Source organism: Arvicola amphibius, chromosome 2 (genome assembly GCF_903992535.2).
Source record: "Arvicola amphibius chromosome 2, mArvAmp1.2, whole genome shotgun sequence".
In the NCBI taxonomy this organism is placed as follows: domain Eukaryota; kingdom Metazoa; phylum Chordata; class Mammalia; order Rodentia; family Cricetidae; genus Arvicola; species Arvicola amphibius.
This window is the reverse complement of record NC_052048.2, coordinates 26,002,814-26,074,902: the sequence shown is the minus strand read 5'-3', so window position 1 is coordinate 26,074,902 and position 72,089 is coordinate 26,002,814. Positions and strand designations below refer to the sequence as shown.

The following is a 72,089-nucleotide window of genomic DNA, read 5'->3' as shown; positions in this document are numbered from 1 at the left end:
AAGCACCTAGATATTGTGAATATAAAATAATCATTTGGAAACAAGTTATAGATTTTAGGAGAGATGAAGATGGACGCTAAAAAGAAATCCCACACTAGCTCAGAACTGAGAATAATAAAGGGTTATTTATTTCCGAGTAGACTCACAGATCATAGTCCTCTGCACAAAAAGGGAGCAGAAACTGAATCCAGCAACCTGAAGAGAAAGAGAATGCATGTGGTTTACCTCTGCATTTATAGTATAAGAAACCACACCCAAATGGGCTGGTATCTTAAAGGCTATTGGCTGAAGGAGCTCCCACAGCACCTTCTCCTTTTGTTTAAATAAGAGAGTTCCAAACCCAATACAAAACTATATACACTAGGAACAGATATCAAGCATAAAATTAAATTAAAACCAGCATAAGCAATTTTAAGCAAGGAACATATGCTAAATGTTTTAATATACATTCTATCCTAAGGGGTTTAAGTCTTATATTAGAAATATTTGGGCTAGATCATAAGAGGAAGGTAACTATATATAGGTGACTATATAACCTTCAACCCCATTAGAGTCCTGAGAAGGAAGATAATATTGCTAGAGTAGGCAGGAAGTGCAATCAAACAGCTTCCAAAATGTGCAATAGATGACAGAGACAACTGGCTACCTGGGCAATCACCCAAAGTCTCATTTGCAATGTTGAAGCAACCAACTTTGGCTAAGGAGGCCTAGAGTAACTGGCAGACCATTTTCAGAGGCAAGAAAATTTTCAGAACCATCTTACCCTGTCTTGGCAAGGTTTGGCAGTCTTTCTTCTTGTGTCCTGCTTGTCCAGTCTGGACACTGTCCACTTTGTCAGTGGTTGAGGAATGGGAAGTTCCTTGCCCAAAGGCCAGTTGTACCAAGAAGAAAAAAGCTCCCAGTGGAATATCTTCAGTGCTCAACATTCTTTTGGGAATAGATCAGAGATGCCAGGAGCAATTGTGTCTCACATCAACAGAGCCCTAAGTTATTTAAATGCCATGTTCTACAGATCTTTGAAGCAGTTGAAGATTTCCTATCTATGCAGACTACAATCTCTATGTATTTAAAGAACCTAATTACTCTGACTATAAGTATGACAAACATGGATAACTATTGACCTATAATACTTAATACCTTTATAACTTAAAGATTAATACTTCATCTTAGAATATTAAACAATCTTTAAACAACTATGAAACAAATGAGGACAATGACCTCAAAATGTTAACAATGTATAAGTATCTTAATCAGAGGTAGAAATAATATAAATATATACTAAAATTTATCAATATTCAAAATGTCTTAAATAGAGGTAGAAATATGCATGCATATAGTTTGACAAAATAACTTTGCATAGGTATACAAATATTATAAACAGAAATAGGAGCATATTCAATATAACTTATAATTTGAATTTTATCAATATATAAGAATCTATAACAATGTAAATTGTCTATAAATAGTAGCTCACAAGTATCTGCTTTGTTATTCACTATTATTATTAGTGTGAGTAAGTTCACACTAATCTACCTATTATCCCATTCAATTTTCCCTGTTTTTTATTTAAAGAAGATTTCTGGGCATACATAATTTCCACCCCAACCCTAATTGACCCCTAATGGGAACTATGGTCTTTCTATGGGATCCTGTAAAAGTAAAATAATGGTTAAGCTTCACAATAACTGTCATGTATAATTTCAAATGGTCTCTGAGTAGTAGATAGGGGTTTTCTGAAGTTCTTATTTGGAGCTCTGGCCAGAACGTTGTAAAAAGATGCATCATTTCTGCAGCTGGTACCCAAAAACTGGTCTCACAGTAGTGCTATCAGCATCATGACATCATATTGACCAGGTGGAGTTATTGTTGTGGGGCCCCAACTTCTTCCTGGAAACTTCAAAGATTACTGCAGGAAAATATTTTGTTCAATGTATAAAACTTAAACATTATTCATATATACATATATTCAACAAAAGATACAATATAGGGCTGGAGAGATGGCTCAGTGGTTAAGAGCGTTGCCTGCTCTTCCAAAGGTCCTGAGTTCAATTCCCAGCAACCACATGGTGGCTCACAACCATCTGTAATGAGGTCTGGTGCCCTCTTCTGGCCTGCAGGCATCTACATAAACAGAATATTGTATACATAATAAATAAATATTTTTTAAAAAAAAGATACAATATAGACAAAATAGGTATGAAGAAAAGTAAAATTTTTCCTAAGATCTTTCTTCTTTCTGTACCATATTAGGTGGCTCTTGACATGAGATAGAAACTCTGAATTTCTCTTTTAACAACATGCTTGAATTTAGAGAAGGAGAGCCACTATACAACTCCAAAGCCAGCTTTGATTTTTAAGTGAATTTATATTTCTACTGGGTAATATATATATAATATATATAATATATATTGTATATATTATATATATTATATATATATATTATATATGTGTGTGTGTGTGTGTGTGTACAGTGAGTATACACATGAAATTTTGTAACATGAGGGCCTACTTGTTGGAGTTTCTGTCCTGCCCAGTTCCCATAGCCAGCAAGTCCCAAAGAAAATCACACAGAAGTCTCCATAAGTTATAAACTGATTGGCCCATTAGCTCAGGCTTCTTATTAACTCTTATAACTTATATTAGCCCATTATTCTTATCTATGTTAGCCACATGGCTCAGTACCTTTTTTAGCAGGGCAGGTCATATCTTCCTTCTTCATTATCTGGGCAGGACTGGGGAGAAATGGGCTTCCTCCTTCCCAGAATTCTCCTGTTCTCATTGACCTGCCTCTAATTCCTGTCTGGTTGTCCCACCTATACTTCCTTCCTGGCTACTGGCCAATCAGCATTTATTTAAAACATGATGGGCTGGAGAGATGGCTCAGCGGTTAAGAGCATTGCTTGCTCTTCCAGAGGTCCTGAGTTCAAATCCCAGCAACCACATGGTGGCTCACAACCATCTGTAATGAGGTCTGGTGCCCTCTTCTGGCCTGCAGGCATATATTGCATACATAATAAATAAATAAATTTAAAAAAAAACATAGCCGGGCGGTGGTGGCGCACGCCTTTAATCCCAGCACTCGGGAAGCAGAGGCAGGCAGATCTCTGTGAGTTCGAGACCAGCCTGGTCTACGAGAGCTAGTTCCAGGACAGGCTCCAAAGCCACAGAGAAACCCTGTCTCGAAAAACCAAAAAAAAAACATAATTGACAGAATACAGAATTGTCCCACACCAAAATTTTACCCTGCAGATAACCTGCCCTCATAAGTTATAATCCTTTTTGTTTGGTGATCCTTTCTGGATAGTTATTTTTTCCTCTTTAGGCATTCAAGCATACAGAATCTCTTGACTTTTTAAAGACTGTATTTTCCTGCAAAGACAAAAACAGAATCCTGCACTAACCCTTATGAGGCTTCTTTACCATCTGTATTAGTGTCACCTCTGTGGATGAGCTATCGTTTCTCTGTCTCAAGAGGTTTCTCCTTTTCAAATTGAATCTTTATTAATTTTGATGGTATCCATAGCTTTTCTTCTCCTGTGGAAACAAAAGCAAAATCCCTTCCCTTATGTAGCACATCTCCTGGTTTCCATTCTGAGGTCAAAATATCCTTGAAATACATCAGTTGATTTAATTCAGAAATCTTTTCTATTATCCAGTGTCTCTTTGCTGCCATTGTTCCTTTCTCATTAGTGTTAAGAGAATTCAAGGTTAATAAAGCATCATGCAATCTATTTCTGGAGGCATTTTCCATCACTTTCTATTTGTTTAACATGTTTGATGGAGGAGGGTCATCTGTCTATGTGTTACTTTCATTGGTTAATAAAGAAACTGCCTTGGCCCTTTAATAGGACAGAAAATTAGGTAGGCGAAGTAGACAGAACAGAATTGTGGGAGAAAGAAAGAGAGTCAGGCAGATGCCTCATGCAGTCGCCATGACTCTCCTCTCCGAGACAGACACAGGTTAAGATCTTTCCCGGTAAGCCACCACCTCGTGGTGCTATACAGGTTATCAGAAATGGGTTAATCAAAATGTGAGAATTAGCCAATAAGAGGCTGAAACTAATGGGCCAGGTGGTGTTTAAATGAATACAGTTTCCATGTAATTATTTCAGGTGTAAAGCTAGCCGGGTGGCAGGACGCAGCCCACCATTCATACTACAGTCCTTTATAGTTTGATTTGATCTTTCTATAACTGCCTGACATGTAGGATTGTTTGGTATACCTGTAATATGCTTTATATTATAATAAGAAAACAGCTGTTTCATTTTTTTAGAGACATATGGTGGAACATTGTCTGTCTTTATTTGTGTAGGTATACCCATGGTGGCCATAACTTCTAATAAATGTGTGAGTACTGAATCGGCCTTTTCTGAGCTCAAGACAGTTGCCCATTGAAAACATTGATATATGTCAATGGTGTAGTGTACATATTATAATTTTCCAAATCCTGTAAAGTGAAACACATCCATCTGCCAGATCTCATTCCTTTGAGTACCCTTTGGGTTACTCCCTGTAGATAATGGTATTTGGTTATAGAAAGAGCAAGCAGGGCATCTCTTTATAATCTCCTTAGCTTGTTGCTATGTAATAGGAAACTCTTTCTTTAAATGTTTGCTATTGACATGATGTTTTTTATTAGATTCTGAGGCCTTCAGCACACCTCTAATCAACAATCAATCCAGTTCTGCATTACTTTATGCTAGAGGACCTGGCAGACCCATATGGGATCAGATGCGTGTTATGTATATAGGACAAAGACTATTTCTGATTATGTTTTAAACCTGAATGAATAATATAGTAAATTCTGTATCATCTGGTATAAAGAACCTTTTCTGCATATTGTGAATCAGTAACTATATTGAGACATTCTTTAAAATCCCTTAGTACCATGAGACTAGCTTATAACTCTGCCTTTTAGACAGAATTATAAGGGCTTTGTTCCACCTTACTTAATTCTTCTGATTTGTAACCTACCTTTCCTGATTTATTTGCATCAGTGTAAAATGTATGGGCTCCAGTTATTGGTGCATCATGTACAATTCAGGGAAGAAGCCAAGTAGTTCTCTTTATAAGGTTAATTCTATCACTTTTGGGATAATTGCTATTAATTTCTCCCACAAAATTAGCACACACTCTTTGTCATGGTTCATCGTCTTCCCATAACTTTTAAATTTCATTAGTAGTAAAAGGCACTATAATCTCTGCTGGGTCTAGACATGCTAGTTGATAAAGTTTCAATTTTTCCTTTATAATTAATTCAGAGACTTTTTCCACATATGTTTTTTTTTTTTTTTTTTTTTTTTTTTTTTTTTTTTGGTTTTTCGAGACAGGGTTTCTCTGTGGCTTTGGAGCCTGTCCTGGAACTAGCTCTTGTAGACCAGGCTGGTCTCGAACTCACAGAGATCCGCCTGCCTCTGCCTCCCGAGTGCTGGGATTAAAGGCGTGCGCCACCACCGCCCGGCTTCCACATATGTTTTTAATTTCTTACTTAGTTTATGTGGTAAAAATATCCATTCTAATATCTTCCCTCTGCATTAAAATTTCAGTAGGAGAGATTTGGGAACACAATATGACTAGAATACAATTAAGATTTGGATTCACCCTATCCACATATGGCTCTTGTAATTTCCCTTCAACAATTGTCAATTCTTTTCTGCTTCAGCTGTACTATTTAAGTCTTTGTCACCATCTCACGTTTCATTTAAATGAATTATTAGATCAGGTGTTATCCCAACAGCTAATTGTAGACTGGAAATGTCTCCTAACAAATTTTAAAAGTCATTAGGAGTCCATAATTGATCTCTCCTAATTTGTGCCTTTTGTGTTTTAATTTTCTGTAAACCTCCCTACATAATCAGTAGAATCTCCTCTTTGTATTTTTTCAGGAGCAATTTGTAATCCCTATTTTGGCAAAACTTTCTTTACTTCTTCAAACATTCTTTCTAAAGTATCTGCATTTCAATCAGATAGCAAAATGTCATCCATATAATGGTAAATTATAGATTTATGAAATTGTTTACATATTATTTCCAATGGCTGGCTTGCAAAGTATTGGCACAGGTTGGGGTTATTGAGAATTCCCTATGGGAAGATAGTCCACTGGTATCTCCTAGTAGGCTGAGAATTATTATAAGTAGGCACTGTGAAGGCAAAAATTTTTCTCTGTCTTTTTCTTGTAAAGGAATAGTGAAGAAACAATCTTTTAAATCAATAACTGTAAGAGGCCATCCTTTTGGTTATAGAGAAGGCAGGGGAATTCCAGATTATAGAGGGCCCATGGGTTGAATTGCCTTGTTGATGGCTCTTAGATCTGTCAGCATTCTCCATTTTCCAGATTTCTTTTTGACAACAAATACAGGAGAAGTCCAAGGGATGGTTGATTCTTCAATATGGTGAGCATCTAGTTGCTCCTGTACCAGCTGTTCTAAAGCTTGCAGTTTGTTTTCTGTTAAAGGCCATTGTTTAACCCATACTGAGTTCTCAGTTAGACATTTTAAAGGCAGGGTTCTTAGTATTTTTGAAGGTTTGCTGGTTGCTTTGTGTTCTTGTACAGCCTGAATGGCTGGTGACCTTTGTTTATAATATATTATAATATCCTTCTCAGAAATATGAGTTTTTGGGGCTGCAGGAATGTTAATCTGGGTATTATTGCTGCAATAGATCACAAGTCCAAAAATTCACTGCAATATTAGCTACATATGGCCTCAGCTTTCCTTTCTGTCCTTCTGTCCCTATGCATTCAACCCATCTCGTGCTTTGTTTCACTTGAGATAGGGTTCCAATTCCTAGGAATTGAACATCTGCCTTTTGAAGAGGCCAATTTGGAGGCCAAGATTCTGGAGTAATGATACCCACGTCCACACCCATGTCTATCAAACCCACAACTACAATGCCATTTATATACACTCTTAGCTTTGGTCTTTGATCGTTTATAGAAGTCTGTCATAATATAGGTTTCTTATTTCCTATTAAAGCTGATTTTCTCAGACATTTGTGCCATGCCAACATAAATCTTACAAACTAAGACTTGAGATTGTTTATTCTGATTTTTTTTTAATTTTATTTTTTTTATTTATTTAGTATACAATATTCTGTGTGTGTGTATGCCCGCAGGTCAGAAGAGGGCACCAGACCCCATTACAGATGTTTGTGAGCCACCATGTGGTTGCTGGGAATTGAACTCAGGACCTTTGGAAGAACAAGCAATGCTCTTAACCACTGATCCATCTCTCCAGCCTGTTTATTCTGATTTTTGTTTGTTTGTTTTATTAGTTTTTTGAGACAGGATCTCTCTACTGAATCTAGGTTGACCTTCAATCCTGTATAGCTCAGGATGGCCTATAACTAGAAATCCTCTAGTCTCAACTTCAGGAATTCTGAGATTACCTGCATGACCACTAAAACCTATTTATTTTAATTATTTAAACCAACTGAATTTGTTAGGACTAGAAAAAAGATACTTATGTTGGCTTAGTTTGTTTTTGTTTGTTTATCAAACTGAAATGAGCTAGAATCATCTGAGAAAAAAGAACCTTAAAAATTTTGACTCTATAAGCTCTAGCTTGGGCAAGCCTATGGAGAATTCTTGATTAAAGATTGATGTGGGAGGGCCCAGACCATTTTAGGTGGTGTTACCCTTAGGCAACACATAGGTAGTCCCAGGGGGTATATGAAAACAAACTGAGCAAGCCAGGAGGAGCAAACCAGGAAGCATTACTCCTCCAAGGATTCTGCTTCAGGGTGTGCCTTAAAATTCTGCCCTGATGTTTTTCAGTGATGGACTATGATGTGGAACTGTAAGCTGTAACAAACATTTTCCTCCCTACGTCCTTTTTTGTTTTAAATCACAGCAATAGAAACTCTAAACAAGGACAATGCTGCTCACATCTAGGCCAATGAATTGTTCTTTAAAATGGCTCAGTGTACACTTTTATCAAAGTTTGTGGGCCTCCAGTTCCAGCAACAAAAGCAAGAAGTAAGTGTTAACTAAGGACCGGTTAGTAAGTGTGGTGATATTTTGATATGGGATTCCCTTCTGTATGCTGTGAATGTGTTTTATTACCATTGGTTAATAAAGAAGCTACTTTGGCCTATAGCAGGACAGAATAGAGCTAGGTGGGAAAATAAAACTGAAACATAGAGAAAGAAGGCAAAGTCAGGGAGACACCATGTCGCTGTGAAAGGAGAAAGACGCTGGAACCCTACTGATAGGCCACAGCCTCATGGTGATACACAGATAAACAGAAATTGGTTCATTTAAGATGTAAGAGTTAGTTAATAAGAAGCCTGAGCAAACAGGCCAAACAGTGTTGTAATTAATATAGTTTTGTGTGATTATTCAGGTTTGGCAGCCAGGAAAGAGCAGTCTCTGTTTACAATATTTTGTTTGTACTATAACAAATGAAGCTTGTCTGAGGATCAGAGTATTGAGTGAACCACTAGTTAACCAGAGAGGCCAGGCAGTGGTGCTGCACACCTTTAATCCCAGCACTCAGGAGGCAGAGGCAGAGGCAGAGGCAGAGGCAGAGGCAGAGGCAGAGGCAGAGGCAGAGGCAGAGGCAGAGGCAGAGGCAGAGGCAGAGGCAGAGGCAGAGGCAGAGGCAGAGGCAGACAGATCTCTGTGAGTTCAAGGACAGCCTGGGCTATACAAGATCGATGCAGTCTAAAAGAGAAACAGAGCCAGGCAGTGGTGGCTCATACCTTTAATTCCAGTATTTTGGAGTTACATACCTTTAATCCCAGCACTAGGGAGGTGGAGACAGGAAGGGATATAGAAAGGAATTTAAGGCAGGAGGAGACAGGAGTTCAAGGCATGCAGTCTGAGCATTCATAGAGATGGAAGCAGTCTGAGGATTCGTAGAGACAGGATCACCCCTTCTATCTGATCATTGGTTGAGGTAAGAACTCTAGTGGCTGGCTGCTCTGCTTTTCTGATCTTCAAGCAAGTTTTATTTCATAGCACAAACAAAATATCACCACAAATAAGCAATGAGGAAATTTGTTGGAGACTAAAAGTCTGGGAAAGAATTGTACTGTTTGTCTCATAACTTATAAGTCGGGTATTGTATTTTATGATGTTACAACTCTAGAGAAGGGCAAGAAATAGGACTCGCATGACCAGAGTTAATAAGGACTGCAAGAAGAAATGACCTTAGCAAAGACTAGCTCAGTTTGTTTTATTTTGGTCTGGTTTAGTTTGGATTTGATTTATCTCCCTAGTGCTAGAATTATAATTGTACACCACCATGCCTGTCTACCAAGCAAGCTTTAGTTGGAGACCAGTAGGCAACTTTGTAAAGAAGGACTTGAGGAATAAAGTCTAATTACACCGGCGCTTTGTGGTAAGATCATATCAAAGTGCAATCATCACATTGCTTGTTGTAACCTCAGAGTGGATTAATATATTGCTCAACAGATCCTTTCACTTAGATACTTAGATAAAATGGCTTAAGGTATAGTTCTTCCACAAAGCTTAATAAGCCTGGCATGCCCAGAATTAAATTGAGAAATAGCTAAGTGGTGAAAGGAAGAAAATTGGATCCAACTATTGACACACAGTCCTGAGAATTAAACAGACAAGTCTGACTACACTTTGAAACCATGGGCCTAGATTAAGAAATCTAAGGCTAAAATAATGACTGTTGCATTCTTAACCTTCTATAGTATTAAAAAAAAACTGTTCAGTAGCCCAATTCCCAATAACGAATCAGTATGACACCCTAAAATATGCCACTCTGGCATAAAGGTTATTTTAAGATGAAGGCAGTTGAGGAGAAGCAGACAGAGGACAAGCTCTCCTCCCTTCTCCACTCCAGGAAAACAGAGCTTCAACTTTCCCTTTTCTATAGCCGGGAGGGAAAATTACCCTGTTCATCAGAGAGGAGCACAGCAGAATATGACAAGACTCCCAAATAACCAAAACTACAGAGATGGTGTTACAAGAAAGAGCTACACATAGAAAATCAGTGAAACACTGGGTATCCTCCAAATTAACTGATTAAAAGGAAAATCTAATAATGCCAAGTCTTAGCATAAAGTGGAGTGTGACTCACTTTCTTTGATGGTGTTAATGTAAAATGTTTCAAAAATATTTTTTTAAGAGATTGGCGTTATGGAGCAAAATCAGATTCAAGAGTCTGGTCCAGTCAATGAAATAAAGCCACATAACAGTGAAAATAAGGTATAGTGACATGCCACAATATGAAGGAACATTAAAGCAAAACACAAGAAATGAAAACCAGTACAAAAGAATACAGTGCTTAAGAATGCAGTGATTATCACTCTCGTACACACTCAAGAGCAATGTGTTCTTTATTGAATCAATGGTGTAAGAGGTCTTTCAGTATTTGTGTTGCTTTCATTAGTTAATCAATAAAGAAACTGCTTGGCCTGATAGGGCAGAGCTTAGATAGGCAGAGAAGACAGTACGGTATTCTGGGAAGAAGAAAGCAGCAGATAGAGCCGTGGAGTCTCCAGAATCAGACATGCTGAATCTTTCCCAGTAAGCCACGACCTCATGGTGACAAACAGATTATTAGAAGTGGGTTGAATCAAGATGTGAGAGTTAGCCAATAAGAGGCTAGAAATAATGGGCCAGGCAGTATTTTAGTTAATACAATTTCTGTGTGGTTATTTCAGGAGTTAAGCTAGCCGGGCAGCGGGACGTGGCCTGCTCTCTTTACAACAAATCAAAGAATCCATATCATCTGGAAGACTTGATTATTCACACCAAGTTCAAAACCATGTCAATCTTTTGTATTTAGAAACATATATGTAAATACTATAAATATAAACAAACAGAGAATTTGATTCTGGGCTGGAGAGGGGTTTTTATGGATGAGAGACACACAGAGATCTGAGTCACCTGCCATCTCCATAGATATAAGGAGTGGTTTTGCAAATATTCTCTTTACATTACCAAATCAGTGCTCAGACACTCTTCCTGTGATAAAAGTAAATTCTGGGCACCAGCGTTAGAACCATGGTTGTATTATCACAAATGTTATTTTTACCAAAGGTTAGTCTGTGGGCATTCTCAAGATCACAACAGGAGCCAAGCATGGTGGTGCATGCTTTTGATCCCAGCAATCAGGAGTAAGAGACATGGGGATCTGCTGTAAGACATAATGCTCTTGTACACTGTAAAGATTTGTCACTGTGTATTGGTTTAACACAACTCTGATTGGCCAGTAGCCAGGTAGGAAGTATAGGCAGGGTGATCAGATCTAGAGAATTCTGGGAAGAGGAAGGAAAGATATGCACTCATCAGCCAGACACAGAGGAAGCAAGATGAAAATGGCATGTGGCTAAACATAGATAAGAATTATGGATTAATTTAAGTTGTAATAGTAATAAGTCTGAGCAATAGGCCAAATAGTTTATAATTAATCTAAGCCTCTGTATGTTTATTTGGGACTGAATGGCTGCGAAACCAGGCAGGACAGAAACTTCCATCCTCATGGATATTTATGAGCCTGGGCTATGAGTTCAAGGACAGCAGGGTTGCTACACAGAGAAACTCTGTCTTGAAAAGCAAAACAAAACAAAACAAAAATTACACTAGGATGGGAAAGAGGAAACCTAATACAGCATCTTTCTATTTTAAGGTGAAGGTTTTTGGTTTGTAACACACTTACGTTAAGGAAAATAATGTTAACATAAGAACTCAGAGAACACATATGAAAATGACCTTGGGATATGTAGGGAAGCAAAGTGAGACAGGCTCTCATATGTAACCCAAGGTGGCCTCAAACTCATGATTTTTTTTTTCTTTTTTGCCACAGTCTTCCAAGGAATGAACTAGGAATGAACTCAGGGCCACATCTATGTAAACAGTCTTTAACACGGAGCTGTATCCCAGTCCTTAATGGAAATGTTTTTAACTAGTAAAATTTTATGTCATTTTCTTCTTGTCCTGATATTTATATTTCACATACTCCCATTGGATGCAGTTAAGTGAAATCACTTTGTTCTCATGCAGCACTTGTGTGGGGTCCATATCTGAACAGAGAACTGAGCCTCTCAGGATCTTGTTGAGTAGTAGGTTTTGTAGCATCAGTTGTCCTTCCTGGGGTTGGCTCTTCGGGGTAAGGCTCAAGGGTCGTCAGGAGTCAGGCTCTATATGTTTAAATGAGACCTCACAAGTGACTGAAGTAAGGCTCCAGGAGGTCAGGTCAGACTGTTAAAGTGTGAGAATTTTGGCTTTTACTTTTTGGCTCTTTGGACTCTACTCCCCAATGCCACCTTCTCTGACACATCAGCAAGGACAAATTACCAATAAGGAGCAAACAGCATCTTGTGGAGTTTCATAAGAGCTGAGAAGGACATAAAGGTGGGTACTGGTGTTGCCAATTTGTCATAGTGTTACAGGATAGTAAGGCATAAAAAGTTCCAGTGGTGTTTTGGAGAGTGGAGAGAATGGTTATTATAAGAGGTTCAAGGCCAGACTGTGCTATCACTTGGAGGTCAAGAAGTCTGTCTTAGTTACTGTTCTACTGCTGTGAGAATACATCAGAACCGAGGCAATTTATAAGAGATTTATAAGAAGCCGGGCGGTGGTGGCGCACGCCTTTAATCCCAGCACTCGGGAGGCAGAGGCAGGCGGATCTCTGTGAGTTCGAGACCAGCCTGGTCTACAAGAGCTAGTTCCAGGACAGGCTCCAAAGCCACAGAGAAAACTGTCTCGAAAAACTAAAAAAAAAAAAAAAAAAAAAAAAAAAAAAAAAAAGAGATTTATAAGAGAAAGTGTTTAATTGGGGGCTTGCTTATAGTTTCGGAGGGTTAGTCCATGGTTGTCATGGCAGAAAGGAAGCCATAGCACTGGAGCAGTAGCTGAGAGCTCACATCTGAACTGCAAGTTTCAGAGAGAGAGAGAGAGAGAGAGAGAGAGAGAGAGAGAGAGAGACTGGGCTTTTCTGGGTTTTTGAAATCTTAAAGTCCACCCCTAGTGACACCCTTCTTCCAACAAATCATACTTCCTAATCCTAAACACTGGGAACCAAACATTTAATATTACAAGGAGCCTACGAGAGATTGCCACTCAGATAATTTATAGTCGATTGAAAGACTTTATTCCTGCCAACTGGGACCCAGGTATAGTGCCTAGTGTTTAAAGTAAGAGATTTTTTTAAGTCAAAAAAATTCACATTCTGGTATTTCATTGACCAGCTGCAGGAGGAGGTTTTGTGCAAGCAAGCAGTTTAACAGCAGCTAAGATAAGTTATCGGGGGCAGCTTGACCTCAGCTTCCTAGGGTAGAGTTATGTAATTTTCTACAGGATTCTCCATCAAGGAAATCAAATTCTAGTTAAATCTAAAGTGACCTCAGCAAGAGTATCACATGAAGGAGCTGCTGTTGTACCTTGCCCTGTCACAACCCAATGGGAGTCATTCTCATTCAAACCACCAAAAGGTCCTTAATGACACGAGGCAGGTGCCAGGGTCAATGGTAATAGTTGATATCACCGGAGCTTAGTGGCCTACAGTCTGGAAGATGCCAGTTACATAAAAGAGTAAATTAGGAAGGGCTAAAAGGGAGATTTAAATCGATAGACAGACCAAGAGAAAATTAGTAACCAGAAAAGCAAGCTCCTGTATGCCCTTCCTTTGGAGCCATCCGTCACAGATACTTTGTCTTAAGTCAGATGTCTCTTCTGATGGCCTTTTAGCATCACATGCTACCACAGCTGACAGGCACAGATGCAGCCTTCTCCCTGGGTCAATCAGGCATCTTCCTGGGCCTCTGTCAGCATGTCAAGATCATGGCTTGGGAGTACTGCTGAGGCTACAGAAATAATCTTCAAGGGCCTCAAGGGCCACTGCGATGAGGTCTAGTCTCATAGCTAAATTGACCTATAAATCACGATAAGCGTAAGAAGCTGCTGTGTGACACTATTCTCAGGGGGAGACATGAGCAAAGGTCTTACTACCCCAGATAGAGAACCAGCAACCTACCAAAGTAGGGATACCACCAAAATACAACTTGGTGAACCAGTGAGCTTTATAGGGGTTACTCATAGGAAGATGGATGAGGCATTACTTATAAGAGCAGAAATAACGTATAAATAGCTGCACCACCAAAACCCACCCCAGAATCTGGAACACACTGCACAGCTTGCACGCACCTCAACAAGTTGGAGAATGTTTCTTTCAGAAAACTCATGTAATCAGAGCCTCTTCCAGGCAGCTCCATTTGTCAGAGGCTGTTTTCCCACAGTATTTACACTTTATTTTCTCTTAGGGGAGAGGCCTAGCAGATTTGGTCAGTTTCAGGGACTTCCTGAAACTATCCAGTTGTTTGCTTCCTGAGTGTAACCAGCTTCCCTATAGTACTGCATCCCTTCCCTTTAGAGCACCCTGTGTCTCAAGGAGCTTCCTTCTGGGGTGAAAGATTTTGCCTCAGAGAAAACTACTACCCAACAGGAGCCCATCTGTGCTGGTTCATTCCAGTTCCTATGTCTGCTACAGCGCTAGTCACATTAGGTGGTTTATGAACAGGCAGGCCCCTTAGGTCAAGAGATCTTGAAAGGGGTAAGGGAGGGGCTGGTTGTTAAGGGCAACTTGGAGATCAAGAGCAATGAGGGCAATAGTACAGGCACTGGTTCATTAGCCTGTAGACAATGTCCCTAGCTGGAGATCCCAGGTGAGGGCAATTAGCCTGTAGACAATATCCCTAGCTGGAGAGCCCAGGTGAGGGCAATTAAGTCGGCTTTTGGAGTTGACATGCTGGAATCTCCCAGAAGAGACACAGACTCTATGATCTCTGTGAGGCTCATGATTAAATACCTTAAGCTACCAACATCTGTGGACCAGGTCGCTGCAGGCTGGGGAAGCAGAGGGACTCGGATCTAGCACTGCAAGTAAGGTCAATGGTTCTAGGCAGGAAAGCCATAGCTGGGCCCTGGTTAGGCTCTGGCAACAAAACAGCAGGATTTAAAGTTTGGCACCTTGGGAGATGGCTCTGCCAGGAAAGGTTCTTGCCACACAAGCCTGGCGACTTTACATTTGATCCATGGAAACCATGTGAACCGATGTCTCTAGCCACTGCACCGCTGTGGCAAGCTTTTACAGCTTCGAAGTTGTAAGCATGGTATCTGATCGTTCTGCTGAGCCGCAGTAGAAGGCCCTGAGCTAAGCGTTTTGTGGTTTGTTTCTGAATTGAAAGCTTTAAGAACTTGATAAGGTACATAAACCATCAAACCTGCCCCAAAGTTAATTTAGAGATCCCCTCAGCCAAGAGAACCATAACTGCCAAATGCCTTGAGGCAAGGGGACCGGTCCTGCGCTACCAGATCTAGGGCCTTGGGAAGATAAGCCCTTGGCACAGGGAGTACCCCGAGTTTGAGTTCAAAATCCCAGGACTGTTCCTCATTACTCATGTGAAAAGGTATAGTAAGAACCAGAAAGAGCAAAGCTAGGGTGGAGGCAAGCCCCACCTAGGATGCCCAGAGCCGGTGCCATCACAGAAGTCCAAGCTGTCCCTTCTTTCTCTGATCCTTCTCAGGTCTCATGGAGGGATTAGCATCAGGCCAAACTGAGAAATTCAGACTCTGCAAAATCCTGTCACACCCAAGAAGGTCTTCCTTTGTTTCGTGAGTGAGGCCCCATAGTTAAAATAAAATCCTCGGGTAACTGGAAAGACCCTTTATGCCTGTATTTATTTGGTTTAAGTCCGAAGAACCAGACCCCTCCCCTTTTTTTCTAAGGAAGAATTGAGCCTCTGAAAGAGAAAACATATCTGCATGTAGCTAGCTTTTGAAGTCAGGACAGTGTTTGCTCTGGAGGGGATTTGTCTGAACTACAAATTAACAAATCATCAAGAAGTGAGGCAGGTTACTCCCACGGAGAAATTCAAGAGAGAAGAGGTCTTTAGATGGGCCTGTCCCAAATGATGGCGCTGTCCCAAAGGTTCTAAGGTGAGATGGTCCAGCTAAGCTGCTAAGTAATCTGGGAGCAGGGGTCCTGTCGTTTGAAGGCAAATAGAAACTGAGAGTCAGGATGGGCAGGGATACAAAAGAAAGCATCTTAAAAAACCTAGCAATATAAATGAAAAAGGTATTTTTTTGGAGGGTATGTGCCCTCTCTGGAGACTGTGGAGTGGATCCAGGTCTACAGTCTCATATATATCCCTCGGGTCCTGGGGCATTCCACGGGATTCATCTGACATTTTTGTTGTACTCAAGGAAAGGACAAGACGCAGTCAAGTGTGGTTGGCTTCTCAAAGGGATCCATGTTTAAGCGTCTTATGGAGCCAAATGTGGGATTTGGGTGGCTCTCAGGTTACATCTCAAAGGGCTGTGTGGGCTATACCACTCAAATGAGGGTTATTTGGAGAGTGCTGTGGACACAGTAGCCCTGTAGCCAGAAACTCATCAGTGAGAATCAATAAGTGTTTCTGCACTTCAGACTTTAAAGGATAGTGAGGCCTTGGAAGGAAGTTCTTGAGATTCTTAAGGGCAATTATAATAGGAGTGGCTGTTGTTATCCCAAAAGGGAAGCACCCCAGATTCCAGGGGAATCTTGTTATGTAATATAGAGGCCTGGAGTAGAGACTACAGGAAGGGAGATTAAGGTCTTAGACATCTCTGGGCCATTATAGGACAAGGGACTCCATGCTAGTGAGGGAGGACAGAAAAACAGGGGAAATTGTGTGGGCATGGAAAAGGAAAAGACCCTGATCTGAGAGTCTGGTAAATCTCTCCCCAAGTGAGTAAAGAGTTACAGCAAAGGACTTTCTCCTCGAGAGGGCCACAGCCTTGCTTTCAGCTGCTTCCTAAGTGACTTCTTCACCCTGGGCTTAAAATCTATACTAAACATTTTAAAAACAAAACAAATATAAACTCTTCTAAAGACAAACAAACAAAAGCCAGAATTATAGCACAACTAACTTTTGCTGTGAAGGTTGTGTACACAGAGAAAAAGAATCATTTACTTTAGAGATATTTCAGTAAGAATGTTAAAAAAAAGTAACAAACCATGTTTAGGGCCAAAGCATATGGGAACTTTCTCCTTTCCCAGTATAAACCTGTAGTTTTCTAGCGCCCCCAATCAGCAGGATGTATCCTGGAAAATTATGCCCACATTCCCAAAAAATGGATTATGGGTGTCTTTCTTTGTTTAGAGTGTAGGTTACAAGTTGTTAGGGGATCATGGTCAGGAAGAAAGCTAAACAAAAGAGATTAGATTCAGAGTTTTTGTTTTGAAAAAGAGTGAGGGGTGGTGTGGGACAATGATCTTGTACCCTGTAAAGATTTTTCAGTTATATTAGTTTAATAAAATACTGATTGGCCAATAGCCAGGCAGGAAGTATAGGTGGAACAACCAGAATAGGAGAATTCTGAGAAGAAGAAAGGTTCAGTCTACAGTCATCACCCAGATGCAGAGGAAGAAAGATGAGAATGCCTCACTAATAAAAAAGTACCAAGCCACGTGGCTAACACAGACAAGAATTATGGGTTAATGTAAGATGTAAGAGTTAGTTAATAAGAAAGCCTGAGCTAATAGGCCAACCAGTTTATAATTAAGGTAGGCCTCTGTGTGTTTTTTTGGTACTGAACAACTGTAGGACTGGGCAGGACAGAAACCTCTGTCAACACAGTACAAAGATTCAATAAAAAGAAAACAAAATATTGATTCTTAGAAAAGACAGACAAATTATCAATCTTATGGGGACCTAAAGAAAATTTAGGATTATGGTCAAGTCCTGACTGGAATATTCTGTGAGACTTGATCATCTCAGCCAGCAGTCTTGAAGCTGTTCTGGATGTAGAGCTCAGAGGAAACTCCAACAAAGGTCCCTTGAAATGTTGGATCATCTGGGCTATCTGCTCCTATTTCTCAGGGGGTCTTCCTTGATCAAACCTGATTTTTTTTTAACTCAGAGTAAATCCACAGCCTCTCATTTCCTGTGGAAACAAAAACAAAATCTCCTCTCCAAAGTAGCGTATCTTTTGACTTAAATTTTTAAGTCAAGACATTTTCAAAACATATATGTTGGATTAATTCAGCAGCATTTATGATCAAATGTCTTTTAGCAGCTGTTGTTCCTTCTGCAGCCTCAAATAATTCAAAGACAACACAGTAACATACAGTGTCCAGACTCTCTGTGTAGTTTCCATCTTTACATGGCTTTATTTTAAACTTTATTTCTTTTTAACTTTTGGTTTTTTGAGACAGGGTCTCTCTATGTATCTTTGGCTGTCCTGGAACTTACTCTGTAGATTAGGTTGTCTTTGAACATAGAGATCCACCTGCCTCTGCCTCTCAAGTGCTGGGATTAAAGGTATGTGCCACCACACCTAACTATTCTCTCTCTCTCTCTCTCTCTCTCTCTCTCTCTTTCTCTCTCTCTCTTTCTCTCTTTATGACTTCATCCTTCTTTTCTCTCCCAAGCCTACACATATTTTTAAACATGCCGTAAACCATTAAGACATTTTTATTTTCCATCTGAATCTATTTTTACTGTATATCTCTCTTTTTCTGATCACATGAGTCTTTAATTTGTTAAGCAATATGGCTAGGATTAAAGCTGTGGCTTTGACAGCTGGATCTACCCCATTCTCTAGCTTTCTGAGAGTCTAGCCTCATGGCAGAGGTACTGGCAAGAGCCATGTTTATTGCCACAACTCTATGGAGTTTCAATGTTCCTGCCACCACCAAGAAGCATGCTGTCAGCTATTCTTAAACACCATTTAAGTGTTTGGGGGTGGGGCCTCTTAAAAGAACTGCAAGTTTTTTTCAGCTGAAGCTGAATCAGGAAGCCTCTCTTAAATGAGATGCACTTGCCTCTAGCAAACAGAGCCCACTTGAGAAAACGCTGCTACTAAGAAAGAAGCCATGCTTAACTCTGTTCTTTTGTGTCTAGAATTACTTCCCAAGCTCCCTCAGGTTTTATGTGAATGTAGTTGTCCAAGTTGGCACCATTTGTTGACAGAGGTTTCTGTACTACCTGTGATACAGAATTGACTTCATTATTTATTTAGGCTCAAGACATAATCAGGAATAGGCTTTGTCCAATATACACAGCACACATCTGATCCCTTACAGGTCTGCAAAGTAATGCAGAAATTGATCGATTATTGATTGGAAGTTTTCTGAAGGCCTCAGAATTTCATAAAAAAAAAATCATGTCAATACCAAAGGTTTAAAGAAAGAGTTTTCTATTACATGGCAATAAGGAGATTATAAAGAAATGTTCTACTTGCTCTCTCTATAACCAAATACCATTATCTGCAGGGAGGAGCCCAAGGGGTACTCAAAGGAATCAGATCTAGCAGATTGATGTGTTTTACTATATAGAATTTGTAAAATTAGAATATGTACACCACACCATTGACAGTTATTCAGGTTTTCAATGGGCAACCGCCTTGAGCTGAGAAAAGGCTTACTCAGTCATAACGCATTTATTAGAAGTTATGGCCATCATGGGTACACCTGCACAAATAAAGACAGATAATGGTCCAGCATATGTATCTAAGAAAACAAAACCGTTTTTGCTTATTATAATATAAAGTATATTACAGGTATACCAAACAATCCTACAGATCAGGCAGTTATAGAAAGATTAAAATGAACTATAAATGATATGCTAAACAAACAGAAAGGAATGGAAAATACCCCCAGAAATAGATTGCACAATGCTTTATCATATCTTTCACTGAATTTTCTTAATGCTAATGAGAAAGTAACAGTGGCAGCAGAGAGACATTGGATAATAAATCTTCTGAATTAAATCAGCTGGTATATTTCAAGGATGTCTTGACCTTACAATGGAAGCCAAGAGATGTTCTACACTGGGTAAAAGGGTTTTGTTCTTGTTTCCACTGGAGAAGAAAAGCTATGGTTACCATCAAAATTAATAAAGATTTGGTTTGAGAAAAACCTTTTGAGAAAGGGAAATGACAGCTCATTCACAGAGGTGACAACCATACAGGTGATAAGGAAACCTCATAAGGGTTAAGACAGGGTTCTGTTCTTGTTTTTGTAGGAAAATACACATCTTCAAAAAGTCAAGAGATCCTGGATGTTTGGATGCCGAAAGAGGAAATAATAACTATCCAGAAAGGATCACCTAGCAAAAAGGAATATGACTTATGAGAAGAGATCATCTAAAAGTAAAAAAATAAAAGAATTTCATTATATATGTATATATAAATATATAAAACTGACTTTGGAGTTGGACTATGGCTGTCCTTCTCTAAATCCAAGTATGTTGTTAAAGGAAAAATTCAGAGTTTCTGTCCATGTTAGGAGCCATCTGGTATGGGACAGAAAAAAATTGATTTTAAGGAAACATTTTGCTTTTCTCCATGACCATTTTGTTTATATTACATCTTTCATTGAATATATATCTATATGAATAATGTTTAAGTTTTCCACAATGAACAGTACATTTTCCTGCAGTAATCTTTGAAGTTTCCAGGGAGATGATGGGGCCCCCCAAGAATGACTCCACCTGGTTGATATGACATCATGATGTTGATAGCACTACTATGAGACTGGTTTTTGTGTACCAGCTGCTGAAATGGTGCACCTTCTTACAACAGAACTCCAAATAAAAACTTCAGAAAAACCTATCAACTACTCAGCGATCATTTGCAATTTTATAAGATAGTAATCTTGAAACTTAACCATCATTTTCTTTTACAGGATCCCACAGAAAGAACATCACCCCCATGACATCTGGAAGAAATTCTAGAAGACGACATCCCCTCTCCCAACAGAGTTTGTCCTCAGGATTAGGGACACCATTTAAGGGTCGATTATTACTTGTATAGGGTTGGGGGTTGGGGTGAAAATTATGTAGGCCCAGAGATCTCCTTGAAAAAAAAAAAAAAGAGGGAAAATTGACTGGGATAATAGGTAGATTAGTGTGAACTTACTCACACTAATAATAATAGTGAGTAATAGAGTGAATACTTGTGAGCTATTTATGGACAATTTACATTGGTATAGATTTTTGTATATTGATACAGGTCCAAATTATATTTGTTAAATTGAATATGCTCCTATTTCTGCTTACAATATTTGTACACCTATGCAAAGTTATTTTGTCAGATTGTATGCATTCATTTTCTACCTCTATTTAAGACATTTTGTATATTAATACAATTTTAGGATATATTTATCTATTGAATTATATTTTTCTAAGACAGATCAAGATGTTTTTACATCGTTTACATTTTAAGGTCATTTTCCTCCTTTATTGCACAGTTGTTTGAAGATTGTTTAATGTTCTGATATGAAGTCTTAAAGTTATATAGGTATTAAGTATTATTGGTCAATAGTCATTCATATTTGTCAGACTTTAAATACATAGAGATTGTATTCTGCATAGATAGGTAACTTTCAAACACTTCAAAGAACTATAGAATATGGCATTTAAATAACTTAGGGTTTTGTTGATGTGAGACACAATTGCTCCTGGCAGCACCAATCTATTCCTGAGAGAATGTTGAACACCAAAGACACTCCACTTGAAGGTTGCTTTCTTCTTGGCAAAACTGGCAAAACTTGGCAAGGAACTGTCCATGCCTTGACCATTTGACAAAGTGCATGATGCCCAGACTGGACAAGCAGAATACAAGAAAAAAGACTGCCAAACCTTGCCAAAACAGGGTAAGAAAGTTATGAAAATTTTCCTGCCTCTGAAAATAGTCTGTCAGTTATTCTAGGCTTCCTTAGCCAAAGTTGGTTGCTTCAACATTGCAAATGAGACTTTGGGTAATTGCTCAGGCAGCCAGTTGTCTCTGTCATTTACTGTACATTTTGGAAGCTGTTTAGTTGCACTTCCTGCCTACTCTAGCAATATTATCTCCCTTCTCAGGCCTCTGACGAGGTTGAAGATTAGATAGTTGTAGTTACCTTCCTCTTATGATCTAACTAAGCCATTTTCAATACAAGACGTAGACTCCTTAGGATAGAATATTTCTTAAAACATTTAGCATATGTTCCTTGCTTAATATTGCTTATACTGGTTGTGATTCTAATTTTTTTTTTTTTTTTTTTTTTTTTTTGGTTTTTCGAGACAGGGTTTCCCTGTGGTTTCTAGAGCCTGTCCTGGAACTAGCTCTTGTAGACCAGGCTGGCCTCGAACTCAGAGATCCGCCTGCCTCTGCCTCCCGAGTGCTGGGATTAAAGGCGTGTGCCACCACCGCCCAGCTTGTGATTCTAATTTTACACTTGATATCTGTTCCCAGTGTATATAGTTTTGTATTGGGTTTGGAACTCTCTTATTTAAACAAAATGAAGATGTGCTTATGGGAGTTCCTTCAGCCAATAGCCTTTAAGATATCAGTCCACTTGGGCATGGTTTCTTATACTATAAATGCTGAGGTAAAGCATGTGCTCTTTCTCACTTGGGGCTGCTGGATTTGGTTCATGCTCCCCATTCATGCAGAGGACTGCGATGTATGAGTCTACCCCTAAATAAATAACCCTTTATTATACTCAGTTCTGAGATAGTATGGGATTTCTTTTTAGCGTCCACCTTCAGCACTGTTTTTATTATTATTTGTATGCCATTAATATCTGCTCTGATCTTCTTTATCTCTTAACATCTACTGGTTTGGGGATTAGTGTGTTCTCGATTTTTTTTTCTGGTGCTTTAAGGTCTCTCATCAGGTTGTTTATCTGTGATATGTCTGACTTTCTAGTGTAGGTACTTAGAGCTATAAACTTCCGGGTAGGAGTGCCTTCATCATATCCCATAGATTGAGGTACGTTTTGTATTCATTTTCCCTTAATTATAGGGATTTAAATTTTTTTCTTTTTTTTTTTTCTTTTTTGGTTTCTTTAATGACTCATTCATCAGTAGGGTAGGGTTTTGTTTTGTGTTTTTGAGATAAAGTCTTTCTATGTAGCCTTGGCTATCCTGAAACTCACTTTATAGAACAGGCTTGCCTGTAACTCACAGAGATCCACTCTCCTCTGCCTCCTGAGTATAGGAATTAAAGGTGTGTGTCACTGTGCCCAGCTAATGCTGTGTTGTTTAATCTCCATGAATTTCTATGTTTTCTGTAGTTTCTCTTGCTGATTCCCAGGCTTATCTCATTGTGATCAAATAAAATAAAAGATATTGTTTAAATTTTTCCTTTTTTCAAGACAGGACTTCTCTGTATAACCCTGGCTGTGCTGGAACTCGCTCTGTAGACAAAGCTGGTCTCAAACTCAGAAATCTGTCTGCCTCTGCCTCCTGAGTGCTAGGATTAAAAGCATGTACCACCATATCCTGCTTATTCATTGTTATTTTGACAGGACTATTGATGTCAGTTAGGTCCATTTGATTTGTGAAATCATTTAATTCAGTGTTTCTTTATTCCTTTTTTGTACATATAATTTGTTTAATGGTGACAGGATAGTATTGAAGTTACCCACTACAATTGTGTTGGCATTAATGTCTCATTTGAAACCTAGTAGTGACTGTCGTATGAAGTGAGCCTATATTCAGATCATATGCATTTAAAATTGTAGTTTATTCTTGATGGTTACCCCTTGATTGGTATGAATCACCCTTTTACCCCTTGTAACAAGATTTAGTTTAAATCCTATTTTTCCAGTTATTAGAAGCACACACAGCACCTGTCTGTTTCCTGGTCCCATTTGATTGTAACTTTATCCCCAACCCTTCACCTTGAATAGTGTTTATCTTTCATGTATTTCTTGAGGTAGCAACCCCTGAGCCTGCCAAACCTTGATCCCTCCCCAGGAAAGGTCAAGACCATTCCCACAGGCTATTTAAACTGCCTCCCAGAGAATAAACACATGGTCTTCCCTCCTCCTCTTTGGTGGTATCCCCTCAGGGCCACCCGAGAGCTCAGACGTCCAATTAAACCTGGATATTTTTTAATTTGGTCTGATTGGGATTATTTGTGTGGGTGGAGGGACTTGTTTTAGGGATATTCCTGAAACTTGTATGCTTTGTTTTGTTATGAGGTCCTAAAGTTCTTACATGTTGCATTCATACATTTAAAATTTTATGATTGCCCCTGACTGACTCATCCAATCCCTGTACTTTGTCTTCATACACTGATATCCTTTCCTCCACACGATCTATTATATTGGGGAAGCTTTCCATGGAACTTTTTATTGGACCTCTTGTGTTTTTCATTTCTCTCATAGTTTTGTTTTAGATTTTCTTCAGTCACCTCCTTCAAGCACACATGGCTTGGTCCTGGAACCCTGACTGGAGGTGTCAAAGGAAAAAAGAAAGGCCAGGCACAATGTGCAGAAAGGCTGGGATCACATGGATGGTGCACACTCCATTGGGGTGGCACCTACTACCACCACAACCCAGAACCTCCGTGTTTATTGTGTACAGCACAGTGGGAGGAGTTAGCTGACTGCAACAGGTCTCTGAAGACCAATGTTCCAAGGCTATAAAGACCTGGGAAGAGGAAGTTGCAGTTGCTAGTTTTCCCGCACACACTACTTACTTGTTTGCATTTGGTTCCTGAGGAAAGTGTTAAGAAGAGCAGCTCCACTGGCGCAAGAAATCCAATTAGGTCAAATCAAACCAAATCAAAATGCCCATTGTTTTATTAAGGATGACGCTCTAGGGTGGCCGAGCGCATGGTGGGGAGACAGGACAGCAAGGAGCCCATGAAGACCATGGAAAACCACGTGTTCCTCCTCTAGAAGGCCCCTTAAATACCCTGTGGGACTGGTCCTGTCCATCCCCAGGGAGGGGTCAGGACCTTGCATGCTGGGATTTGGAGTCCAGAGCAAAGCAACTCCCAGGCCAGGGGCTGGGGCTATGCCCCCAACTTAACATTCCAGACTCTTTGGATATAGGGGTGACAGAAAATTGAAGTGATAATTATGACAGACATTTAGGTTCTCTTTAGAAAAAGGGCATAGTCTCAAGTCTGGCTACTTCCTGTGGGCACAGGGCAACGTGGGGAGGGAGAGCTGGCTGTTGTTGGATCCACTTAACGGAAAGCTCTGCCATCCCTCTAGGAAAGGCTCTGCCACTCCCATGAGGGTCCTTGACATAACCATGTCCAAGTCAGTGATACGAATTCCCTTGGGACTTGACTCAGATCAGGGCTTCCTCCTCTCCCTGTAGTTATTCTATCTCATTTTTTAGTTTTCATGTTGTAGACTCACTTATACTTTTATTCAGCGATCTGTGTTTCCTTGAAAAATAGTCATGGCTTTTTTGAGTTGTTTGATCATATTTATAGTCATTCTTTTGAATTCTGTCCCAGCTGTTTTCATTAAGGATCCAGTGGTAATTTGCAGAGAAAGGCTGTCTTGTTTTTTTTCATTACTTTTGTTTCTGTAGTCCACCAAGGTGGGGTTTGTTGTTTTAGTGTTTGCTTTTTCCTTCTATTCGGTTGCTTCTCTTCTTTAAGTGGACATTTTTGCAGTGTTCGGGGGTGGGGGTGGGGGTTATAGCAACATTTTCATCTGTTAAACTGGTGTCCCAGGTTCTGTCTTCAACCCGTCCTTGTGGGCTGAGCACTGTCTGTCACAGCCACCACTACCCAGCAGTAGCCCGCTCTAGTGATAGAGGGTGGCTCACTGCTTTTAGAAAGGGTCTCAGTGGGAGGCAGAGACAGGCGGATCTCTGTGAGTTCGAGGCCAGCCTGGTCTACAAGAGCTAGTTCCAGGACAGGCTCCAAAGCCACAGAGAAACCCTGTCTCGAAAAACCAAAAAAAAAAAAAAAAAAAAAAAAAAAAAAAGGGTCTCAGTGTCTCACAAAGGACACCCAAAGCCAAAGCACCTCAGCACGACAACACTTTACTACCCGCAGAGAGTGCTTGGGTTTTCCTCCTACAGCAGGCGGTGGCTCTGGGTTTTCTCTCTTGGCTGGGGTCTGACCTCCCAGTCTTTCCTGACGGTCTAGTTTAAAAAGGATCAGTTCAAAGGAAAGGGGAGGGGGTAACAGGAAGGAATTGGGCACCTCAATCCTGAGAATGCAGCAGGGCCTTGGGGTAAACAAAAGCTTTACCAGCTGGAGGGGTCATTAAAACATTTGCATAACGGTTTTATAATGGGTGGGGGTGAATTCCTTATCTTGAATCAGAGTTACACAGAGTTTGACAGAAAAAACAAATATTTAATGTCTCTTACACCACAAAAGAGATACTTGTGATGTGCCGATTGCTTTAGAAAGGAAGGGGCGGTAATAATGCTGTGTATTAATATGTTGATGTGAGTGGGGGGGGGGGATAAGAGAAGAAGTAGGAAGTCAGGTGTGACCAGAACTATTAGGTCGTTAGATGGGAAGTAGAGAGGGTGTGGGGGAAACCGAGGCAAAGGGGAACATAGGGTGGGTATGCAGGGTTTTGACCAGCAGTAGACTGAAAAGAGGAGGGTAAAGGTATACACAGGTCAGCTTCGGCTCTGGGAGACATAGCAGCAAGAGGAACGGGGCACGGGGGAGGAGAAAGGAAGCAGGAAAGAGAGAGGACAGAGAGTAAAAGGCGAGGATGATTGGGAAGCTCGGCTGCAGTGACCTACTATCCCCGTGTCCCATCAGGGTTTCTTGAAGAAATAAAACTCAATCAAATTCATATGGAAATTCAAGCTACCAGAGTCAGCCAGGCTCTCTTAAAAAAGGAACATAAAATTTGGGCAGGCAAAGTAGTTCAGCAGTTGAGGGTGCTTGCCACCAAGCCTGACGGCCTGAGTTCAATCCCTGAGACCCACATCGCAGAAGAAAAGAGCCCACTTTTCCAAATTGGCCTATGACCTCCATGCTTGTGCTACAGCATTCACAAGTGGGTACACACATGTGTGCACACACGTGCACTCACACGCTCACACACACAAATAGATAAATGATAAAAAACTATATATTATGCTTTGTGGGTCTATGTTTGTATTTTTGATGCAAATCAATTGAAAAACAAAAATTAAGAAATCTTACAAGATCCCCCTTTATTACAAAAGTAAGCAGGCAGATCTCTGTGAGGCCAGCCTGGTCTACAGAATGAGTCCCAGGACTGGGTCCATAGCTACTGAGAAACCCTGTTTCAAAAAACAAAAAACAAGACAAAACAAAACAAACAAACAAAAAAAGATTCTGGCTAGTTCTGATGCTGAACACCTTTAAACCGTTAATCCTAGTATTTGGGAGACAGAGGCAGGTGACTCTCAGTGGGTTCAAAGCCAGACTGGTCTATAAAGAATTCAAGGATAGCTAAGACTACATGGTGAGACCCTGTCTCAATAAAATAAAGTGAATTCTGCCACATAATTATCTTTCTCCCCCCCCCCTTTCTCTCTCTCTCTCTCTCTCTCTCTCTCTCTCTCTCTCTCTCTCTCTCTCTCTCTCTCTCTCTCTCTCTGTGTGTGTGTGTGTGTGTGTGTATGTGTGTACTGGGGACAGAGTGCAGGGTTTTGCACTTGCAAGCACTGTACTAGGGACGTACACTGTCACCCTCAACACAGCCTCTTAGACTCAGACTCTGCATGTTAAATATCATTTTTTGAGAAGTTCTGATCAGAAGGCTTAAGAAAGGGAAGAGCCCCTTGTCAAGCTTTTGTTAAAAGATAACCTTTATCTGTAAGAAGAAACCACCGCCAAGGTGACTTACAGAAGGAAGGGTTTGTTAGACCTTCCAGAGGAATGAGTCCTTCATCATCATTTGGGGGGGGGGGTGGCAGCAGGCGGACCTGGCAGCTGGAACAGTCAGCGAGATGAGAGCTTACATAGTCATGGTGCTCAAGCACAAGACAGAAACAGTGAAATGGGAATGGCCTATGGAGTTTGAAACCCCAAAGCCTGCCTCCAGCAAGGCCACACCCTCTAAACCTACCCAAAACAGCACCACCAACCAGAGACCGAGTATTCAAATAGCTGTGCCTGTAGGGGACATTCGCGTTCAAACCACCCCAGCATTCAAAAACTACACAGAGCCAAGATACACTGATAGCCTTTCAGAAATTTCATGTTTTTAGCCTAATCTCAAAGTTTCGAGTCCCATCTTCCCCAGATTTAACCTCCATAAGACACGTTCTTCTTCCCTGCCCCACCACCTACCATCACCCGCCCTCCGAGAGTCCCGAGTACAGAAAACAGCTGAGTCATTTCTCTTCCGAGGTGATCTTTCCTTGTAGTCTCCGGTGTGAAAGGATCCATACCCTGCCTCTACAAGAAAGCGGAGCACCTGAGGTTCAGGCATATTCGTCTGCCACCCATCCACTAGCCAATCAGAGAATCAAACAGTGTGATCGAATGAACACCGCTTCAGGAGGCAAAATAATGTCCAGTGTCACAGAGCAAGGTTAGCTTGGTCCCCTTCCAGCTTCTATCCTGAAGAGCAAGCGAGTGAGTAAGCAGCCAAAGATATGAAGGTCTTATTCACCGAGGATGCTCTCCTAAGACCTAGGGCCACGCCATGTCAGGGCTCTCGTTCCCACTCTCCCTCCCTCACTTTTCTCTGTCTGCCTTGTGCTTCGTTTCAATATTTTCATACAATGAAGATATAGTACAGAAAAATAGGGAAAATCCATCTATTTTCTAAGCCAATAGAAAAATTAATTGTTTTGAAAAAATCATACAAGGAGGCTGTGAGGATGGCTCCGTCAGCAAAGCACTTGCCTTTCAGACATAAAGAACTGAGTTCATTTCCCATAATTCGTGTAAAAACAGTCTGGTGTGGCGCTGCCCGCTTGCATTCGCAGAGATGGAGAGGTGGAGAGAGGAGGGTCCTTGGGGCCTGCGGGCCAGCCAACCGAGACTAGCTGGTGAGCTCCAGGCCAATGACAGACCATGTCTCAAAAAATATGGTAGAAGGTTGTCCTCTGCCCCCCCACAGAGAGAGAGAGAGAGAGAGAGAGAGAGAGAGAGAGAGAGAGAGAGAGAGAGACAGACAGACAGCAGAAATACATATACATACCCTCACAATACAGTGATAGTCAGATAGAAAACATCACACAAATGCCACTATTAGTTTTTTCTGATGTGAGCTATGGCCACATTGTGCTCTCTTCAAGACTTTTAGGACAGTGTGGCACTTAGGAAACTGGGACAGGAAGTTTTCAAGTCCAAGGCCAGCCTCAGTCACATAGTAAGACCCCACGGAAGCACACTTCACCAAGAACAGTTTCTGAAGACAGTGACACTATCTCAGAAGAGAGTTCTCTCCCCAGAGTCTCCCCTGCCCAGAAGTCCTCGTCCCTCTGCATGATACCACTCCACCCCAACTCGACTTCTTTCCCTGCTGGACTTACCTCACTCACAAGGGTCAGAGTACTGGGTCACTGCCTGCTCATCTGTGAATGAATTGACATGTTATTCTTGGTGGAACTCAGAGGTGATTCTTCAGAGGTCAAAGTTCTGCTTTACCCACGTCCGGATGTCTCTATGTGTCATGAGCACGTTATCGTTACAGGCACTGTCAATCACTAACACTGTGCTATGGTGAATTATTAATTACATCGGAAACGTCAGCTCTCATCAGCTCCTTGAGAACAGTGGTCTGCTGTGTTCTCTTGGTCTGAAGTTCATAGCATGTAAAGGACCTCTTCTGTAGATGAACTTTGACTATTTATTGATTTTATTTCATTTGTTTGTTTTGAAACAGAGTCTTGCATAGCCCAGGCTGGCCTCAAACTCTCTAGGTAGCTGAAGCTAGCCCTGATCTTTCTTGCTGCTTTTACCTTAAAGTACTGAGATTACAGTCATCTACTACCATGCTTGGCTCCTCTCCCTGCCCCCCACCTCCACCCCCAATACTGGCCTTGTGAATGCTTGTCAAGCATTCTACTGGTAAGATGTATCCCAGGTTTTTAGGTGACTTTTAAAAAATGTTTTAGGTCAGGTAATATGATTGCATGCTGCTTGTCTTGGGAAGGAATGGTTGCAAAATTAAGAGCCAGAGGCCATAAAGAGTGCCATGAAACCGTGCTGGGAGGTGCATGCAGGACTCACCCAGCAGGTAGTAGTCATAGACCTTGACCATTGCAGGTTTCAAGTTGGTGACCAACACGCTTTGGCTGATCGTCAAAGTGTAAGTCTGTGTCTTCTTACTGAGCTGTGGGGCACACAGATCAAGCACATTAATATGAGGGGCCAGAGAGATGGCTCAGTGGTTAGGCCCTACTACTCTTCCGGGAGCTGAGGTGGAGTCTCAGACCCCTGGTGGCTGGCTCACAGTCACTTGCCACTCCAGTTCTAGTGGATTCAGTGCACCCTTCTGGCCTTCACGGGCATCCACAGGCACATGGTACACACACACACACACACACACACACACACACACACACGAAACAAAAAACACATTTTAAACAGACAACTAAAATGAACCATGCCTGGTGACAGCATGGTGACACACACCTGCACTCCAACCACCCAGGGGACTGAGCCAAGAGAATCAAGAGTCTAAGGTGAGCCTGGGTGGCGCAGCAAGACCCTGTTTCAGTGAGAAGAAGTGGGGGCAGGAGACAGAGAAGAGGGAGGAGAACAAGTCTAAAGTGAAAAGGAGGACGGTCTAGCTCAGTGGTAGGATGTTTGCCAAGCGCACCGGAGGCTGTGGGTGTGACCCTCTGACTCTAACAAGCAAACAAACCAATGCGTCTTTCTGAAAGATGGACAGGCCGGGCAGAGGGTTGCAAATGGGACATGGATAGTCACAGTAAATTTTAGTTTGGTACATTCTTTTCTGTTAGCTATAAAATAAAGGTAACGTTATTCCCTATGTGGAACAAAATCTGATGAGAATTAGAACTACATCAGATTTTAGAGTGTTACTGGGTCCGTGGGAACTTCTAATTTTATTGAAAAAAAAACAAATTGAATTAAAGCTAATCTTAGCCTTAAAATAAAATAATATGGACATATATTATGTATTGAGGGCTTATTTTGTGTCAGGAACATTTTCTAATACTTTTATAACCCTAAATCATTTAATCCTCTCAATAGCACTACAGGCTTAGCATGTAGTTCAGTGTAGGGCACTAGGTTCAACCCTCAGTACTGAATATAAATGAATAAAAACCAAATAGTACTAGGGCAGATATAGTTATCTGTCTTTTATCAATAACTCATTTCACAGCTAAGGAAACAGAGACTTTCAACAGTTTGCCCAAAGCTACACAATCAATAGCTAAAACCAAGGGTTCAGAGCAAGCTTGGTTAAAGGTTTTGAGGTTAAGCATGCATTATAATCTAGAGTTGCAACACTGCTTGTGGCTACTGAGCGTTTGAAACTGACCAGAAAGAATGGAGGCAGCCTGACAGTGTAAAACACATGCTGGAACACGAAGGTGCAGAAATGGATGCATATACATAGGCGCTCATTAATACATATCTCATATGTTTCAATAGACTGTAAGGTTGAAATGTTGGGGAATATAAAGTTAAATTTAGCTGGGTGGTGGTGGCCCATGTATTTAATCCCAGCACTTGGGAGGCAGAAGCAGGCGGATCTCTGTGAATTTGAGACCTGCCTGGTCTATAGAGTGAGTTCCAGGACAGCCAGGACTGTTTCACAGAGAAACCCTGTCTCAAAAAAGACAAAAGAAACAAAGGGAAAAAAAAAAGAAAGTTAAATTAAAAAAAATTTTTTGAGACAAAGTCTTACCAGGCTAGCCTCAAACTCATGGAGACCCATCCACCTCTTCCTCCCAAGTTCTAGGATTAAAGGTGTGAGCAACCACACCCAGCTAAAGCTTTCTCAACTGTGTCTACTAGGGTCAGTCCCTAGCACTCTACCACTGAGCTACGGACTTAGCTCACAGAATTATTGAAATAATTAAGTGCTTTAAGACTGTAAAAATATTTCAAACTGTTGCCAGTGAAAAGTGAGACCTCAATACATGTATATGTTCATATTATCTATTATGCTTTTAAGTTTAATTTAAATCAACATGCTATATTTAACTTTTCATTTCAACAAAGCTCAAAGTGCCCAAGGATCAGTAATATTCTAAGACTTGCTACAAGCTAGTTCTCATCATATTCTGGTTCGTTTCTTGAATACGCCTATTAGAAATCTCAAACGGTGAAGACAGTTCGGGATGTCAACCTGTGGGAGGACATTTGTCTGTAGGGCCCCACCTGTGCTGTGGTGCACCATCATGGAGTAGCCTCCTCCCAGGTCCTGCATGTCAGTGTGTGTGATGCTAGAACATGCAGATTTGAAGGGACACCTGCGGATGCATGCACAGTCCCGCTCTCGGGTTAGTTCTGAACACCTACCTCCTCCAGGTAAATGTTAAGTGTGTCTTTGTCGGACTCGACCTTCTTCACCAAGGGTTGCTGCAGAAGCTAGATTTGAAAAGGAGGAAAGAAAGAGATGAGGAGGAAGGACCAGGCTCTTTACTGTCCCTGAGGAGAGCATTTTCTTCACTTTTAAACTCGCAGCATTTAGGTTTTATCATGAGATATGTACTAACACATATGTGTTCTCTTTTTCTTTTCACTCCGCCTTTGAATTCCAGTGTGTTTTCCATACTGCTGTACATGGCCAGTGTGACCCTGCTCTTTTCCTGGCCAGTTCCAAGTGCTCCAGAATAAAGAAAGTGAGACACCTAGGGCACGTGTACGGTATTTGCCTAGCATGTGCAAGGCCCTGGCTTCTATCCTAAGCACGGGCTAAGAATAGGAGCTAAAACCATTACTGCTTCCATTTTATATATCTGAGGGACCTCAAAAGCCCTTTCAGATGGTCCGAACTTGAGTTGTAAATGTGTGCACATGTGTACATAGATATACAGGATGATGCGTGTATATAGATATATAGGATGATCCATGTTTATAGATATATAGGATGATGTATCTATATAGATATACAGGATGATCCATGTTTATAGATATATAGGATGGTGTATGTATATAGATATATAGGATGATCCATGTTTATAGATATATAGGATGGTGTATGTATATAGATATATAGGATGATCCATGTTTATAGATATATAGGATGGTGTATGTATATAAATATATAGAATGATCCATGTTTATAGATATATAGGATGGTATATGTGTATAGATATATAGAATGGTATATGTATATAGATATATAGGATGATCCATGTTTATAGATATATAGGCTGGTGTATGTGTATAGATATATAGAATGATCCATGTTTATAGATATATAGGATGGTGTATCTATATAGATATATAGGATGATCCATGTTTATAGATATATAGGATGGTATATGTGTATAGATATATAGAATGGTATATGTATATAGATATATAGGATGATCCATGTTTATAGATATATAGGATGGTATATGTATATAGATATATAGAATGGTATATGTATATAGATATATAGGATGATCCATGTTTATAGATATATAGGATGGTGTATGTGTATAGATATATAGGATGATCCATGTTTATAGATATATAGGATGGTGTATCTATATAGATATATAGGATGATCCATGTTTATAGATATATAGGATGGTATATGTGTATAGATATATAGGATGATGCATATACATAGATATATAGGATGATCCATGTTTATAGATATATAGGATGGTATATGTATATAGATATATAGAATGGTATATGTATATAGATATATAGGATGATCCATGTTTATAGATATATAGGATGGTGAATGTATATAGATATGTAGGATGACGTGTGTACATAGATATATAGGATGGTGTGTGTACATAGATCTATAGGATGATGCCAACTTCACCACGCTTTGGTTCATCAGTAAGGTTTCCTAAGAGATAGTTAAATGGAAGAAACAGAAGCCACTTACTGACTGTTTGGTGCCTTCCACGGGACTGAACCCAGACAGCGTCTTCACTTCCACAATGGCCATGTTGGAAGAGCTGCGGCTCCCCACATAGCTGGGGGCAGGAAGAAGCAGACTCACGTCAACTACTACTTCCACTCTTGCTACACGCTGCATCCGCATACACATGTGTGGGAGCATAGGCGCACCCCCACTCCACCCACCCCGTCCACATACAAATTCAGCTCCCAAGACCCAGGTGCCCCCAGTTTTCCTTGCCTGGTATGAATAGTGAGAGTCAAGGATCGAGGCAAAGCCAGTTTTTCACAACTAGCCTTTTCTGTTTCCACCTGAAGGCTAAAAGTCTCCGGCATTTTAGGAGGGATCACGTTGTATCTCAACACCACCTGGTGGAAAGAGATAGCCAGATCAGAAAAAGGAAGGACTTCAAATTTGTGTATCTCAGACTACCATCAAGGGACACACACACACACACACACACACACACACACACACACACACCAAGGAAGGGAGAAAAGGCAGGCAGCCAGGAGAGAGGGAAAAGAAGGAGGGGGAGGGGGAGATACCAAAAGAGGGAAAGGGAGAGGAGGGACGAAGGAGAGGGAGGGAGTGGGGATTGAGAATTTGTATTTAGGGTGAGACTATTCTGACACTGTTTTCGCTTGTACTCCTTCCTCTTGGCCCCTGCTTGCCTGCACATAGACGCAGCCCTGGCCTGAGGCCTCCACAGTGTACACTCCAGGGATGCTGGGCAGTGCCTCCTGCTGCAGGACCAGTCGGTTGGCAGACTCTATGTTGAAAGTGCGTTGGAAATTCTCAGTGGACTTTACAGCCACGCTGACTTTCTCAGAGGGCACATAGGCAATGGCGGCATACTTGGCAAGGGCTTGGAGGGCAACTACAGTATCCTGGAGTAAAACAAGCACATGCTTACTGTTCTGTGAGCCATGCAAATTAACCTGAAGACCCTGTAACCGAGGCCCAGTAGCTGAAGCTGGCTTGGGTGAGAGCACTCCCAAGCATATAGAGAACTTATTCACCTCTTCTTGAGAGGCTGAAGCCGAAACTCCAACAACTTACACATATAGGAAATCATTAGTAGCAGGTTGTTATTGAACAGCGTTGGGCCATCTGGCCATTCCGGTGAATTCATGCTTAGAAATAGAACTTAGCTTCAAAGGGTTATTTCTAGAATCAAGTGGATAATGGCTCGTTGTACATTCCATAGCTCTCTTGTTGGAGGGACTAGCGACAACTTGACGGCCCTCGAAAACTCGTACCTTCTGCGGTTATTTATTCTGCAGTCATCTGTGTGATGACCCCTGTCTGGTTGGAGAGGGTACCAGGACCCTTGGACAATTCTTTCTCTCAGTCCAAGGCTTCTTAGCCACTGAGCACACGTTACCTTTTCTTTAGCTCTGAATAAGACATACTGTCACTAAGAGCACATTGTATTGTATAGCTTGAAGTTTTCCATTAAAAAAAAACCCATTCATATAAATTACAATAAAGAGGGAGAAAGTGAGATGTCCGGGAAAACTGTTATGTTCTGCTCTCTACTGTGAGAGTTTCTACATACTTGACACTGTCAAATACGTATTACAGAATAAAGAGCCTCACTTTCCATACTCCAAAGAAAGCAAAAGAGCATGCGTAGTTACAGCAGTACTGCCCTGTGAAGTAGGAGGCGGGGCAGCCCTGTGGAGGCTGCAGACAAGTCCCCTGGGAAGCTCTGTCTACCCTCTGTGAGCTGGAGCCATGGGATCCCTGCTGCTTCACCACACTGAAGCAATTCAACAGAAGGACCTTCCCACTGGCTAAAATTCAGTGTGTGTGTGTGTGTGTGTGTGTGTGTGTATGTGTGTGTGTATGTGTGTGAGTGTGTGTGTGTATGTGTGTGAGTGTGTGTGAGTGTGTGTGTGTATGTGTGTGTGTATGTGTGTGTGTGTGTGTATGTGTGTGTGAGTGTGTGTGTGTGAAAGAGAGAGGCCTTTTGTAATCACCAAGGATTTTCGTGAAAAACAATTCTGACAGGTTCGTGTCACTGACGGTTGTAAAGCTTTCTCTCACTTCTTGACAAAATATTGATATGTATTATAATTACTTAGGACTAGCAAGAAGATGTCTTTCCTGATCAAGAATTTCCCTAAGGGTTGGGGTGTAGCCAACTGGCAGACTATGCGCTTAGCAGGTACAAGGCCCAGGCAGACTTTAATCCCCAGCAGCAAAAATTGAAAATAAATAAATTGTTTGTTTTTTTTTTTTCAAGACATGATTTCTCAGTAGCTTTGGAGCCAGTCCTGGAACATGCTCTGTAGACTAGGCTAGCCTCAAACTCACAAAGATCTGCCTGCCTCTGCCTCCCAAATGCTGGGATTAAAGGCGTGCGCCACCACCGTCTGGCATAAAAACCATTTTCAATCCCCAAAGGAAAAACAACAAGCAAAGTTCCCTGAAATGAGGCACAGTACTTTAAAAAAAAAATCCATTAAATTGGTTGGGTGTTGGTGCACACCTTTAATGCCAGGACGAAGAGGTAGAGGCAGGCAGATCTCTGGGAGCTCAAGGCCAGCCTGGTCTACAAAGAGAGTTTTAGCACAGTCAGGGATACCCAGACAAACTCTGTCTCAAAAAAAAAATTAAAAATTAAAAAAGAAAACCATAGCCCTGCCTGTCCTGGAATTCATTCTCTAGACCAGGTTGGCCTCAAACTCATAGAAATCCACTTGCCTCTGCCTCCTAAGTGCGGGGAATAAAGGTGTGTACCACCTCCCAGCCTGACACTAATTTTAATAAATCAATTTGTAATTTCCATGAAGACAAGAAATACATTTTCTTCTTTATTCAAGTAATTTTTACATGTTAAATACTTAATTAATTTTCAGAACAATGTAGTAATGACTAACTACCCTGTTATAAGAAGCTGCACATATATGCATGTGTGTACTTGTATGTATGTATAATGAATGCACTGTAAATTGAACTCAAGGCCCGGCCCATGCTAGGCAAGTGCTCTACTACTGATCTATACCACAAACTCTCAGATAATTTTTGATACATTCAAATTTATCACAAACTCTTCCTCTCTTCTTTATCTCCTTCTGCTTCTCTCCTAGTTCAATGAAACAGTCTCCTGGTCTCCCAAGACCTGGATTTCTTTCCTTTGAATTGCCCTGCATACCAAACAACAGGTTAACCTTTCTGAAGTAACGTTTAAAGATCAAAGTGAACCACCGTTAACCTCTCAGAATTATGTCCCAACTCGAAACCTGCCATGCAAGCCCCTCCATAATATGAGCTTCTCTGGTTTCTAACCAACTTCTGTCCCATTGGCTCCAACTAAACCAGTTCTCCCAGTAGCCAATCTGCATTTTTATAGATTGGTGTCTCTGTTCACATCATTTCTTCTTCCTCTTAGTAGTTGCCTACCAAAATTTATATATCCTCTTAGATCCTCTCTTTTAATCACTTTCTTGAAAAAAATGGTTTTGTTTTTTAAAGTCTAGACTGGGCATGTAGCTCAATGGTAGTGTGCTTGATCTAATAGGCACACACATATACACACACACCCACACACACCTGCACACACAAAGACCACTCTTAGCCTTCAAGATGATGATATGAATGCATACACACACACACACACACAGAGAGAGAGAGAGAGAGAGAGAGAGAGAGAGAGAGAGAGAGTCTTTCAATTAAATTTGATAAAGTTTTCATCTTTATGGTGTTTGATTTCAGATCCTTCTTCATTTATATGATATTTTGAGACAGGGTCTGGCTGGCCTCGAACTCAGAGATCAGTTCTCTGCCTCTGCCTCTCCAGTACTAGGACTAAAGATGTGCGCTCCTTCCTTTGTATGAAATGTGACTAGCTTTCCTTCTATGGTAGAAACATTTGGAGTAGAGACTGTATCTTATTAACTTCCCAATACCTGCAATAGGAGAAGGGAACATGTCCATGAACCCTCAATTTTTATATGTACAGATCCCCTAATAGGCTTTATAATTTGTTAACAAATACATTTTGCCATAATTATGAATGTCCTATTCCTATTTACATGTTGTCTTACTTTGGTTTCTCCCACTGTGATAAACACTGTGACCAAATGCAATTTTAGGAGGAAAGCATTTATTTGGTTTATATGACTAAATTGCAGTCTATCATTGAGGCAAGAAGTCAAGCAGGGCAGAAACCTGGAGGCAGGAACTGAAGCAGAGGCCAAGGAGCAATAGTGTTTATTGGTGTGCTTTCCTGGCTTATTCAGTGCTCTCTCTCTCTCTCTCTCTCTCTCTCTCTCTCTCTCTCTCTCTCTCTCTGTTTTTGTTTTGCTCTGTGTAGTCCTGACTGTCCTAGAACTCATTCTGTAGCTCTGGCTGGCCTTAAACTCAGAGATCTTCCCGTCTTTGCATCCTGAAGGCTGGGAGTAAAGATGTGTACCATCGCCTGTCTCAAGTTGCTCTCTATATCACACAGGACCACCTGCCCAGCGGTGGCACTGCCTGCAGTGGGCTGGGCTCTCCCACATCAATCATTAGACAAACAAATGCACTGTAGACTTGCCTACAAGCCAATCTGATAGATGCATTTTCTCAGTTGAGGATTCCTCTTCCTAGATGGCTTTAGTTTGTATCAAGTTGACAAAAGCTAACCAGCACAACATATAAAAATATTCTACAAAGAGAAAACCAAATGCATCTGGTATCACTCACATTGTAATAGGCTTCCAGACTTTAACATAACTGACGCCATGTTAGAGACACCATTCTGACCTTAAAACCCAGCATGTAGGCCCCACACACATGTTGAAATAGAAATAAAGACCGAGTCTACCAAAGACCTAGTTCTTAGTTCCAGAAAAGCCCCCGAATACTGACCTTGCTTTTTGGTTTCTGTAGTTCTGCTTCTTGCTAAGTGTGACAACCAGGATGTGGTTTGTGTACATAAATGACAGAGAACTGTAAGGTTCAGAGCTGCAGGATTTGGACAAGTTCCCAGTACAGCTGCCAGCCAGCAATAAAGACTTTCTTTTCTGTTTTAAGAGTGCCTGTGTAGGCCGGGTAGTGGCACTCACCTTTAATACCAGCATTTAGGAGGCAGAGGCAGGTGGATCTCTGTGAGTTCAAGGTCAGCCTGGCCTACAGAGTGAGTTCCAGGACAGCCAGGGCTGTTACACAGAGAAACCCTGTCTTCAAAAAACAAAACAAAACAAAAGATTGTCTGTGTGGAAGGCTCTTAAAACATGTTCATATGACCTGATTTCATTAACTCTTCCATATATTTTCCATATACTTTTTTTTCCATTTCTATAAGATTATAAGGACCCAGAGGACAAGGGAGATGTTTCTCTATCTCCACAGTTTACCTGACCATGCCAGAGAAGTCAGCTGCTCACCTGAGTGGAAGAGAAGCCCCCATATGCATTGCGTTGCTTGGCTAACCAAGCAATTATGCTAGTGGCCTTGGCTATCTCCTCTTGGGTCAGGCTGTCCTTGGTGAGCTGGGCCAACAGTACGTAGGCTGTAAGCTCTACTTCCACCGCCTTAGGCTCGGACCAAGGACTGGCATCTGAAACAGCAGGTTTCTGGCTCCAGTGAATGGAATCACCTGTAGAGAAGAAAGCCATTACTGCAAAAGTCTGCCAAGAGCTGACGGGTGTTCCCATTTTCACTTAGTAAACATCACACCTGAAAGTGGAGAAGTGTCAGCCAAGAATCAGTCATGGGTTAGAAAATACCCCTGAGAATCAGTTGATTCAGTTAGCCCTGAGTACGTGTGCTGTGTTTGTGTGTGTTTGCATGTTCGCACGTGTATATGTGCATACAACCACACATAATTCCCTAAGGTGAAGCTAGAAGCTCTATAAATGTTATTGCTACGGAAATACATGAGGGCCATTCTTGTTGGTTTATAGGTTCTGGTGCTAATTCAAATAAGTAATCTGGTGCTAATTCAAAAAACTTCTCATAAGAATTTTATGTGCTTAGGGTATTTGTTGCTGCCGAACAAGATTTCAGTAATTTTTCATCATTTCCTTCCCTTATTCAAAGGCTAACCATTTTGAAAACAAAAATGGTAAGATACGTATATGAATGCTAAGAAATCACAGCAGAAAATATGCTAATGAGGGCCATCAAATAGAATAAACCGATAGGGCAATTGGGTAGAATATGGGGAAAAAATAAACCTTGACGATTCATGGGAATAAAGAGTGGAGGGAGACTGCTTTAGAAGAAGCTGAGATAATAGCTCAAGGAGGTCATCTAACAGGGAGAACAAAACAGAAAACATGTGAGTTACAATACAAGCTAACACAAAAGAGACAAGCGCAATAAATCAATCTCACGGGGAACAGGTGGGTCCTGCCCACTCTCAACAAGAGTCACGAACCAGACAGATTTTCTAAATAGATCCAGATTGACCTTAGACCAAACATCTCCAAAACACCAATAATCTATGACACCAATGAATCTGGCCAACTTCAGCAAATACATTCCCATGTTCCGAATATACAGTGATGTCTTTGGGGGACTTAAAGGGACTTTCTCTCAAAACTCCCAATGATGACCTTATGACTCAGCTTCTACCGAAAGAACCCCCGAGTCTGAGCATGGACGAGGCAGAGGACGACGCAGGAAATGATGGCCGACTCACAGCACAGCTTAACAATGCCAAAGAATGCCTAGCATGACCAACCCACCTGAGACAGTGGCCTGCTGATCTAACTTGTGAAGAAGGGTACTTCTGGTTTCCACTTCTCCAGCCAGAGAGAAGGTATAAGCTAACAGGGCCTGAGTGTAGAGGCTGCGGGTGGAGGCGACAGACTTCCTGAGACACTGCAGACCTCGTCTCACCATCGGGTCCTAAAAGGTCAAGAGGAACAGTTGAGTTCATAAGGCATTTCTCCTAAGACGGGAGCCAATAAGGGTGTCATCGGATCTTCCTTGACTTTAACAGAGTAAACGGTGGACCAGGGGTTCAGTGAATAAAGTCGCTTGCCACCAAGCCTGACGACCTGAATATCCAGAGCTCATGTGGTAGAAGCAGGCAACCAACTCCTACAACACACACACACACACACACACGCACACGCACACGCACACGCACACACTAAAATATAAACTATAATGACAGGGTAAATAGGGGCAAAGAAGAAAAGTGTCTCTAGGGGCAGGCCAGACAAGGACTTAGAGAGCTCACATTGACGGTCTTCCCCATCTCCAGCAGTGCAGCTGTGATATACGCAGTCAAGGAAATCTCATCGTCAACACCACCCTAGGGAGAAGCAGGGAGACGGGGGGGGGGGGGTATCAGAATTGCAGCCCACACCTCGGAGAACAGTGTGCAGGCTGCGGGAAGAAATCATCTCCACTGGCACTTTCTGCAGCTCTGCCTGCCCAGGACACACAGTGAGGTAGGCAAGACTTCAATGGAAGCCACAGGAGGAGGCAGCCTGAGATTGCCAGCTAGGTGGGCACTTAGAAGATCTAACAGGAGACAGATTAGAGGTTAGAGGTGGAGGAATAAGTTTCTCACAGGAAACTTCTCCCGTCCCAACCACCAGGAACACACACCCAGCTCCTTAACCAGGGAAGATTAAGTATAGCCTTCCCTGCACAACACTGTTCCTAGAAAGAGCTTTGAGGAAATTTGAGAAAGTACAGAATCTAAATTATCCTTATTCCATAAATAAGAAAATAAGTACTTAAAAACATGAAATGGCTTGTCCGCAGGTACACAGCTAAAACACTATAAATCCGGAATTTGAAGTCACAGAGTTTAACTGGTGCTTTCATGCCAAACCACTATGATGAGTTTCTTAAAGGGCTGTTTGGCTCTGGTAAGAAAGAAGGGAAAAAAAAAAAAAAAAAAAAAAAAAAAAACAAATGGAAACAAAACCCTGGGATCTTGTTCTGGTCAACTCCTGTTGTGTGTCTTGAGGCACATGCCAACAGCACCCCAGAATAAAGGTGCAGGTAAAAAAAGGCCTGGTCCCCAGCCCGTGGTACCACGGGGAGGTGGCAGGACTTTTAGGGGGTGGGCTGTAGGAGGCAGTTAGGTTGTTATTAGTGTGCCCTAGAAGGGGGCAATAGGGCCCTTCCCTTCCTGTCTGTGCCTCTGCTTCCCGTTTTCCACTAAGCCAATGTCCCAGAGGATACCCCTCCTCCACTCAGGTCTGAAGTGATGGGGCCAAGCAACTATGGACTCAAACCTCTGAAACCGCGAGCCAAAACAAAACGTTTTCTCCTCATCTAATTTCCCACAGCAGCAGAAAGCAGCCAGCCACAGAGTGTGCAACAGAGGAGGAAGGCGGGGGCTGATACGATCAGCATGAGGGTGTGATTTCAGTGTGCGGGATTACTGGTCCAGGTCTTAGAATAGCAATGGGAACCATTCCACTAGGAAAGTTCATACACGTCTGTCTCGTTGGGTGTGCCGTGAAATACGCAAGCTCTTCCACATACCCGCACCTTGCCCTGTGTTGGGGAGCGTGAGGGTTAAGCTGCCAGCTTGAGGAGATACACAGTTACCTGGGAGATAAGACTGCAGGCATGCTCGTGAGAGATTAGGTGGGTTAATTAAAGTGGGAAGAGCACGTGAGTGTGGCCAGTCTGTGGGTTAGGGTCCTGGACTGCAAACAAAGAAGGAAATGAACCAAGCGTGAGTGTTCATGTCTCTCGGCTTCCTGATTGCTGATACAATATGACCTACAGCCTCCTCAAGCTCGCATGCCATGACTTCCCTCAGCTTCTTCCGTCAAACCGTGCACCAAGTTAAACCCTTCCTCCCTTACACAATTTTTGTTGGGTATTGTATCAGAACAACAGGAAAAGTCGCTAACAGAGAAGGAGTAGAGGTAACAAGGGCTGGGAGCGGGGTCAGGGGCTGGCCAGGCCAGTGCATTTAGCAGCTGGCTTACAGCATGGGGAGTTTACTGCATCTCTGGGCCTTTGTTTTATCTGTAAATGAGATGAACAGCAGCATTCGGGTACTTAGCTTACTGATGTGTTATAAACATTCAGAATCAAAGAAGTACTGAGAACAGTGCCCAGCACACTGTAAACCCCTTACAAAAGACACCGGGAAATGACTTTGCTTCAGGCCTGAGGCAATAGCAAGAGACCCAGAGACTGCCTGGTCCAGTGTCTGGAACTTCAGCTTCTAATGAGATCATCACAGGCTGTGATGTCGGCTCTCGCTCCCCTTCTCCACTCACGGTGTCTTGGGTGGGAGCCAGGATTTACATTTCAGACAAATTCCCAGCTGATGCTGATGCCCTCGATCTGAACCCTAGGCAGCTGAAGACTTCTCATTCTCCAGACCTCAGGACTGAAGACCAGACTGGAAGGCACCTGACCAGGACCACCCACAGCAAGGCTAGACCTAAAAATGTACTCCCGAACACAGCGGGGGATGCAGCCCCCTCGGCCACCCCCACCTTCATAGCTGTGTGCAGGAGCTTTCCCACGTTGTCATAGCAGCCGCTGGCGAGCTGGTTTCCTGCCATCCATTTGAGGGCATCCTGGATGTTTTTGTCATCGATGAAGATGAATTTCTGAGCTTGGCCAAAACATTTTGTGACAAAGGCTGTCAACCTACATGAGGGAAGAAAAAAATATATAGCAAAAGGGGACCACTCCAGTTGATGGCACACAATTCCAGTCTGTTCTAGTTCTAGAAGGGAACCAAGACACAATGCCTTGGAGATGTAGAAAAGGGTTCGTTAAGGCCTTGGGAAAAGAATGAGGGACTTGACCAGGTGTGAGCAAAACTAAGCAGTATTGAAGGGGACAGAGGCTGAGAACAAGAGGAAGGGATTGCAGGGAGAGAGAGGGAGGAGAGGGGGTGGTTCAAGAGTTGGGTTCTGGAGTATGGAACCTGTCGGGAAGCAGGCAATGTTACCATGTATTGCCGTTTCCATCCTGTTCCCCAAAGGCGCTATATGAGCCATTGCTGTGCTTATACATCAGTTCCTTCTGGTACCCTGAGGAAACAAGGTGTGTTTTCAGATGTCATGGCAACTTCAACTCACATCGTCAAGATTTGCAAGGATGCGGGCACTTTGGAGACTAAACTTCTCCATAGCTTATCGACCTATTGTAAGCCTTCCAGAAGGGTGTCCAACGAAGCAAGGTCTAACTTACCTATGTCCAGGAACCCAACCGCCCGAGACCTGATGTCCTCAGTCAGCAGCCCTGTCTTCTCCAGGTACTGCAAGACATAGATGATGGGAGCGAAAATGACCATGTTCTGTTCGCCACAGCCGCTGGGCATCTGCACCAGGCCGTCCAGGTGTTGGAGTGCTGTGCCCATGACGTCTCCTGCAATGCAGGTAGAGAAATAAAGGATGTGGATTAAAAAGGAAAGAAGGAACTTTCATTTGTTTTTTCAAGACAGAGTTTCTCTGTGTAGCCCTGGCTGTCCTGGAACTCACTCTGTAGACCAGGCTGGCCTCGAACTCAGAGATCTATCTGTCTGTCTCTGCCTCCTGAGTGCTGGGATTAAAGGCATGTGCTAGCACCACCCGGTCAGAAGGAATTTGTGACATTTTTTTTTTTTTTGACAAACACATAATAGCTCTGATTTAGTGAGAGCTTGCTGTGCGTCCTAGGGAGAAACTGCAAGTTTACCATGTTTTCTACCTTTTTAAGAGCTCACAGTTAGGGACTAAAAAGAAGGCTCAGCAGTTAAGAACACTGACTGCTCTTGCAGAGGACCCAGATTGGGTTCCCAGAACCTATATGGTAGCTCACAAGCATCTGTGACTCTAGTTCCAGGGGATCTGATGCCCTCTTTCTGACCTCTGTGCACCAGACAACAGACATACATCTATGCAGACAGACATCATACATATAAAACATGATAAGGAAACTAAGGGGGTTCAGTCACAAGGACAGCATGAGGGGTTCAGTCAAGAGGACAACATTAGGGATTCAGTCACAAGGACAGTATTCAGGGTTCACAGTCAAGAGGACAGCATGAGCTGGGCGGTGGTGGCGCACGCCTTTAATCCCAGCACTCGGGAGGCAGAGGCAGGCGGATCTCTGTGAGTTCGAGACCAGCCTGGTCTACAGAGCTAGTTCCAGGACAGGCTCCAAAGCCACAGAGAAACCCTGTCTCGAAAAACCAAAAAAAAAAAAGAGGACAGCATGAGGGGTTCACAGTCAAGAGAACAGCTTTAGGGGTTCACAGTCAAGAGGATAGCATGAGGGGTTCACAGTCACAAGGACAGCATTAGAAAACAGTCACATTTCTCACAAGCCAGCAAGTCTAATACAGTTCTCTAATGCTGAGCACGAAAAGGCAGGAGCTCAGGAAAGCACACAGGCTGTCTAAGGTACAGGGATTTTACATGTTGCCAGAGATGTTGCAAGTGGCATACCAAACCTGCCATACTTACACTTAATATCTAAACTCCTCAATTGCACATAAATTTACCCCCAAAGGGCGCATTTCTCCCCGACAAACACAACGCAGATTCTTTCTCCAAGTTACGCCTACGAACATAGCACACACCCCATAAGCCAGCTAGCAGGATACTATGACTACTCATGTTTTAGATATTAGGTTCAATTCAAATCTATAAATATGTACTCAACATCAAACTGTATTAAAGGAATTTGTCAGAGACAGAAAGGGAAAAGAAACGATCTATGTTCTCAGGGTGAGGACAAATCTCATGGGCTGATACACTGGAGGGAATGAATGCAGTAGCCGAGTTACTGGTAGGTCACAGTCATGACAGAGAGTGACCCGGAAGGAATCTTAGTAGAGGTGAGAGACTAAAGAAAGGCTCCTCCAGGAGTGACAGCTGTACATCACATATCTTAGTCCTTTGTCAGTCCCGAGGGGCGGTCACTCTCACTGTTTCACAGAGGGGAAGGAAGCCTGGGGTTATCTGTGACTGTGTCCAGGTCACGTAGGGGCTCAGGGGCAAGATGAACGCATCAGACTCCATGTCTCATTTCCACTGTCCTCCCAAAGGAGTGACGTGCGCTGTGCAGTTTGTGCAAACATGGCTGCCACCTTCCGAGCTGAACATAGATGCTTCTTTGTTAAATGGCTTCAGCAAACATTTTATCTTTTCTCTACCCGGGTTGTAGATACTTTAAACCCAAACACATATCTAGCATCTGTAGCTGCAAGCTTCCTCCCACCCCAGTGACTTAGTAATTTAAAAGATTTTATTTTTATCCTGCTTCGATTCCTTCATTTTTAAAAAATGATATATGTTTTTATTGTATGTGTCTCTGTGTGTGAGTGTGTACGTGTGTGTGTGTGTGTGTGTGTGTGTGTATGAGTATTTTCAAAGGCCAGAAGAGTGTGCTAGATCCCCTGGAAGTACGGTTACAAGCAAGTTTCAGTCAACTGACATGGTTGCTTGGTCCTGGAATAACAGAATGTGCTCTTAACCTCCAGCCCCAAACAACACCTCCATTTGAAACTAGATTTGTAATCCCATCTTGGGCATTACTCTTGAACAGGCTTTGCTTCTCTTCTTCCCCTCCTTCAGACTGGGGGTGCTTCAGCTCCCCACTCTGTCTGCATTCCGCTGCTGCAGCCTCTAGCCCACTTGTCCGAGCACCCTGCTTACCCAGAGCAGTAATGTAAGCCTTGGCAGAGTCCAGAACCACGTCCCCAGGGAGCTCCAGGGCGACAGAGTCTGAAACCACCTCTCCTGTGACCATAGAGAAAAGGTGACGTGGGTGGTGGAGATCATGGGATTCTGATGATCTAGGTTCTGTGATCTAGGGTTTCCTATGCCCTGTACTCTCCAGTACATCCTATGGGTGCTGCGCAGTGGTGTTTAAGATGATTCACAATGGTTTTTGCTAAAAATAAATTTCAAGGAGCCATACACATGTTTCTTAGGATTTCCTTTCCTTTTCCTTTCCTTTTCCTTTTCCTTTCCTTTTCCTTTCCTTCTTTCTTTTCCTTTCCTTTCCTTCAAACCCTGCTCTTCAGTTCCTTGATTCCAGCAAGGGTAACAGCCCAGACTCCCTTTTTCCTCCTAGTCCTGCACATGCCTCTGCTTTATTTGTTTGTTGGTTGGTTTGGTTTGGTTTGATAACAAGGTCTCTCCCTATGTGACCCTGGCTAGCCTGGAACTCCCAGTTTAGACCAAGTTGACCTCAAACTTGTGGCGATCTTCCTGCCTCTGCACTCAACTGGGATTGTAGGCTGTGCCACCACATCCAGCAGACTCCTTTTGTATATGAGAATCACCTATTGCCCTAAGGACATCAGCCCAGCCACCCTCTTGGGTCTACCCACCTTTCGGACACAGCAATGAGCTGTGAGTCTTCTCCACAAGGACGCCTTCAGGCTGCATGGTACAAGGAGTGAGCATCAGGTGAACAGCATGATGGGAACAGAAGCAGGGAGGATGGAGGGGAGGCACTTCCTCACACTCTCACACTTCCCTCAGAAGGTAAGAGAACGGACCCTTTCCCAACACAGCCTACGGTTAGAGGAACCTTAAGGAAAGTTTTTTAGAAGCAAGGCTAACAATGGGGTTTGTAATGGGTTAGAAAAGCAACTGATGAGGTCACGAATTCTAATCGGGGAAGCTAACGCTGCTCATCTGAGTATTTGCATTGAGGCTGGCATCACACTGAGCACTTCCATAGGCCACGTGTGTCAGGCAAAGGGCCAATGGAGGAGAACACAGAAACTTCCAGACTGGAGGAAGACTGTGAGGGCTGTGAAGCTGACTGGCAGGGTGGGGCACTGAGCATCCTATGTGGTTGCTGTCTCCACCTCTGATAGCCATCCTGAAAGACCTCACCTTGACAAGGACTGGCTTGATGAGAGTATCACTCCGGCCTCTGTTGGGGACAACCGCCTTCCGGCCCCCACAGAGTTCATCGCTGGCTACAATCTCTGTACTGATAGTGAAGTTGACATGACCTGAGGGGAGGTAAAGGAAGGGGAGAGTCAGCATAACAACCAGAGGGGCCAGTGAGGCCTCTCTCCCTTGAGACTCTCAAACTGGTGTGGCCCAACCATCACTTGGGACCTTGTCACGGCGCAAGCTCTAGCTCAGAGACTTGGGGTGCAGCCTGAATTTTGAACTTCTCAGGTATTCCCGGGTGATGCCAGGGATGGGGAGGCAGTGTGGAAGGTGACTTCTAAGGGTGTGCGAGTCCTGCAGTTTGATGGTTACCTCCTTGGGGTGTGGGCTGGATTGAGTGACTCTGTTGAGTAAGGTAGGGTGGCTTTTTGTTGTTGTTTGGTTTTTGTTTGTTTGTTTGTTTGGTTGGTTGGTTAATTTTTTTGTGTGTCTGTGTGTATGGTTTTGGTGTTGAGGGTGGAACTGGGGGTTGTGTGACATATAATAGACCATCACTCTGCCATTGAGGCAGGACCCAAGTGACTCATTTTTAGTGATGAGATAGAGCAGAAGTAATGGGATAGCTCTTCTGATTGTCACACAAAGGCCGCAGGTTCTCTCTGGTGCACAGACTTGCCAGCCCTGGGCTCTGGAGAACAGCAACTTTGCGGTGAAGCAGCCCACAGAAGACCCCTGTGAGACGTGGAATGGGGGCTGCAGCTCACAACATTCTGTCCATGAACCTGCCAGAAATGGGGCCTCTGAAGTAAGTGGGTCTTCTCTCAAGTCTTCAGGTGAGCCCACAGCCGTGGTTTGAAGCTTGACTGCTTCATGACACACCTTAGTGCCACGCAAACCAGGTGTGGTCACGTATGCCTATAAACCTAGCACTCGGGTGCTCGAGGCGTGGATCCAAAGTTCAAGACCATCCTCAGCTACATAGTGAATTTGAAGCCAGCCCAGAATATATGTGACAGTGTATAAACAAGTAAACATTTGTTCTTCCAACCCACTAAATTTTCCAATAGTTTATAACCATTAAATCAAAAGGCCATCTTTTGATTGTAGGGATTTACTCCATGAGAGACAGTCAGTGGATTGGTATAAAGATTGAATGAGTTAGTACAAGTGCTGGAAGAATGGCTCAGTGGTTAAAATCTCCAGCTGCTATTGTAGAGGACCCAGGTTCAGTTCCTGACACCCACATGGTGACTCACAACCATATAGAACACCAGTTCCAGGGATGTGATGCTCTCGTCTGACCTCCCCAGGCTCCTATACGCACACGGCACATGGTATTCTCTGGCACATACATAAACATAATTATTTTTTAAAAATGGGTGGGCATATTAAAGTAGTCGGAATAGTGTTTGTCCCATAATAGGTCCTTGTCCTGTTGTAAATACCAAAAGCTCTCCTTTCACCCTGGGAATAGTCTTGATTAGGTTCATCTGTTTGTTCGTCTCTTGGAGCCTTTGCTTACTGACTTATCACACAGCCTCAGAAGGGAATGGGTGGAGGCAAAGAACAAGGAGGAAAGCAGAAACAAGTGAATGCGGCAGGAAAACACAGAAGGCTCAGGTCCTGTCGTCTTCCCCAGCCAGTTAATCCTCTCTTACCCAGCCTGACAGCCGTGATATCCCAGTGTAAGGTCTTGGCTTCGTTGGCACACAGGCAGCTGGAGGCCTGACCGTCTGCCCTTGACTCCACCTGGTACTCGTCTGATGGAGCCAGGTGAGTCTGAATCTGAACGATTGAGAAAGAAAAGGCACGAGAGTGGAGCTCGAGAGTGCAGGCCTGGAAACCCTAACGCCTTGGAAGATTGAGGCAGGAAGCTCAAGTCCACGTCCCTGGTTAGGCTACAGAGTGAGTTCAAGGCCGGGGAAAGCAACTTTGAGAGCCTCTATTTCAAAATAAAAGCAGGCTGGGAGGTGGGAATAGGGTGAGAGAGGATAGTGGGAGGTGGGAGTGGCCAAAATAAACTCATTTATGGAATTGTCAAAGAATAAACATATAAATAAAGTAACTAACTAAGTAAGTAAGTAAGTAAGTAAATAAATTTAAAAAAAAAAAAAAAAAGAGTACTGGCATGTAGCTTAGTGGTCAGACATTTGGCCAGGGTGCTTGAAGCCATGTGTTCCACTCACAGTATGAAGGAAGGAAAGAAGGGAGGTGGGAGGTGAAGGGGTAGTGACTTAGGGACTCAAGGCTTGTGACACCCACAAGGCATCACCCAGGGAAGTCTGGCATGCTTCCAATCTGGTGGGTCTACAGGGCCCCACTGCTTCCGGAAGCCACGCTCTCACCCTGATGCAGTCTTTGAGATAGTTGAAGACCGTGGCTGTAAGACGGAAGGATTCCCCACGAACGACTGAGTAAGGCAGCGTCAGCTCAACAAAGAACGGCTGGAAAGCGGTCAGCCCAACAGTAGGGGAAAGGCCAAAGCCTCTGGACTGGGAGGTGCAGAATGTCATAGCCTTCCACTCGGTGATGGTATCAGGAACTGTGACCTGGACCACCTTCTTTCCTGAGTTACTGGGAACACAAGAACCCGAGTGAGGCGCGGGAGCTGAGCGCATTGGAGAGCACGGATCTGCAAACGGAAAAGTAGAGCCGTCTGCACTACGTGTGAGTCCCCCAGGTGAGGGAGATGTGCATATGCGGGAAGGAGAAGGGGTGGCATGGTTCTGTGGCTTGTGGCTTGCCAAAACCGGCACGTAGTCTAAGCGCCAGTGTGCATTTGGGGCGAGCATGCGGTCTGCACGACGTGGGTGTGAGATATGAGTCTGTTCTGAGTGCTTGTTTTGAGACCCTGGGGGAGGAGTTCCTGACGCTGAGATTTTTGAAATGACGATTCTGAGTTTTCTGCGGTCTCCACTGCATCCCTTACCCGACCGGAAACAGTTCCCACAGCCAGGTCTCTGGGAAGTACTGGCGGACCGGAGAACCCTCTGTTTGCGGTGAAGGCGATGCGAACCCAGCCTCCCGGGCAACACTGCCACCTGCTGACAAGGTTTAGAAGACAAATTTGGAAAACTCTTATTATGAGACAGCAAGTAAGAAATTCATAATCAAACTAGAGAACTCATACAAAGCAAAGGACCCCAAGGAGAGGAGAGGTAGAAAGGTCATTGGGGAAGTATGTACCAAGAACTGAGACCATGGACTGGACAGAAAAGGGACCCTTCCTGGAAAGACTCTCTGAAACCATCCTGCATCTATGACCCAGGACCAATCTGAAGTGATAGAGGAGGTTTTCAGAGTCCCGGAGCCCAGGCCAGCAGCTTACCTCCATCCATGGCAGAGGAGCTGTAGAGCGGATGGTGGCGGCTGCAGTCCACTGGCTTCTTGATTTTGGCATTTGATAGAATTTTCAAGCCCATGTCCTGACAAGCACCAAAGAGACCAACAAATGACGTGTGAAGGTGTTGTTGCCCTACGACCTGACCTACAGTCAAGGAGATCCGTCCTCAAAGGTTCGAATCCAAATATGCTTTTGTTGTTAATAATGAGACTAATGGTTATCACCCAGCGTTCAGCCATGGAGACCAGACTCATTGGGTCACTTTGGTCTGGGTGTGCAGCTCAGTGACAGAAAACATGAGTGGCATTCGGGGCCTTGAGTCCCATCCCCCCAAACCACAAAGAAAGGAAGGTAACAGTTTGTGAGACTTCAATGTGACTAAAAGAACCTAACTAGCTCAATCTTAAATTCATTAAAAATAAAGATGTTTATGCTTCTCCCAAATGTCACTGTGTCCTCAGTCGTTGACTTCCGAGGGCCGAGGCCATCCCAGATTAATCAGTCCTAAAAACACACCAGTGTTACGGAAAGGCAAGCAGTAGGAAGAACACACAGAAGAAGAAGACGTGGAGACATGACCTCGGACATCTCCTGGTTGGACTTGGCTCACTCAGCATCCCAAGTCCTGCTCTTAAAACACCTATCAACTGTTTTATGTGACAATACAGACCTCTGGGTTACCTCCCCCACTGTCCCTTCTCAAGTGTCACCTGTGAGGGCCATGGAGAGAGTTCTAGGACAGCCTCACACAGTGGCTCTTTCACCAGACAAGTTTTCCAGGCAGAAGAGCCTAGAGAGACTATCTCACACGTCAGAGCCTCTCCCTCATTCCTTCCCGCCAATGCCCACGTGAGCCGCTCTGCTTTCTTAGATGTGACCTTCCTGTCCCCTGTTCCCACAACCATCGTTTTCCTAGGAGCGAAAGTGTCGGGGCATCTACCTGAAAGAAGCTGAACAGGTCCACGCCTTCAGAAAGCCAGGGTCTCCAGATGACTGAATGACTCCTCAGTCCCTCTCTGGGCACGGGATCGGAGAGGGGTCGAGGAAAGTCCCATGGGCTGTGTGCTGGGCACTCGTCATATTCAGCCACTTGGTAGGGGTAAGAATTGTACCAGGATGGAAACATCCTGTAGATCTGCGATGGGGCAGGGAGAACAAGCCCGACTCAGTACAGCAGGTGGGAGCCACGTCTGTTCTGCCGCCACGGCTCATGCTGTCTCGCTTCACTTGTACAGATTCTTCTACTTATTCTGCCGTAACCTCCATGGCACTTTCCCGGGGCCTCATGCCTTCTGATTCACCCTTCTTCCTTCTTAGCTTCCATATTACTATGTCCTTCAAATACCTTTATTTTTCCTTCCTTCCTTCCTTCCTTCCTTCCTTCCTTCCTTCCCTCCCTCCCTCCCTCCCTCCCTCCCTCCCTCCTGTCCTTCCTTCCTTCCTGGCCTCACTATATAGCCCAGGCTGGCAATGAACTGGCAGCCCCACCCTCTCTAGTGCTGCCACCACACATGGCTCTACTTTCAAATGACAGCTTTTCTATTACCTTTCCTTGGGGTGTTACTTCCCCAGGATCCCTGACCCCCGCTGTGTTCAAATGTGGCTAAGGCTAAACCGTTCTCTCCACCATCTCCTTTGCCCCAGACCACCCCAGCCCAGTCCCCAGACCACCCCAGCCCAGTCCCCAGACCACCCACTCACAGAGTCATTGCTCAGCTCGCTCTCTGGCCTGAGGAGTAGAACACTCTCATCCACAGCCCGGACCGCACACAGGGACCCAGGCGCTGCCTGCAGCTGCAGCTCCACCTCTGTTCCCGGGAGCTGCTGGGAAGGCGAGAAGCCAATGGAGACCTGGGGAAGAGAAACGTATGCGGTGGATCAGCCCAGACAGCGGGAGAAGCAATGGGACCCGGATAATCAGACAGCAGGCCTCTGCCTGAGATCTAACCTATTCCGTCACTGTTAGATCACTTTTAAATTTTTTATAATGTATTTAATTTATATTATGTGCTTTGGTGTGAAGGTGTCAGATCCCTTGGAACTGGAGTTACAGACAATTATGAGCTGCCATGTGGGTCCTGGGAATTGAACCTGGGTCCTCTGGAAGAACAGCCAGTGCTCTTAATGGCTGAGCCATCTCTTCAGCCCCACTGTTAGATTATTTGTAACATATATTTCTTTGAAACTAGAATGTTAGAACAGAGAGGGAAAAGTGGAGAAACTGATAAAGTTTAGAGGAAACATTGGGGGCAGGAGGATATGTGGCCAGCTGTGGCCAGCTGTAGTGATATGGGCTTCTCTAACCCCAGCACTTCTTGGGAGACAGAGGCAGGAGGAGGCCAGCCTGGGCTACATAACAAGACCCTTGTCTCAAAAATAAAGAGAAGAGAAGGGAAGGAGGAGAAAGGGAGGGAGAAGGGAAAAGGAAGGGAGAGGATGTATGGACCAGAGGTGCAGAACACTCCTACTGGGGCAGCCTGACTATAGTTTAGACTATTCCGGTCCCTGAACTCATCTTACCCACCCCCGGCTCTGATGTGACTTCAGGAGGCGAGAGGAAGAGGAGGAGGGGGAGCAGGAGGAGGCAAGGGGGCTGGGAGGAATGGTGGGGGGAGAGACGGATTTCAGCATAGATCTAAACCACTAAAGACACAAACACAGTGTTACAACCTCTTCCGTATTCTCTTCAGATTGCGCTGAACCCTATTCGTCTCCAACTCCATCAAACACGAGAAGAGAGCTTTCTCCTCACCCAGCTCATTTTCGTGACTCTTCTCACGGCCGCCTTACCTGATTGTCGAAACACATCTCCATGGAGAACTGAATTTTGTCGGCTATGACACCTCCGCTGGGGAATATCGTGTAGATGACGAGGGAAGGGGAAGGGGCCATTCTGGAGGTGAAGGTCAGCGAGAGGGAGAAGGAGCTTTTTGGTCCTGAAGAGGAAGAGGGGCAGAGGAGCAAGGCCGCACACCCACCCACCCACGCTCTTCTGCAGTGTCTGGGGAGGCCTCAGGGTCCACGCTGTCCCTCCTTTCTCACTAGTCTCTCCTCCAGCTGCCTTCGTGCACGGGAGCTCTTCCCCAGGACCATCCCACATCTCTCCCAGAAGGATGTGCCCTCACTCACCTTTCTCTTTAACCTTCAGGTGTTTCTGCCCCTCGATCTGCAAACTCCCTTTCCCTGTGACCTACCGAAGAGGGAAGAAATAAATAAATAAATAAGAGTCCAGTAGTCAGTGTCTTTGCTCTGGGCCCTACCTGGGGAGCACACCTGTCCCCCACCACGAACTCCTGCTCCTTGCACACTTCCAGAGCCTGCACAGCGCCTCACCTAGCGGCTATCTGCTTATCAGAGGCAGGGTGCCGCCTGCCCACAGGTCCTGATGGCTCGGCTCCCAAGTAGAGGCTTGGCTGAGAGCCAGTAAGGGTGGCGAGAAACAAAGAACAGACAGCATAAATAAAATCAAATAAGAGAAAGAAAAACAAGATCCCTCACAGCAGACGTCTAGGATTTCTCTGGGATCTCCAGGTTTTATTGTTTTATAATCCTTGCTGTATAAAGTCAGCTAAAAATCCATCCTCACCATTGTTCTCTGTTACAGTTCAGTTCAGTGGATCTTCCTCTGTCTGAGCTGATCTGGCTCGCAGGAGGGGAATGAATGCTGCTTCCCAAGCATTTCCCGTGTGTTCTCACTTGAAATAGAACCCCCCCCCCTTTCCCCAGTGCTCACTGCCAGTTCTCAGCCCCCACGTGGCTCTCAGAACGCCTTCCTCGGACCCAGTCCCCCAGCCTCGCCTCCCACCCCTGTCCTGAGAATGCTGTCTGTATTCTCACTGTGACTTATTTTGTTCACACCCCTCCCCATGTTGCCAGGCCAGGATGGGTGTTTATAGCTTGCTGGAGACGGTGAAATGACAGACATCATTGGTATGATCCAGAGGAAGCAAAATCCCAGAAACTGAGAGCATAAGAGAACAGAGAGATTCAGTCTAGGTCATGCCCGCTGAGGTTTATCTGAGCCTAGTTCCTTTTGTTGCCATGAGCAATCAGTAACATGCTTATCTCTACACACTGCTTTCTGCCCACCAGTTTGGGATTTTGCTTCCCCACTGAGGCTGCTGTCAGGGTCAATTTTCAGTTTATAACATTGCTTTGAATATAGTCCAGAAGCCGGGCAGTAGTGGGCACGCCTTTAAATCCACCACTTGGGAAGCAGAGCCAGCTTGGTCTACAGAGCAAGTTCCAGGACATCCAGGGATACACAGAGAAACCGTGTCTCGAAAAACAATAAAGAAAAGAAAAGAAAAAAGAAAGTAGTGCAGGTCTAGCATATGATACATGGCTCAGTGAGTCAAGAAGTCTGTGTTCAAGCCCCAGAACTCATAGAAAGGTAGGAAAGAGAGAACCAGTTCTACAAGGTTGCTCTCTGATCTCTATGTGCTCACCACACATGCACGCATGCACACGCACACACACACACACACACACACATGCAAGCACACACACACTGTATTATGTATGTGCATGGCAGTGAAGGACTAGGGGTACAACTCAATGGTAGAGTACTTGCTGGGTTCAATCATGAGCAGTAACAAAAACTCTAATTAAAAACTGAGCAATGAACTACAGAATGAAATCGTTTCTGAGCCCCACATTCTCTTTCCCTCCGCTCCCACTCAGCCACCTTGTCCCAACCCTGACCAGCAACATTTTCTCAGTTGATTTCTCATTTAGTTTTCCTACATAGCCACAATGGGTTGCTTTTTAAAAAACTCTTTGTCTTCAAGCCCCCATCCCTGGCTTTATTTCAAGATGGTGCAATACAGTTGCCAGTACAGGTTTAGGCACCAACAGCGGAAGCAGAAGAGGATGTCACCAACAGTTTCTACACAGATCTACGGAATGAGGTCAGCAGGGCGCATAAGAATGGCATACTAATCACTAATTGTTATGGGTGACTTCAATGCTGGAGTGGGATCCGGAGAAAGAATGGACTGTAGTGTCGTGGGAACATATGGATTCAGACAAAGGAACGATAGAGGAGAATGGCTGCTTGACCTCTGCTGTGCAAATGATTTGTACGTATTCAACACAAAATTCAAGCAGGCCAAACCATCAAGATGCTGGACATGGGAATCCCCTGACAAATGCACACACAGCCAAATTGACTACATTCTGGTCAGCAGGAAATGCTTATCTAACATCCAAAACAGACCATCATTTCCTAGTGCTGACTTAGGGTCAGATCACCAACTTGTTATGGCCAACATTTATCTGAAATTTAGAAAAGGGACACGAGGCAAGACAAACCGGAAGAGCGATCATAAACAACCGAAGAACCCAACTGTACAGAGAGAGTACAGGAGAACCGCTGAAAACAGATGAGGAAACTCATTAAACAACCCTTTACAAATATAGAGAACGAATGACAGAAAAATCAAAAGCCATACAGGAGACTTCAAAGGAGACGACTGGTTATGTAAAAAAGGGCAACACCAGTAGAATGGCTTACTGCAGAGACGATCAACCTGGCGGAAGAAAGAAGGAACACAAAGAGCAAATGAAGAGGCAATCCGCAGGCAGCAAAACACCACAGCTGTCTGTGCCAGGAGGTCTAAAAGGGAGTGAAGAATAGAGAGCTGTACGTACAAGGTATATGCAAAGAGGTCAAAGAGGCTCGACACATCTTATCTACGAAGATAATCAGATGGATAACCGCCAGATACGCTCTGTAGATTCGGGTGATGAAAGATGAGAAAGCTTATTTATTAACAGAACCAGGAGAAGTAAAGCAAAGATGGAGACGATACTTTGACACCTTATACAATGACCCTAATGCTGTCAGCATAGACGACAATGAGAAACAGTTCAGCAGCCACTCAGACGCCAGAGGCGATGAGGAAATATTAAATATGGACAGGAGCGAGATAGAGGAAGCTATCAAGCGGGCAAAATGCGAGAAGGCGTCAGGAGTGGGTGACATCACGGTGGAGGAGCTGGAGGCAGCTCCAATAGGCTCAGGGGCCCAGGAGCTTCTCAGACTCTTCAGAGAGATTATGGAAACACGAAGTGATTCCCACGGAATGGAAGCACTCAGTCACAATTCCCATGCCCAAGAAGAAGGACAAGCTGGACTGCTCAAATCACAGGAGCATTAGTCTGTTGTGCCATAGCAACAAGATCTCCTCCTCCATTATCCTGCAAAGGATCGAGGGCAGAACAGAGGAAATCCTAGAAGAGGCCCAGGGCAGATTCAGAGCTAACAGGAGTACAATCGATCAGATCTTCATTTTGAGAAAATTGGCAGAAAAATACAAAGAATTTGGAAAAAAAAAAAAACATATGTCTGTTACATCGACTTTAGGAAGGTATTCGACGGCATTTGGAGGAAAGGACTTTGGGAAGCCATGAGGTTCTACAGGTACCCAGAGAAAATCATAATATCAGAAAATGCCTATAAAGATACCTTGGCATCAGTCAAAGTCTGTGGAGAACTGAGCGGTCAGTTTAAGACAATCGTAGGAGTGCTGCAGGGATGGGTCCTCTTACCACTGCTCTTAATACATTCCTGGAATTAATAAGAGCAACAGCCCTGGAGGAGGAGGAGATAAGTGTGCAGAGAGGTGGCGTGCAAATTAATAACCTGCGTTTAGCTGATGATACAGCACTACTTGCTGAGAATCCAAATGAGCTGCAGGCCAAGGTACATAGAGTGGTGGAGGTCAGTGAAAACCTTGGCATGGAAGTAAACATCGGAAAGACTGAGGTACAGCACATGGGAAGGGCACATGAGGATTCTACCATTGTAATAAAGAATCAGAGCCTCAAGCAAACAGCCAACTTTGTCTATTTGGGAGGAAACCTGTGTTAAAAGGAGGGGACTATTTTCAGATGTCAAGAGGTGGATAGGGAAAGTGAGGGCTGCATTCCAGGCACTAGGAAAGGTCTGGTCAGCAAGAGACACATACAACAACAAAATTACAAGTGTATGAGACACAGGGCTTGAGCGGCCTTCTTTGCAACTCCGAAACCTGGACAATGAAACACTCCTCAGAACAGCGGCTGAATGTGTTTGAGATGGCGTGTCTCAGGAGGACTCTAGGCGTCACATGAAGGGATAGGCTACACAGAAATGGCATTAAGAAACATCTCCACCTACAGAAGGAAGTAAACTACAGGGTACAGCAATGGCGCTTGAGATACTTAGGTCATGCTATGAGAATGAATGACGGCAGATACCCGAACATAGCACTGCTTGGAGGAGTGTTCAGGACAAGTCAAAGAGGAAGGCCCAAAAAACGCTGGGTAGACAGCATAAAGGAAGACTGTGGAACCTTGGGTATGGCAAATAACACAAGCATCTAGGACTGCCCAGGCTAGGAACAACTGGAGAACCGCCATAAACGGACTGTCCATGTATGCTTAAGCATTGCCGGGGCATAAAAGATGATGATAGTGTGCAAATCTGGGCACATTACTGCATCCAGGCTTCACTGATTGCTGAAGTACAGAACTGTAGCTGAGGAGTGCTTAAAGGTTTAACTGTGTGCTGCTTGAAAGACTGAGTTGAAAAATGACTATAAAAACCTTTTATTCTGGGCTGGAGAGATGGCTCAGAGGTTAAGAGCACTGGCTGTTCTTCCGGAGGTCCTGAGTTCAATTCCCAGCAACCACATGGTGGCTCACAACCATCTGTACTGAGATCTGGCGCCCTCCTCTGGCGTGTGGGCATACATCGAGGCAGAATGTTGTATGCATAATAAATAAATAAATAAATAAATAAATAAATAAATAAGACATTTAAAAAAAACCTTTTATTCTTTTGGCTTTTCGAGACTAGGTCTTGCTGTGGAGCTCAAGCTAGTCTTAAAGTTGCAAGCAGTCCTTCTGCCTCCACTGCCTTAGTGCTGAGACTACAGGCCCGGAGACCACATGCCTATCTGAGTTTTGTTGGTTGGTTGTTGAGATGGGATTTTGTGTAGCCCAGGCTGGCCTTAAACTTCTGATCTCCTGTCTCTCCTCCTGAGTGCTGGGATTCTAGGTATAAACCACCATCCCCGGCTTTCGGATGTCTTAACTTTTGAAACGTATCTCTAAACTTCAGCAATGATGAAGATGTCCTGCATCATCTCTCCATCACGGCATCTGTCTCTCCTCTCTGGCTGACTCCGTCTCAATAGCCTTTCCCAAGTCCCCATTTCCCAACTCACGTAGTAGGAGACGACGACTTCTTGGCCTGGTCTAGCATCCTCTGGGTCGATGGAATAGTCCACCAGCACCTCCTGGGTCTGGCCACACCGCACCAGGCCACCTGGCCGCCGGATGCCCAGGAAGCTGCGGGTGGTGTTGTAGAAGGGTTGCAGGTGCAGATAGGCATTTTGGTAGTAACGAGGAACTTCCTCTGGATTATATACCAAATCTTCCAGTTGGAACTTGCCCTGAAAGGAGAAGAAAAGAGGAGAGGAGAGAAGGGAAGGGAAGGAAAAGAGAAGGGAAGGGATGGGAGGGGAGGGGAGGAGAGGGGAGGAGAGGAGGAAGAGGAGGAAGAGGAGGAAGAGGAGGAAGAGGAGGAAGAGGAGGAAGAGGAAGAGAAGATGTGGATTCCTAATCGCAGAGCTCTTTCTTTCCAATTTTCACTTCCTGAGAATGACAAATGACAAGTGGGCATTTTCCTAGAGGCCTGGCCAAGGACAGATGGCCATCTACAAAATGGTGTGTGCAGCAAGATTGTGATATAGAAGACAAGGGCAGGAAGGCTGAGTAGAGTTGCCGGGCAATACGCCTTCTTAAGACTAGTGCCAGTTGGGTAGATAAGCATGACCAAGTTTATATTTCAGGGATAAGAAAACTAGGTATAGAGGACAAGAAGGTTTCTGAAAGCAACGACTGACTGAAGCCTAGAATAAATATCCAGTTAAATTAGCTACAAGACAAATTGTATGAGCTTGCTTAGTCAGTACTGCTGAATGACTCCCACAATGGTTCCAGTTTGTAGTAGATCTGTACCGATATTTTTCACCAGGTAATCACGTAGTGTCCTCCTATGTGTCTGCCAGGATGTTAGCATATGCCAGCCAGCGACTTGGAAAAGTCCTGGTGAGTCAGCTCTGGTCCTTGTGCTTCCTCCAGGCTGTGAGCCTACACATGGACTGGCAGGCTGGGATATGAGAGGCGAAACGCCAGCTTACAGCCTGCAGGCCCATGGACATACACAAAAGCCCCCCAGGATCATGCCACAGGGATGGATGGGTAGTGAGCGCCTTCCAGTCTACAGCCGCGATGTGTGGCTGCTTCGTGGCACTCACTGCTCAGCCGTCCAGCTCCCGAATATAACCAGCCTTCCCTACACGTGGTCTGAAACCCACTTGCATTATGAATGTCCCCCAAAAGCCTTGTGTGGAGGGTTTGGTTTCCAGCCTGTGGCACTACTGAAAAGTGGAATAACCTTTAGGAAATAGAACCTGATGAGAGGGCACCCTCGAGGGGATAACAGACCCTGGTGCCTCACCCTCCCCACCCCCACTTTCTGGCCATCATGAGTTGAATACTTGTCCCCTACCCTCTGCTCCTGCCATGACACACTGTGCCACCACAGACCCAGAGCCACAGGGCCATGTTATCATGGACTAAAAACCGTGGAACCATGAACCACATTAAAGGTTTTCTATTATTATTATTATTATTATTATTATTATTATTATTATTATTATTATTATTATTTCGGTTATTTTAGGTGTTTAGTCACGATGGTTGAACACTGACCCCAGAGAGCCATTTTTACAAGTAAGAGGGAAAGGGAGGAAGAAGGCTTCACTCAGAACCACATACATCCCTTCCTACTCGGGTTTCAGGTCCATCCTCGGTCAGAAAGGAGGACGGACTATAAGCGGTGTAGCGAATCGGGTATGAGGGTTCTCATCTGATTAATACTAAAAACAGAAAGAGTCTAAGGGAAACCTTTTGTGGGACCAGCGAATGACAGTGTGGGTGCTACATGCCCAGGGAGGACTGCAAAGTCCCCCTCTCATCTGGGATGCTGCCTCCCCAGGGCTCACCTCCAGAGAAATGTCGGTCGCATTCCAGGTGGCTGTGTCCAGCGTGAAGGGAGCAAGGCCGTCGCTGTCAGTAGTTAGCGTCTGCGTGGTGGTTCCATGTCTTCCGTAAACCACCAGGAATACCGGACGATTCTTGAGGAGGGAGTCATCATGGCCTCTAACTCTTATCTGAGGGGCGAAAGGTTACCGAGGTTTTAAAGTTAAGTTCGGAGGAGACTTCCTGGGTCGGAGGCAAAGTGAGGTGACAGCAGCAACTCTAAGAACACATTTCAGGAAAAAGCCTAGGAAAAGAGGGGTACATCTCAAGCATTGAGAAACCCGCTGAAGTTGCCGGTTTGGTTTGGTTTTGGAGAGGAGGCCTTAGGCCTTGAATCCCTAATTGGCCTTGAATTCTTTGTGTAGCCAAGAATAACTTTGAGCTTCTGTCCCTCCTGCCTCTACTTCCCCAGTGCTGACATGACAGCCATCCACTGCCACACCTGGATAATGGGATTCTGGGCTCGAGCCACAGCTGGGTTTGTGCATGGCAGGCAAATACTCTGACAGCTGTGCTGTGGGCCCAGGCCTGGAAACACAGGAGTAGCAGCCTGTGTTAGCCCCGTGTAGAACTTGCTTCGCTGTGCAGCGTTTCACCAGCACAGGCTCTGTGCATTGTTTGGATTCTATTTAAATGTTTGTTTATTTATGTCTGTAGGTTCTAGTTATTAAGGTCAGCTGGCCTCAAATGTGAGGGTCTCTTTCTTCCTTTTATTTCTTTTCTGTTTTGTTGTTCTTGTTGTTTGGTTGTTTGGTTTTGGCTTTTTGAGACAGGGTTTCTCTGTGTAAGAGCCCTGGCTGTCCTGGAACTTGCTCTGTAGACCAGGCTGGTGTTAATCTTGTCAACATACAGGAGCCCAGGCTAAATGATTTCCCTGGAGTACTGCAGCTCTTAAATTCAAAGATCTCAATCTTAGGAAATGAATCAGCAGTTAAGAGCACTGGCTGCTCTTGCAGAGGACCCAGCTTCAGTTCCCAGCACCCACATGGCAGCTCCTAACTAAATTAATAGCTCCTAGTAAATTAATAATAATGATAATAAACTTTTAGAAAGAGGAAGAGAGGAGGATGACAGCTCCACCTCTGGTCTCACAAAGAGCCTAGAATTTCACTCTGATTTTGAAGGCACCAAAAAAGGAGTTAAGATGCTCATTGCGACAGATTGGTCATATGACAGACCTATGGAAAGCCACTCTCTCTCGCCTCAGTTCTGTCATTTGTAAAGTGGGGCCAAATGACAGTGTCTACCTCGTAGGAGTATTGTAAAGATTAAATATGTAAAGGGACATGAAGCATCTAGGGCGGCAGGAGGGAGGTGGGAATGACTAATTCAGTTTGGTGGTTGGTTGGTTGGTTGGTTGGTTGGTTAGTTGGCTTGTCTGGGTCTATGAAAAGACAAATTAGCATACCTTCCCACTGAAGGGGAAATTGGGGTAATAGAAATTATTAGTGTCTTCGAAGGTCATGGATCCGATCTTTGAGGAAATGAAGACATCCTGGGTGGTATTGGCCTCCAGTCCTGCAGAAGGAAACAGATATGTCATGTCCTGAGTCCTGGGATTCTCACCTTCATGTTGAACATAAAATTCTAGAGAGGATGGTGTCATGGGGAATACGAAGCTGTTTTTCTGACCAAATGTCAAAGCAAATCAACTCTATCTCCCTAAACTTTGGGGGAGGTAAGTAATAGATAGCAGGAGTGTCTGGGACTTCCCCGGACTAAGGACTAGGAATAGGGGTCCCCCTTTTCCTATCTTCTCCTCCTTCTCCTTCTTCTTTTCCTTCTCCTTCTTGTTGCATTTTATTTGTGGGCGGCTCACATTTTATTTATTTACTTACTTATTTTGTGTGTGTTTGTGTGCTGTTGTATGTGCACCATGGCTTACAGGAGTTGATTCTCTCCTTCCACTGTGTGAGCCTCAGGGCTTGAACTCGGGACATCAGAACAGCGGCAGGCTCCTCCACCTCTGGGTCATCTCACCGGCTCCCTCTGGTTTCTTTATGAGTTAAGCAGTACCCTCTTACCTGTCCCTTTCTCCACCACTGAAGCCACAATATTAATGCTCTGGCTGTACATGTATCCGGTGAGGTTGAAGGTGGACATGTCCACAGAGGCGGAGAAGCATCCGGCTTTGTCAGCCTGTGGGGCAATCAGAAAGGAACAGTCTAACAATGTGTCATAGAAGTGCATAGCTGCTAATCTCCGTGCCTCAGTTTCTTCAAGAGAGCAAACTCTGCTGTGACATGAGAATACACCACCATGCTCGAGGCTAGCCTGGTCTACAAAGCAAGTTCCAGGACAGCCAGGGCTACACAGAGAATGTACACCATACACAGGCACAGCACAGCATCCTTGAAACTCTGAGCTACAAGAAGCGGAAGGGAACTGGAAACATGAATCTTTGGGGGTTGAGGTTAACGTCCTGGCTTCAGTGCAAACTGAGAAGCTGCACTCCACTGAGGAGAGTTGCTGCTTAAATGGGTCTGGGTGACTCCACATACACACATGCACGCACACACACACACACCACACTACACACAACCCCACATACACACACCCCACATATACATACAACCCCACATACACACACACTACACACATATCCCACATACACACATGCACACATGCACGCACACACACCACACTACAAACAACCCCACATACACACACACTACACACACCCCACATACACACACTAATCACACTCCACATACACACATGCACGCACACACACACCACACTACACACAACCCCACATACACACACTACACACACATCCCACATACACATACTATACACACACCCCACATACACACACTACACATACCCCACATACATACCACACACACATCACCACCACAACATATACACTCATACCACACACACACCACCACTATCACATACACATTCACACCACACACACACACACACCACATATACCACAGACACACACTACCACATACATACACTCCCCCACACACCCACACATACATATGCACACCACACACTACACCAGCACACACACCCCACCAAATACACACCACCACCACATACGCACACATTACATACATATCTCATCACCACCACAGCACACACACACAACCACACACACACACACACACACACACACACACCACCAGAGCTTTCAGTCTGTGCTTCTCATTGCGTTCCCATGCTGGGGTTCACTAATGCTATGAAAGACACCATGGGGAAGTTTCCTCCTTGAATTCCATTTGCTCACCTGTCCCGAGAGGTTTCTGCATCTGTCAGGAAGCTGTTCCTGGTCTGCTTCTCGGTACCAGTAAGTGTGCACCTTCTGACACACCGAGACCTGCACTGTCCCTTGAACAGGCTTTCCATATGTGTATCTGGTTTAAAACAAACAAACAAACAAGCAAAAACCCACAAGGAGACAGTTATGAAACTTCCTGCGATACACACACACACACACACACACACACACACACATACTCCCCTCCTTCCCACACTCCGTCTCAGGTGCTCCGACAGTCATGCGATGTTCCAGCTTTTTCCTTTGCTTCTTTACTCAGAGCCTGAGTGTTCTCAACCACCACCACATGGACACAGAAGTCTCTCTCCGCCTCCTCTCTCCTGCCCTCCTCTCTCCCTCCCTTTCTTTCTTTCTTTCTTTCTTTCTTTCTTTCTTTCTTTCTTTCTTTCTTTCTTTCTTTCTTTCTTTCTTTCTTCTGTGGTACTGAGGGTTCAACCCAGAGCTTTGCCAATGTTCTGCAAGCCCTGAGCCCCCCTCCCCCAGCTCTTCTCCGTGTTCCTTTTTATAAGACAAAGTCTCACTAAGAGCCTGGCTGGGGCTGCCTTGAAATTTCTCTGCAGCCCTGGCAGACTTTGAACTTTCAATTCTCTGCCTCCCATTCCCAGCAATTGGGAAGACGGGCTGCTCTACCAGACCCAGCGTGCCTTTCTTTCATTGCCCTGGGGAACCAGTGTTGGATTTGCTGCACAAAGGAAATTAAATTCATAGTCTTGACTCAATTAAAACAGAAAGCAAGAGCACATGGGTGGTTATAAAGCTTCCTGGATGACTCACGACTCCAAGCCACATCAAATCACCTACATAACCCTCCTCTCATGGCTCCTCAGGCCCCATATCTCCACCAGTGCCAAAGCGTCCCAACTTACCTGCCACAGACTTTTACAAAGAAGGATTCCTCCACGGTTGATAATTGCTTTGGTTCCAACACTTCTACCTTGAACCTGGGCAACACTGGGGAGAGCAGAAAGAAACACATGAGGTCCTGGCATAACTACTAGGTAATAAAGGAGTATGGAAATAGTGACGATTCAATCAGACTCAGCACTGATTAAAAGCATGAACGAGCAATCCCTTCCCCTTGATGTTACCTTTGCTGGTTTTGAATCAAGCCTTGCCCTATGCCTGGCCTTGCGTGTTCCCTGACCTACCATATTCCTCCACACTGAAGGTGCCGAAGGTCTTGCCCTCGGCCACTGCCACTGTATAGGTGCCCAGCGTTGCTTCTGGTGCCAGTTGAAAGGATAAGTCTGCAATGCCTTGCTGCGGGGCCACTTCCAGCCACTGCGCAATCCTGTTGTTATTTGGGTCCTGTGTCCAAACAAAAAGAAACCGCATAAGGAGGCTGGCTGCTTGGTGTCCAGCTCTGCATGGCCAAAGCAGGGAATGAATTCTACCCATTGCTGGTCAGGCTTCCTCCAAGAGAAAGAGGCAGGGTTTGGAGGGCTGGATCAGCAGTTAAGATCACTGGTTGCTCTCCCAGACGACCTGGGTTCAATTCCCAGCACTCACATGGTAGCTCACAGACATCTTTAACTTTCAACCCAGGGGACCCAAAACAATACAGATTATTTACAAAAAAGAAAAAAAAAGCTCCCTGTGTCATTTATGACTTTGTTGTAAACCCAACCTCATTCAAGAGAAACCCTTTTCTCTCTGAGTTCTTGTAGACATTGCCACTGGCTTCATAAAATAGACTTTAAAGTCCTACCCAGCAGGAGCGTTTGCTTGTGTTTAGTTTTCTTAAGACACAAGGCTGAGGGAATCGATTGGAAGCTGCCTAAAACATGGGTAATTTTCTCTAAAAATTTTAAAAAAATCACAGCGGTCTTGTGCTTTGGGACATTTCTCAATGGTGTTTGAGTTGTCATCCAGCTACTGAATTTCTCTCCGAAAGGCGCTGTGACCTGAGACATCAGGGACAAACAGAGGCGTGGCTCTGTGTGACACCCGCACAGATGGCAGTCACAGCGGCATCCTTCTCAACAGGGTTCCAGCCTCAGGGCACAGGCCAGTGGACAAACGACAAAGGAAAGAGCGTGGGTGGACTTATGGCTTCCTGGTGATGGAGCAGAGTCTGGAAACTCTGGGCCAAGGCCGGAATAGTCTCCTGCCTTGAACTTGCTTCCCCAGCTCCCAGGAGGAGAGGCACTGGCACTTACCTGCAGCCCCACCATGGAGTACTGGAAAGAGAAGCCAGAGAACACAGGTTAGCGTGCAGCATGGGTACCTTCCCTAAAAGCACCCGCACAGAGGACTCCTCCATCCCCTCTGGCCGGCACCCCCTCTTCTGCTTGGTGCCCTGAGAAGAGTAACCCTGAGGTCGAAGACTCGTCCAGCAGAGAGAGAGGTTTCCTCAGAGGAGTGCCAGTCTTAAAAGGTCTGAAGAACTAACAGCTCCAGACCCTGAAGGGAAAGGCTAGCGCCCAGGCCTCCCATGCCTGAAGGGAAAGGCTAGCGCCCAGGCCTCCCATGCTTTGAACCTCCTTTGGGGAGCAAATGCTTCCTGGCACCTTCTTTTGACACCTGAAAGCCTGTAGACAGGAGCGACCTCACTTTCACCTGTGGCAAAATTATTTTTAAAAGCCAGGCGGGTGGTGGCGCACGCCTTTAATCCCAGCACTCAGTGGCAGAGACTGGTGGATCTCTGTGAGTTCAAGGCCAGCCTGCTCTACAGAGTGAGTTCCATGACAGGCTCCAAAGCTACAGAGAAACCTTGTCTTGAAACACACACACACACACACACACACACACACACATACAATTATTTTGAGAAAAAATTTAAAGTGGCCCACTAAAAGATCTTGTACAGTTTCCTCTAATGGTGGCTGGTAAGGGAAGGCTAACACTGCACATTCATGGTTAGGGACTCAGAGAAGGTGTGTGATCGTTCAAAGGAAGCCAGCTTACATCTAACTCCCAAAGCAGGGTGAAATCAAGACAGTGCACACCATTGATTCTTGGGTGAGTACTATGAGGTGCTAACCCTCCCTGAACACACGTGTAGATGACATGAGGAAGGGAGAGTTTTCGTCAAGAGCCGGGGAGGGGGGCCGGGGGACAACGATGGCAAGATGGCTCAGTGGGTAAAGGCATTTGCTGCCAAGTCTAGGACCTGAGTTCAATCCCCAGAGCACACAAGGTAGACTCCTGCAGGCTGTCCTCTGACCACCACCTGTGTGTCATGGCTCTCACGTGTGCACACATAAAAATGCAATTTAAACACAATATTAAGAGCCAAAACTAAGATCAAAGTGAGACAGATCTGGAGCTTTTTAGGCAACCAGGAGACAAATATCACTCTTACTGCTATGGAGACTCACAGGTCCTGGAGGAAGAGCACGATGCAATTACAAAGTACTTTTTAACACGGGGCACAAGAGTTAGGGAGGAGGCCAGTTAGCCAGAGGTTTCTGGGAGGACCTGAGTGGAGCAATCATCAGTTCACCTGAACTATATTTTATTATATTTACTGTGTGTGTGTGTGTGTGTGTGTGAGTGTGTGTGTGTGTGTGAGAGGACAGCTTCCAGAAGTTGGTTTTCTCCTTCTACCATGTGTGCCCCAAGGACTGAAGAACTCAGGTAATCAGGCTCGGCAGCAAGCACCCTTACTCACTGAGCCATCTTGCTGGCCCATTTCGGCTCTATTTTAGTGGTCTTAGTATAAAATATTGTGTTATTTATTTATTTGACAGTGCAGGAGCAAGATGGTATCTCAGGTAGTTCAGGCTGGCCTTCAACTCACTATGTAGAAGAGGCTGGCCTTAAACTTCTGATACTCCTGTCTCCTCTCTATTTTCTGAGTGTAAAATCACTATGTTCCTTAAACTTGCCATTCTGTCCCATGGCTTCTTGGTAAAATCTCTTTTGTTAACGTCACTTCTCAAGCCAGAGGATCTGTGTAAATGGAATAGGGAGAGGGAATGTCATTTTAGAGGAGATCCAGCCTGCTAACAGAACCCACAACTTCTCCAGCAATCTGGGCAGAGGAAAGAAAAGGTAGCGGGGTAGCTAATGAGATTGACCTCCAGGGGGCAGTAGAGTGTAAGCACTGGCTGAGACAGTGCCTGTAGTTTTGAAATCAGGCTCCAATAGACTCCGGTCCAATCTCCGCTATTGAAGGGTTTCTGGCGGTAGAAAAGAGAAACTAGAAGACTGTTGGAAAAGAAGGTAGTTATGGCAGCTGTAAAAGCACACGGGGAAAGGAACTTCTGAAACCATGGAAACAGAAAACAGAAAGATGCCCTTCCTGTATTTAAGTTCCACTTGAACACATGGGAAGACTGCAGTGGGGCATCAAGGGGTGAGGACCAAATCTTGTAAAAATACATACATAGATATACAGAGAGAGAGAGAGAGAGAGAGAGAGAGAGAGAGAGAGAGAGAGAGAGAGAGAGAACAAAAACACCACAGCGTGTCCCAAACAAGATCAACCCCATTACAAGAACTTATGGCCAGGGTGTGACTCCTTGGGGAGTGCTTGCCTAACATTGGTCAGACCCTGGGTTCCATATCCCACAACACGAAAAGTGAAGATTATAGGGAAAGGCCCCATGTTAAGGATTGAGCTGGAGGAATATTGGCGTGTATTTGCCAAGTGTAACCAGCGTTTAACTTTCCGCTGCCGATGTTGCCAGCAGAAAACCGACTCCGACTACTCCCTTATTTATTATCTCGCCTCTTAATTTTTGCTTATTTGGTTTTTTATTTTTTTATTGTCTTGTCTTGTTTTTGTTTTGTTTTGTTTTTGGCTTTTTCAGGTCAGGTTTCTCTGTATAGCCCTGGCTGTCCTCGAACTCTCTCTGTAGATCAGGCTAGACTTGAACTCAGATATCTGCCTGCCTCTCTCCTGAGTGCTGGGATTAAAGGCGTGAACGAACACACCTGGCATTGCCTCTTAATTTTTATAAAGACAGTGGAATATTTTTATTTTTCCCTTTTACTAAAATATACGCCGGTTTCTCTCTCTCTCTCTCTCTCTCTCTCTCTCTCTCTCTCCCTCCCTCCCCCCTCTCTCTCTCGTGTGTGTGTGTGTGTGTGTGTGTGTGTGTGTCTGTGTGTATTGTGTGTGCATGCTGGGGACAGAACCCAAAAGTTTAACCACTGAACCACATCACCACTCCCAATGTCTTAATATCTGAACTGCAAAGCCATTTGGTACCACCCCTGAAGAAGAGTCTTTCCGTTCTCCTCCTTTAGATTTATTTGTCTTATGTGTATGAACATTTTACCTGCATGTATGCATGCACATCACATGTATGCAGTGCCTGCTGAGATCAGAAGTGTGTCAAAATCCTTGGGACTGAAGTCACAGATGGTTGTGAGCAGCCAAGTGGGTGCTGGGAATTGAACCCAGGTCCTCCGGAAGAGCAACAATATCTCTTAACCACTGAGCCATCTCTCTAACCTGAAAAGCTTGCTTTGTTTTGTTTTTCTGTATAGCGTTGGCTGTCCTAGAACTCACTCTATAGACCAGGTAGGTCTCAGACTCACAGATATCTACCTGCCTCTGCTTCCCAAGTGCTGGGATTAAAGGTGTGCGCCACCACTCTGGTATGAAAAGTATATATATATGCAAATGCAGCCATCTTTAGGGATGTTACGCTAACAGAATTGTGGGTGTAAGGCTGAAACTTTTGCAGTTTCCCACACAGACAGCAATGGGCTGGTGCTGAGGCTAGTATTCCTTCCTGGATGTGTTCTACAGTCCACAGCCCCACATTACTTCCTCTTCATCCTTGGTGACGGAGCGCCTTTCCCTCTCCAGCTAAATTCTTACCTTGTCATTGACTGGAATGAAGTTGCTGTTCAAGGTGACAATTCTGAACAACACTAGAAAAAATGGGCAGAGTTAGCAAAGAGGGTTTCCCTCCCAGAAGCGCTCCTCCAGCTCTCTGATTTTCTTGCATTTATTTCTGAGTCAGGAAAACCCCAGTAAGTTGAAGATTTTTCAGTGTGAGAGAAAGGTGAAGACTGCATGGTTTTTAGCATCTCTTCAGGGCTCCTGAGTGTGAGACCTCAGAGTGGAATGACCACAAAATGAAAATGAACAGAAGAACAGAAGTTTAAGCCAAACACTGGATACTTTCTTACCCATAAGAAGCAGGAACCTAACTACAGGTAACACACCACCCTCTGGGACATCCTGTACCTTTATTTTAGACACACAGAAGCACCAGCAACTCCACCCACGCTCTTGCTAGAGTTAAGACTCGCAATCAGGCCAGAACACTTCATTGCTAGACTTGCCTGTCCTCTCCCTCCTTGTCTTTTAAACCCACTATCCAATTCATCACAAATCTCCATAGTGATGCACGCCGTTTCCCTGGCCTTGTCTGTCCCTAGACACGCGTGCCTTACCTTGCTGGCCTGGGGTGTAGACAGGTTTGTCTGTCTGCACAAACGTGCCGCTCCCTTGCCTCTGAATCAGGACCTTTTTCTGCTCTTCAAAGTTGAGGTTCTTTCCAACTCCGGATACTCGAACTGTGGCCACTTCTTCCGTGCCACCAGTAGGTGGGGGGACCTGGCAGGAGAGGAGAACTCTGGGAGCAGTGGGGAGGTAACCAATGGTCTCGAGCCAGCAGTGGGAGAACAGAGGGAGAGAATTCAGTCAAACGGGGGTAGGGAAGGCTTAAGACAGCACCGAAGAAGAGAAGCAGCGTCGTCAGAGGTTAGGGATGAACCAAAAGGGGCGTGAGGGCAAGGGAATTGTAGGCAAGCTGGCACCTGGAACTCAAGTTTAACAGAGACCGGACAGGAAACCCAGCCGAAGACCCATAGCAGAAACCATACTTGAAGTCAGACTACAGTGAGCAGCCTGGGAGAGGCCCTGGAAATCGAGGAATTAATTTAAAGGCCTGATCAGCACTTACTGAGAATGAGATACAGTGGAAGTTCTTCTTCGATCCAGAATGTTCTAGCAACTTCTGTGTCTTGTCCTTGGTCTCCAGAGTAATAGTGAATTTGACAGCACAGCTCCCAGGGCTCAGATCCAAACAAACCTTCTGAGTGGAGGGGAAGGCAAGCTGGGCTGGTATTGTTACCAAGTACTTTGTGCTGAGGGGAAAGAAAGAATTTCAGAGCAGTGATGATTCATTCTTCAATCAAAAGCTAATCCCATGCCTCAGAAGCCTCCAGCATGAAGTCAAGCAGAGCAAGCCCCTGCCTTCACGAACCTTGTGTTTTATAATAAAGGAGAAAGAGACACACAGCACAGGTCTCAGTGTCCTGCCCTAAACCTCCCCACATCCCCAGCGACCACCCCTGAAAGCCCAAAGCAGGCTGGAGTATCAAGGACAAGACTCGGCCTGTCGCAGAGAAGAGGATACATAGAGCCCATACATTTTTGTGTTATCGTGTTGCTGTGGTTAAGCTCAAGTTTGGTGTTTCAGCTTTTCATTCTAGGAAAGGAATAAGGGAACGAGAGGAGAAAGAAAGCAAAGGAAACTGTGGGTGTGTCTTCACTTGTCCACATTTAAGCTTGAGAAAGACAGAGTCCCCCCAAAAAGCCATTGGGCCCAATTAACTCACGGAGAGAGGCCTGCTGCCACAGACACTAGGAGCAGCATTCCCAGTAGAAGTGGAGCCGGCATCTTGGTGGCTGAGCCGGATTCCCCAGGATCAGGAACCAGGAGCTCTGCTCCTGATGCTCTCCCGCTTAAATCCTGAGCACCCGGCCGGGGAGTGCAACAAGACTGGACACTGGCCAATCAACCACCATGCCTCAGGCTGGGGAGGCAGAGCAGGGCAGGGCCACTGTTCCCTTCTTGACTCTTTCTAGAACACTCATACTGGTCCAGCCAGTCCTCAACACTGGCTCTGGGTGTGGCTGAGTATTCCTGGAGGTGAAGCTGCAGAACACATGCTGGGCTCCTCCTTTAATT

At 44.1% G+C, this 72,089-nt stretch overlaps 1 protein-coding gene across 1 annotated transcript; it reads right to left on the bottom strand.

Annotated features, from left to right (window-relative positions):
- Positions 1 to 29,182: 29,182 nt before the first annotated feature.
- Positions 29,183 to 71,798, bottom strand: A2ml1 (alpha-2-macroglobulin like 1). Its single transcript, XM_038319272.1, has 35 exons — positions 71,737 to 71,798; positions 71,079 to 71,262; positions 70,567 to 70,729; positions 69,986 to 70,038; positions 66,369 to 66,389; positions 65,358 to 65,517; positions 65,076 to 65,160; positions 64,159 to 64,285; positions 62,942 to 63,056; positions 62,326 to 62,435; positions 60,881 to 61,048; positions 59,036 to 59,263; positions 53,952 to 54,012; positions 53,613 to 53,758; positions 52,524 to 52,673; positions 51,763 to 51,957; positions 50,808 to 50,904; positions 50,409 to 50,523; positions 49,825 to 50,053; positions 49,138 to 49,264; positions 47,474 to 47,595; positions 46,960 to 47,011; positions 46,280 to 46,363; positions 43,830 to 44,006; positions 43,588 to 43,669; positions 43,124 to 43,280; positions 40,885 to 40,959; positions 40,385 to 40,547; positions 39,080 to 39,291; positions 34,376 to 34,591; positions 33,942 to 34,069; positions 33,687 to 33,777; positions 32,150 to 32,218; positions 29,882 to 29,984; positions 29,183 to 29,223 (listed from the first exon to the last, which is right to left on the bottom strand). The coding sequence occupies exons 1-35, from the start codon at positions 71,796 to 71,798 to the stop codon at positions 29,183 to 29,185; spliced, it is 4,368 nt and encodes a 1,455-aa protein (XP_038175200.1).
- Between the last annotated feature and the right edge of the window lie 291 nt (positions 71,799 to 72,089).

Coding starts and splice junctions, on each gene's coding strand:
- A2ml1 (XM_038319272.1), bottom strand. CDS start 71,798: ATGCCGGCTCCACTTCTACTGGGAATGCTGCTCCTAGTGTCTGTGGCA. Junction 47,012..47,473: donor TCAAGCCAGTCCTTGTCAAG/GTGAGGTCTTTC, acceptor TGTACCATGCAG/CCTGAAGGCGTCCTTGTGGA. Junction 29,985..32,149: donor TTAACATTTACCTGGAGGAG/GTAGGTGTTCAG, acceptor TGTGCCCCACAG/CTCAGTAAGAAGACACAGAC.